The following is a 72089-nucleotide window of genomic DNA, read 5'->3' as shown; positions in this document are numbered from 1 at the left end:
CGGAGGGCCGGAGCCGCGAGGACAGAACAGCGGGTCCAGAATGGATGGCTTCAGCCAGCCGTTGAAGTTGAGGCAAATGTTGATACCCTCGCACGCCGCGGGCCCGGCGAGGAACGCGACCAAGACGACGAGCGCTGCGAGCTTATTAGTCGCCATCTTCTTTACGCACTAGCCACTAACTGGATAGATGGTCGTGTCTTGTCGTGTGTTGTTTTCTCCGGCTGGGTTACGGGTGGCATTCTTATAGGTCGTCCCGGACGACGACGACGACGAAGGCAATGACGTACGTATGGGCACGGCCGCGTTTCGTGGGCGGAGCACGTTGCCATGGACGCGAATCTCCGCCGGACAGCTCAAGCGGCTGACCGGCGACGTTCGACGGATCAGGTTGGGATTTATCTCACTGATTGCGCGTCGTCGGCCTGATCGGCTTCCGCCTTGCTGTCCTCGCCGGGCTTGTTCATTGCGTGGAGTGGAAAATACCCACAACGCCAACAACTACTCCATGCATGCAGGCATGCATGATGTGCTATACAGCTCCTAACCGGTTGCATTAACTCTGGCAGATTACGTTTGACATTCGCATGGAGTATAAATATTCTCCATGTGACTTCAGTTAGGCAAGGTGCTTATAATAATTTACACGCATTATGCATGCGAATGCTTTTAGTAGTTTTCTGTTTGTCAGTACAAATCAACGGTATGTCAGTACAAATCAGTAGTTTTTGACGAGAAACGGCCCCCTTCCACCAAAAATGTCTAGCCTGAAGACACATATTAAATACAGATTCCGGCTGCAACCGACTCTACATAAAATCAAAACAGTAGCAGTCCCTTGTGCTTGTTTGGTTCATGAGCTTTGGTAACCCATTCTGTATCAAAACAGAGTCAGTTCCATGTCACTCTGTATACCAGGAATTTGTACAGCCTGCAGTAAGCCCAATTTATCATGACAATATCATGCTAAAACAGCACAATGGAACAAATGTCTTCTAGTGTATCACGCGTCGCCAACTTATTTGGGTTCATTGGAATTCTGGTTCCCCTTTCTGAAAAGGGGAAAACAAGCATAGTCTAAAATTTATCACATTAATCTTCTTTTGTGGCAAATCCATAAGTCCGCCTTGTATTTTGTAGTGAACATAAAATCCCGTATATGCCCATGACAACTTCATTATATTTGCCATGTCTTGTTTAAAAAAAAAGGGCATATTTCAGAGTTTTACCATGGCAGGAGTAGTTTTTATGGAATCCGGTGTTCAAATTCATATACGTACATGGCAAATTTTTTTGTAACATCCGATGGCAAACTCTTTTCTTCAAGATAGCATGACAGAATTTCATATTTGCCGATCATGGCAATTTTCTTTTCTTTTTCGATGTAACGATGCCAAATTTAGTTGGCATATCATGTGAAAAAATAGTGTACGGACTATGTCAATCTTTAGTCATGAACTATGGCTAAATACATTTTTTATTGATCATGGAAATTTTACTACACGGACCATGGAAAAATTTATTTTGCTTATGCAACATGGAAAATTTTGTTTTCTATAGGACCAAGGCAAACTTAGTCTATTTAGCATGGCAACATCACTTTTTTATGGATCATGGCAATCTTCTTTTTGTGCACCATGGCAAGTGTAACTTTTTTAGGTAGAATGGAAATTTCGTTATTTAGATCATGGAAAAAAGAACTTAATTAGGCATGGCATTTTTTTACTTAAATACCATGATATTTTATTTGTAGTTATCATGGCAAATTTTATTATTTATACTATGTCATTTGTATTTATTAGTACATGGCAATTTATTTATTTTTTGAAACATTGCAATTTTTCTTTTCGGTGGATGCATGGAAAAACTAGTTTATGGAGATGGAAAATTTACTTTATGTATCATCTTAAATTTTCTTTTTAATGGCAATTTTTCTTTTACCATAGAAAACTTTTTTTGACCATGTCAAAGTTTCTTATGGACCATGGCATTTTTACTTTAAGTACCATGAAAAAATTTATTATATGGACCATGGAAAATTTCTTTTATATGAAATCCTATTCTTAAGTACCGCTGCTACGAAATCCTTACATATTATATTTATTCAGCTTGGTAACTACCCCCTTGAGTTTTGGTAACCGTCACAAGAATGAACTAGTACATAATATTTTTTGTAAAACTTGTATTTATGAATTGCACTGCTCTCTTCTTTAACCATGCAAATTTTATTTTTTAATTATGGCAAATTTAAACTTGCACCATGGCAAAAAACAATTATATCATGTCAACTATATTTTTTGGATAATGGCACTTTGGGTGTTGGAACATGGTCATTTATTTCTTTTTGGACGATGGCAAATTTTGACCGAACAAACCTTGGTAAATTCCAATTTTTTTACAAAATGTTTGAAAAAAAACATTTTCAAAATCTTACACCATGTAAACTTTATATTTTGAAACATCCCATGGCAAATTTGATTCTTTTTTCATAAGAGTTTTTTCATAATGTTTTTTTTCATTTATTTTTTGCCTCTGTCTTATGGAAAAATGGCAACTTAGTTTCTTACAAAATTGGTGGATTTTCTTCTTGTTTTGTTTCTAGGATATGGCATGTTTTTTAGTTTCACATGCATGCCAATTTTTTGTTCTGTTTTTAACAAGGATTTTTTCTTTGAGAGAAAGCAAGGATTTTTCTGCCTTTATCATTTTGTTTCTTTTTCTTTTCTAGGTATTGGGGCTTTTTAAAAGGGCAACAGCAGACAGATGGGATGTGTCTGGTCTTTTCGGTTTTGCGCCGTCTGGATCCCTACAGGATGGGCCGGGAGAAATAGCTAACGCCGAAACGTTCTTTCGAGACAGGCTCCTAGCGCGAACGATCTAGCTCGATCGGGAACAATCACTCAAGGGAATGATTCGCTCGCGCTGGGTGTCTCCCAGATTGAACGTCACGTAGATATCCCGGTCCATTATTTAAAGCCTTATAGCCCGCTTACATCACTTTATTATACTTGCTCTTAGTCTTTTCATCATGTACACGTGACACATTCCTTTTGGGCTTTCCATCATGTACATGTGAAACATCTTTTTGGGTTTTGCATCATCTACACATAACATGCAAAATACAAAAGACCAATTTGACATGTGGAAAATTAGACATTGTAACGTGACAGTTATCATGCATAACTGTTCTATCCTTAATCAGAACCGTTATAATTAAGATCAGCAGAGAATACATTTTTTGCCTATGTGACTGAATCTTATGGTTTATTTGTCTTATGTTCTAATAATTTAATAGATAGAATAATAGAAAGAAATCTTATTAAAGGTTGTAGCCCAATCTATACATGTGTTTGATATGTATGTGTTCAGCTTACCTGAGGGTGTATGCAAAGAAATTAGGGATATTATAAACATGAGGCAAGTATAAAGATGGACTGGATGGCATGGTGGAAGTTTTGCATCCCCAAGAGGGATGGGGGGGTGGGATTTAGTGAATTGTACTCTTTTAACTTAGCAATTCTTGACAAACAGTGTCAGAGGTTGGTTATTGATCTAGACTTTGTCTGTGCGTGGTTGTTAGACGCAAAATATTATTCAAATAGGAGTTTACTAGATGCAAATCTAAAAAATGGATCCACGTTTACATGGCAAAGCTTTCTTGAGGGGCTAGAAAATTTTAAATTAGGTTATATTTGGAGAATCAAATGGCAGAGGACATTAAGAAACAAGATCCGTTTACTAATCTAAACTAAAGTCAAATTTTACAGTACCAAAATCTTGTTCAAGTTGATTAAACAGAAGGAGGGTTTTGAGACGAAGATCTAGGCGCTTGAATCGCCTGATTCCGATAAACGAGCGAAGAGATAAACTAAAACGAAAATCGGATCAGAAATCGCGACCGAAAATAATCACGGAAAATCCGGGAAAAAGAAAACTGACGAACAGGCTAACGAACGAACGTTCGTTGTCTGTAACTAACGAGCGAAAACCGTTCGTTAAAACGAACGTACGGACGAACGTCCGCTATATAAACTAAACCGTGAAAACCGGCGAACCGATCTAAAAAAACGAAACTAGGGTTTTTTTTAAAACGACGATTTTTACCTAAACCAAAAAAACGAACGGCGATCGGATCGGCGGCGGCTCCGGCGGGTTCTGCGGTGGCTCCGGCGAGGCGGGGTGGGGCTGCGGGCGGTGGGGCGGGCCGGTGGTGGTGCGGCGGCGGCGCGGCGCGGCAGGCGGCGGCTGCTGCTTGCGGCGGCGGGGGTGGCGATTTGGGGGGCGGGGCGGCGGCTTATAAAGGGGAGGCGGGCTTGCCTGGGGGAGGGGGCAAGGCGGGGCGGGGAGGAGTCCCGCCCGGACTCGGCTTCGGCGACGGCGGCCTCCCGGTCTCCTGGAGGGAGACGAGGCGCGGGACGGTTGGGCCGGCTCGGCTGGGCTTCGGCACAATCGGGCGCTGGAGATTTTTTTTAAATAATTTCGCCGGATCTTAAATAAATCCTAGAAAATAAAATAAAAATCTAAAAATGCCAAAACAAATTTTCACCGTTTAAATAAAATATTTAGATCAAGATGAACATTTTCTTGGCCCTAAAATGCAAATTTGAAGAAACGTGCAATTTTCTAATGCAAATAAAATAGCAATAAAATCCGAATAAAATCAAATATTTGATTTTAATATTTTTCCTCCAATATTTCAATTATTTTGGAGAAGTCATATTATCTCCTCTCATATATTTTAATATGAAATATTTTCGGAGAGAAAAATAATTAAAACCAATAATCCTCGTTTCAATATTTGACAAAACTCAAATATGAAAACAGAGAAATCCCCAACTCTCTCCAAGGGTCCTTGAGTTGCTTAGGATTTCTAGGATTGCGAAACAAAATGCAATAAAATATGATATGCATGAATGATCTATGTATAACATTCCAAATTGAAAATTTGGGATGTTACAAACCTACCCCCCTTAAGATGAATCTCGCCCTCGAGATTCGGGTTGGCTAGAAAATAGGTGTGGGTGGTCTTTGCGAAGATCATCCTCTCATTCCCAGGTGGCTTCATCCTCGGTATGGTGGCTCCACGGAACTTTGCAAAACTTGATAACCTTACTGCGGGTGACTCGGCTGGCAAAGTCAAGAATCCTGACTGGCTTCTCCTCATAGGTCAGATCATTGTCTAGCTGAATCGCCTCCAAGGGTACTGTATCTCTTAACGGTATATCAGCCATCTCAGCATGACACTTCTTCAGCTATGAAACATGAAACACATCATGAACTCCTGACAGTCCTTCAGGTAACTCCAACTTGTAGGTAACTTCTCCCATACGTTCCAAAACACGATACGGTCCTACAAATCTCGGGGCTAACTTTCCCTTAAGTCCAAAACGTTTCACTCCTCGCAAGGGTGATACTCGCAGATATGCTCTGTCTCCAATTTCATAGGTTACCTCCTTGCGTTTCGAATCTGCATAACTCTTCTCCCTGGACTGAGCTACCTTCAGTCTATCTCGGATCAACTTAACTTTCTCTTCAGACTCCTTGATCAAATCTGGTCCAAACAACTGTCGGTCCCCAACTTCATCCCACATCAACGGTGTTCTGCACCTTCGTCCATACAGGGCTTCGAACGGTGCCATCTTCAAACTGGCTTGGTAGCTATTATTGAATGAGAACTCTGTGTAGGGCAAATTGTCGTCCCAACTAGATCCATAATCCAGCGCACAAGCCCTCAACATGTCCTCCAGAATCTGGTTGACTCTCTCGGTCTGTCCATCTGTCTGCGGGTGAAATGTTGTACTGAACTCCAATCTTGTTCCCAAAGTCTGGTGCAGTTGATGCCAAAACTTTGATGTAAACTGTGTTCCTCTATCTGATACGATGGTCCTCGGGACTCCATGCAGACATACGATCCTGGTCATGTATATCTTGGCCAACTTCGCACTTGTATAGGTTGTTTTCACTAGGATAAAGTGAGCTACTTTGGTCAAGCGATCAACTACTACCCATATAGAATCATATCCTGATTTGGTCCTGGGCAATCCGGTGATAAAATCCATGCCAAGTTTATCCCACTTCCATTCGGGTATCGGCATAGGCTGTAACAATCCTGCTGGCTTTTGATGTTCTGCCTTCACTCTCTAACATACATCACATAGAGCTACATACTCGGCAATATCCTTCTTCATACCAGTCCACCAGAAACGTTCCTTCAAATCCAAATACATCTTGGTGTTTCCGGGGTGTATCGAGTATGGTGAGTCATGAGCCTCCTGAAGTATTAACTTCCTGATATCTGTGTTATTGGGCACATAAACACGGTCCTCAAACCATAAGGTGTCGTGCTCATCCTCACGAAAACCTTTGGCATTTCCCTTGCTCATTCTCTCTTTTATCTCGGCAATCTCTTTGTCATCCTTTTGAGCTTCTCGAATCTTTCCTAAAAATGTAGACTGAACCTCCATTGTTGCAACAAAACCTCTGGGAACAATCTCCAATCGAAGTTCCCTGAGATCCTCTGCTAACTCCTTTGGCAATCCCGTGCTCACTAGGGTGTTAGCATAACTCTTCCGACTCAAAGCGTCTGCTACGACATTGGCCTTGCCTGGATGATAGTGCAGCTTCATGTCATAATCCTTTATGAGCTCCAACCATCTCCTCTGCCTAAGGTTCATCTCCTTCTGTGTGAAAATGTACTTCAAACTCTTATGATCCGTGTACACATCACAACGGTTTCCAATAAGGTAATGTCTCCAAGTCTTGAGCGCATGCACTACTGCTGCTAACTCCAAATCATGCGTGGCATAATTCAATTCGTGCGTTTTTAGTTGTCGTGAGGCATACGAAACAACTCTTCCGTCTTGCATAAGCACACTTCCAAGTCCTAGGCGAGAGGCGTCGCAATACACTTGGAAATCCTTGCGTATATCTGGCAGAATCAGCACTGGGGCTGTAGTCAAACGTTTCTTTAACTCCTGAAAGCTTGCCTCGCATTCTTCCGTCCATTTAAATTTGGTATCCTTCTTCAATAACTCCGTCATTGGCTTTGCAATCTTGGAAAAATTCTCAATGAATCTTCGATAGTATCCCGCGAGTCCAAGGAAACTGCGGATCTCGCTAACTGAAGTGGGTGCCAACCATTCAGTGGCTGACTGAACCTTGGTGGGGTCTACCGCTATACCTTCTCCTGATATAACATGTCCAAGGAATCCGACTTCCTTCAACCAAAACTCACATTTGCTAAACTTGGCATACAACTGGTGTTCCCTGAGTTTCTCGAGAACTATACGCAATTGCTCTTCGTGCTCCTCCTCATTCTTCGAGTATACCATTATATCATCAATGAACACCACAACAAACTTATCCAAATATTCCATGAACACTTTGTTCATCATGCTCATGAAGTAGGCAGGGGTGTTAGTCAGTCCAAATGACATGACCATATACTCATACAACCCGTACCGTGTGGTGAGTGTTGTCTTTGGTATATCTTTCTCTCGAATCTTCAGCTGGTGATATCCTGATCGCAAATCGATCTTCGAAAACACCTTAGCTCCTTGCAGTTGGTCAAACAACTCATTGATCATCGGTAGTGGGTATTTGTTCTTGATTGTCACTTCATTTAACGCACGATAATCAACAACCATTCTTAGAGACTTATCCTTCTTCTCAACCAAAAGCACTGGGGCTCCCCATGGTGATGAACTTCGTCGAATGTAACCTTTCTCCAATAACTCCTTGATCTGCTTCTTAATCTCCTCCAGATCATTTGCGGGCATCCGATAGGGTCTCTTTGATATTGGCCCTGTACCTGGCAATAGCTCTATCAAAAGCTCGATTTCTCGATCCGGTGGCATGCCTCGTAACTCCTCTGGAAAAACATCCGGGTAATCCTTCACTACAGGCACTTCCTCCTGAACAACTCCCGTGAGGGTATTTACTTGGCCCCTCCTAGGCGCATGCCTAGATACATACTTAATCCTTTTTCCCTCCGGGGTGGTGAGATAAATCGACTTACTAGCACAGTCAATGCTTCCTTCATACTTTGACATCTAGTCCATGCCTAATATCACATCCAATCCTTGTGACTCCAAAATTATTAGGTCTGACGGGAAAACATGGCTACCTGATTAGGGGTATCTGGTCGCACCATCGACTAGCCATATACTCTGCTCCAGGTGAACTCACTAATAGAGGGGTCCTAAGGGTTTGGGTTGGTAGTTTAAACTTATCCACGAATCCCCTTGATATGTATGAATGCGATGCACTAGTATCAAAAAGAACAAGGGCGGTAAAAGACTTAACCAAAAACTTACCTATAACCGCGTCTGGCTGCTCTTCAACCTCCTCCACGTTAACGTGGTTCACTTGTCCTTTGTTGAATGGATTGGGCTTCTTCCCAGCGCTCCCATTGCCGTTTCCATTCTTCGCTTCAGGGCACTCCGTGGCATAGTGTCCAGTCTTCCCGCACTTAAAGCAAGTAATGTGACTTAGATCTCTCTTGGCGGGGGTGGCTGGATTGGAGCGGTTCAGATTGTTGCTTGCTCCATTCCCATTCCCATTCTTAGAACCATTGTGGTTATGTGAACTTCCTCCGGTGTGGTTATGACCTCCATGGTTATGAACAAATCCTCCCGAGTTCGGGGTTAGGCGAGGTTTCTGCTGAGCTCCTGAGTTATACGTCCCTTGCCCATACTTCCTCTTACGGCTCTCAATTTGCTGCTGCTTCCCTTCAATCATAAGAGCCTTATCTACCAACTCCTGGTAGTTGTTGAATGTTGCCACCATCAACTGCATGCTCATCTCATCATTCAGCCCTTCCATAAACTTCTCCTGCTTCGCGGCATCTGTGGCCACATCATCAGGGGCATAGCGAGATAACTTGCTAAACTCATCCACGTACTAAGCCACAGTACGGTTCCCCTTGCGTAAGTTGCGAAACTCACACTTCTTCATGTTCATAGCTCCAGTTGAGACATGGGATGTGCGAAAAGCTTGCTGAAACTGATCCCAAGTGACGTTGGCTATGGGGAAAGTGGCCGTATAATTCTCCCACCATGAGGCTGCTGGTCCATCCAATTGATGTGCGGCAAAGTGCACCTTCTCAGCATCTATGCAACCTGCGGTGGTCAACTCCCTTCCAATACGGCGTAGCCAATCATCAGCAACTATAGGCTCGGTGCTACTGGAAAACACGGGCGGCTGCAACCTCAGAAAGCGAGCTAAGCTATCAACTGGAGGCGGGTTGTTGTTGTTGTTGTTGTTGTTGTTGTTGTTGTTGTTGCCTTGGTTCTGGACTAACAATTGCATCAAGGCATTCTGCTGCTGGATCAACTGAGTGAGCTCCGGCGGGAAGGCAAATCCGGTGTCACGTCTCGGAGGCATCTGGTGGGTTTAGAGGGGAGAGATTAGAATAGAAAAGGGGTCTAGTGAGAAAGCACTACCCATATGCACATGAGACAAACACAATCATTTCACTCAATCAATTAAGCAAGGGCATACAAACGGTCTGGAACTATCGTTAAAAGTGTTCAACTACTACTATATACATGGGGGAATACTACTAGTCATTTGGTGGTCATCTAGAAATTTTGATCGGTGGAAGACTCCATGATGTCTGCTCCAGCTTCGTCTTCAAAGTCATCATCACTGGGGTCGGTGTCGTGGATGATGATGTAGTTCTCCGGGCAAGTTGAATCGTCGTCCTCTCCTCCTGGCGCGGGATCTCCCATGAATACTCCGATTTTCTTTATCAGGTCGTCCTTCTTCTCCAATAGTGTTGCAATTTCCTCCTCATATCCATCGCGTGTAGACTTGAGTTCTTCCTCCAGCTCGATGATCCTTGTCTTCGCCTTCTTCAAATCTATCATGTATGCGCACATCTGATTCTCCTGGCGTCGAATGTGCTGGTTTAACTCCTGGATGAAAGCTGTAATGGATCTGTCCTTCTTGGTGCTAATCATCTCCCATTGCTCATCTCGGCGCCCACATATCTGATAAATAGTGTCCTTGAGCTCCTTGTTGTAGACTTCTCCAATGCATCCCATGGTAATGTGGGCTGCCATGCTCTTGCCTAGACTCCAGGTGGGTGCTTCAAAAGAAAATTCTATGGGCTTGGTGGTTGGCGAGAACGTCCTTCCTGAAACTTGAACTTGAATCATCCAGCGCTCCTCTTCTGGTAAGGTGGCGTTGTAAGTCCCGGTGAAGCTTGGTATTCCGATGTTCAAGTACCTAGTGACTTCCTTCAAGTGGCGTCCAAAGGGTGTGTCTTCATCCGGTTGTGCAAACTTGTTCTTCAATTCCGCCATCCTAAGGAGTAGAAAATGGAGAGGAGTCAGAAATGAGTAGAGAAGAGTGACCTATGGCTTATCTTAGTGGTCATGTCCTACACTCAGCGTGTGCTCTAATACCATCTTGTAGCGACCCGACCTTAAACGGTCAAGTCTCTGTGCTTCCGTGTCATCCCTGGATCGGTAATGCTGACACACACAGTACTCGAAGGATTTATAACAGAGTAAAAATCACACACTTATTACATTGAATGTCTCAGAAGAGAACTTATTACAATAAATATGGCTTAAGGCCATCTAATACAATAACAGCGGAAGGCTTGGAAGATAAAGTGAGTCCATCAACTCCAACGGCATAGCTGAGCTGCACGGCAACGACCTAACGTACCTTACTCCTCGTCTGAAAAGTCTGCAACATAATACGTTGCAGCCCGAAAACGGGTCAGCACATGGAATATGCTGGCAATATAACACAGTAGAGCAAGAACAGAATAATGCTATTACTACATGCATATTTGGCTGGTGGAAAGCTCTATGGTTATAGTTTTTGCGAAAAGCCAATTTTTCCCTACAACAAAGGAATAAATTTTATTTTAACTATCATGGTAGTTGAAACATCATTGAGAAGGTTCCTCCAACTCAATCCCAATGAAAAGTAATTATCAACCCAACAATATTAATTAAGAGTGATGAGATACTTAGGATAATCCAAGTACTAGATACTCAAAATTGTCCATAACCGGGGACACGGCTAACCATGATTAGATTGTACACTCTGCAGAGGTTTGCGCACTTTTCCCCACAAGACTCGATCTCCTCCGTTGGATTTCTCGCACTACATGGTGTTGAGAAACGGATGACCGAGACATAGTCTTTCAAAAACATTAACTCTTTACTCCGGGTAGACCATACCAAACCTACATCCCTCTACCTGCTGATCCACCTCTTCAAGAGCTCATGCAACTTACTCAACTATGCTAGAGGCCATAATAGCTTGTGGCTGCACACGGAAGTTTCTGGCATGAAAATATCTCAGTTCCCTTTGAGCCTGGGTGGCGGACCTTAGGATAATCACACGGGTACTCCGGGATATCCTAGGACAACACTGGATTCTCCATGTGCCCTTAGTTGAACCATTAATTAAAGTTGCCACCTTAGTTGAACCATTAATTAACAATCTCACATCTGTCATGGATTCACTCACCCAAACCACGTCTACGAGCATAGCATAGCCATATAAGCGATACGTAGAAGTAACTCCCAAGGGTTTGAATATAACAGGGCAATAGGTTCTACCTCATCAACTACTTTCCAACCCACATGTTAATCACATCCTAATCATGCAATGTTTGAGGATTGGAACTAATGCATAAGACTGGGTATGAAAGGAGTATGATCAATGTGTTACTTGCCTTGCTGACGATCCGCAAAACCTAGGGACTCGTAGTAGCACGCTTCACACTCCGGGAATTCTATCGCAAACAAACAATAGCATACATAAGCAATCAAGCAAAGATGCACGGGCAAAACTCAAATAAGAAGAATTGACCAGAAAGTCCAACTTAAGAACTCCGGTTTGCGAAAAGAATCAAATCAAACGGAGCAACGAAACTCAAACTGCGAAAGAAACAAGATCCGTTTACTAATCTGAACTAAAGTCAAATTTTACAGTACCAAAATCTTGTTCAAGTTGATTAAACAGAAAGAGGGTTTCGAGACGAAGATCTGGCCGCTTGAATCGCCTGATTCCGATAAACGAGCGAAGAGATAAACTAAAACGAAAATCGGATCAGAAATCGCGATCGAAAATAATTGCGGAAAATTCGAGAAAAAGAAAACTGACAAACAGGCTAACGAACGAACGTTCGTTGTCTGTAACTAACGAGCGAAAAGCGTTCGTTAAAATGAATGTACGGACGAACGTCCGCTATATAAACTAAACCGTGAAAACCGGCGAACCGATCTAAAAAATTGAAACTAGGGTTTTTTTTAAACCGACGGTTTTTACCTAAACCGAAAAAAAGCGGACGGCGAGATCGGATCGGCGGCGGCTCCGGCGGGTTCCGCAGCGGCTCCGGCGAGGCGGGGTGGGGCTGCGGGCGGTGCGGCGGGGCGGTGGTGGTGCGGCTGCGGCGCGGTGGTGCGGCGGCGGCGCGGCGGGCGGCGGCTGCTGCTGCTGCTGCTTTGCGGCGGCGGGGTGGCGATTTGGGGGCGGCGGCGGCTTATAAAGGGGAGGGGGCTTGCTTGGGGGAGGGGGCAAGGCGGCGCGGGGAGGAGTCCCGGCCGGACTCGGCTTCGGCGACAGCGGCCTCCCGATCTCCTGGAGGGAGACGAGGCGCGGGGCGGTTGGGCCGGCTCAGCTGGGCTTCGGCCTAGTCGGGCGCTGGAGATTTTTTTTAAATAATTTCGCCGGAACTTAAATAAATCCTAGAAAATAAAATAAAAATCTAAAAATACCAAAACAAATTTTCACCGTCTAAATAAAATATTTAGATCGAGATGAACATTTTCTTGGCCCTAAAATGCAAATTTGAAGAAACCTGCAATTTTTCTAATGCAAATAAAATAGCAATAAAATCAAATATTTGATTTTAATATTTTTCCTCCAATATTTCAATTATTTTGAAGATGTCATATTATCTCCTCTCATATATTTTAATATGAAATATTTTCGGAGAGAAAAATAATTAAAACCAATAATCCTCGTTTTAATATTTGACAAAACTCAAATATGAAAACAGGGAAATCCCCAACTCTCTCCGAGGGTCCTTGAGTTGCTTAGGATTTCTAGGATTGCAAAACGAAATGCAATAAAATATGATATGCATGAATGATACATGTATAACATTCCAAATTGAAAATTTGGGATGTTACAATTCACGAGGGAAGGGCTTCAAACACTGAGGCACATAATTTTGTAAAAAGGTCGCTGTCCCTGAGCATGGTGGCCACATTTGGCTCTTACAACCAAATGACACAAGTATTGTGCCTTACATTCTGATGTCTGGAGAGCATTTTAGAAAAAAGAGGGGCATATTTGGAGAGGATTTTTCCTTTGACGAATAATAAATCAATTTTTGTGGCATTTTTTTGGAGCAAAATGACTGCAACTACTGGTTCAATCATTTGTTAAGACCAAATGAGAAAATGAATGCATTTTTCTGATCTCCTGTCAGTGTCTGTTTTTAATCGCCAGAAACAACCAGAAAAATAGTCGTATGTGAACTGAAGTACTGAACATACACATTTACTTCATACTTGTATCTTTATTAACACACACACACACCGAGTTTTAGTACGAGAAAACCAACAATGACAGTAGCTAGACGAAGTTACATCTCGTCCATCAGGCCATTCCGCCATGGAGCCAGCCAGTCACCACGCATTAGTACTGGCCAACGTTGTTGACTCTCCAGCATACCTTCCTGATCTCCAGGCCTTGCTGGTCGCCTTTGATTTTCCCCATTTTCTCCATGGCTTTCTCGAACTTCCTCTCCCACTCTCCGGCCTTGTCCGCGTTTTCTGTCACCTGCGCTCTCGTTACCGTCGAGTTGAGCACGGCGTCCGAGGTGAACAACACTTTGTTGTCGAGCACGTTCTGGTAGTACTGCTTGTCCAGGACGTTGGAGGTCACATCGTCTTGGTTCACGTTGGTGTTGCCGTTGCCGTTGCACTCGGCCCTGAGCTTGGCGGCATATGCCGGGTCCATCTCAGAGAAGCGGCTGGAGAAGAACATGCAGCGGGCGCGGCCGATGGTGTGCGCGCCGGAGAGCGTGACCATCTCGTCGGAGGTGAGCCCCTTGGCCGCGAAGCTCGCCTGGAGCTGCGCGACGTTGGAGAAGGGCCCGGGCAGCTGGTCGGTCTCGTTGGCGAAGGACTGGCGCCCGTCGTAGCGGCCGCCTGGCATCCGGATATTGATGCTGCCGTTGCTGAGGAAGTAGGACGCGTCGCGGGCGGCGAAGGCGACAATGTCTGCGCATGAGACTGTATTGTTGCAGGCGGCCTCGATCGCCGTCTTGGCCTCGTCGATTACCTCGAACCCTCGCAGGCTGTCCTTGTTGGGAAGGCCTTCCCTCTCCGTGTCGCTGTTCTGGGAGTTGGTCGTGTTGAGGAGGACGGAAGCATCGCATCCCTGGATCATAATGAACATGTTGATCTTGTTAAACGACAGTGCAGTTAGTATATATAGTATAAGCTAGAATCGACGAGCTGTATGTACGTACCCGAACGAAGCAGTCGTGGAAGAAGAGACGGATGAGCCCCGCGCCAATGCCGGGGTTCTCATCCACGGCCTTCTTCACGGCATCCTTGATGATCTTCTCCGCGGTAGGGCACCTGGTGTTGTAATAGCCGTAGCTGAGCCCTGACCCCGAGGGAGAAGGGACCGGAGGGCCGGAGCCGCGAGGACAGAACAGCGGGTCCAGAATGGATGGCTTCAGCCAGCCGTTGAAGTTGAGGCAAATGTTGATACCCTCGCACGCCGCGGGCCCGGCGAGGAACGCGACCAAGACGACGAGCGCTGCGAGCTTATTAGTCGCCATCTTCTTTACGCACTAGCCACTAACTGGATAGATGGTCGTGTCTTGTCGTGTGTTGTTTTCTCCGGCTGGGTTACGGGTGGCATTCTTATAGGTCGTCCCGGACGACGACGACGACGAAGGCAATGACGTACGTATGGGCACGGCCGCGTTTCGTGGGCGGAGCACGTTGCCATGGACGCGAATCTCCGCCGGACAGCTCAAGCGGCTGACCGGCGACGTTCGACGGATCAGGTTGGGATTTATCTCACTGATTGCGCGTCGTCGGCCTGATCGGCTTCCGCCTTGCTGTCCTCGCCGGGCTTGTTCATTGCGTGGAGTGGAAAATACCCACAACGCCAACAACTACTCCATGCATGCAGGCATGCATGATGTGCTATACAGCTCCTAACCGGTTGCATTAACTCTGGCAGATTACGTTTGACATTCGCATGGAGTATAAATATTCTCCATGTGACTTCAGTTAGGCAAGGTGCTTATAATAATTTACACGCATTATGCATGCGAATGCTTTTAGTAGTTTTCTGTTTGTCAGTACAAATCAACGGTATGTCAGTACAAATCAGTAGTTTTTGACGAGAAACGGCCCCCTTCCACCAAAAATGTCTAGCCTGAAGACACATATTAAATACAGATTCCGGCTGCAACCGACTCTACATAAAATCAAAACAGTAGCAGTCCCTTGTGCTTGTTTGGTTCATGAGCTTTGGTAACCCATTCTGTATCAAAACAGAGTCAGTTCCATGTCACTCTGTATACCAGGAATTTGTACAGCCTGCAGTAAGCCCAATTTATCATGACAATATCATGCTAAAACAGCACAATGGAACAAATGTCTTCTAGTGTATCACGCGTCGCCAACTTATTTGGGTTCATTGGAATTCTGGTTCCCCTTTCTGAAAAGGGGAAAACAAGCATAGTCTAAAATTTATCACATTAATCTTCTTTTGTGGCAAATCCATAAGTCCGCCTTGTATTTTGTAGTGAACATAAAATCCCGTATATGCCCATGACAACTTCATTATATTTGCCATGTCTTGTTTAAAAAAAAAGGGCATATTTCAGAGTTTTACCATGGCAGGAGTAGTTTTTATGGAATCCGGTGTTCAAATTCATATACGTACATGGCAAATTTTTTTGTAACATCCGATGGCAAACTCTTTTCTTCAAGATAGCATGACAGAATTTCATATTTGCCGATCATGGCAATTTTCTTTTCTTTTTCGATGTAACGATGCCAAATTTAGTTGGCATATCATGTGAAAAAATAGTGTACGGACTATGTCAATCTTTAGTCATGAACTATGGCTAAATACATTTTTTATTGATCATGGAAATTTTACTACACGGACCATGGAAAAATTTATTTTGCTTATGCAACATGGAAAATTTTGTTTTCTATAGGACCAAGGCAAACTTAGTCTATTTAGCATGGCAACATCACTTTTTTATGGATCATGGCAATCTTCTTTTTGTGCACCATGGCAAGTGTAACTTTTTTAGGTAGAATGGAAATTTCGTTATTTAGATCATGGAAAAAAGAACTTAATTAGGCATGGCATTTTTTTACTTAAATACCATGATATTTTATTTGTAGTTATCATGGCAAATTTTATTATTTATACTATGTCATTTGTATTTATTAGTACATGGCAATTTATTTATTTTTTGAAACATTGCAATTTTTCTTTTCGGTGGATGCATGGAAAAACTAGTTTATGGAGATGGAAAATTTACTTTATGTATCATCTTAAATTTTCTTTTTAATGGCAATTTTTCTTTTACCATAGAAAACTTTTTTTGACCATGTCAAAGTTTCTTATGGACCATGGCATTTTTACTTTAAGTACCATGAAAAAATTTATTATATGGACCATGGAAAATTTCTTTTATATGAAATCCTATTCTTAAGTACCGCTGCTACGAAATCCTTACATATTATATTTATTCAGCTTGGTAACTACCCCCTTGACTTTTGGTAACCGTCACAAGAATGAACTAGTACATAATATTTTTTGTAAAACTTGTATTTATGAATTGCACTGCTCTCTTCTTTAACCATGCAAATTTTATTTTTTAATTATGGCAAATTTAAACTTGCACCATGGCAAAAAACAATTATATCATGTCAACTATATTTTTTGGATAATGGCACTTTGGGTGTTGGAACATGGTCATTTATTTCTTTTTGGACGATGGCAAATTTTGACCGAACAAACCTTGGTAAATTCCAATTTTTTTACAAAATGTTTGAAAAAAAACATTTTCAAAATCTTACACCATGTAAACTTTATATTTTGAAACATCCCATGGCAAATTTGATTCTTTTTTCATAAGAGTTTTTTCATAATGTTTTTTTTCATTTATTTTTTGCCTCTGTCTTATGGAAAAATGGCAACTTAGTTTCTTACAAAATTGGTGGATTTTCTTCTTGTTTTGTTTCTAGGATATGGCATGTTTTTTAGTTTCACATGCATGCCAATTTTTTGTTCTGTTTTTAACAAGGATTTTTTCTTTGAGAGAAAGCAAGGATTTTTCTGCCTTTATCATTTTGTTTCTTTTTCTTTTCTAGGTATTGGGGCTTTTTAAAAGGGCAACAGCAGACAGATGGGATGTGTCTGGTCTTTTCGGTTTTGCGCCGTCTGGATCCCTACAGGATGGGCCGGGAGAAATAGCTAACGCCAAAACGTTCTTTCGAGACAGGCTCCTAGCGCGAACGATCTAGCTCGATCGGGAACAATCACTCAAGGGAATGATTCGCTCGCGCTGGGTGTCTCCCAGATTGAACGTCACGTAGATATCCCGGTCCATTATTTAAAGCCTTATAGCCCGCTTACATCACTTTATTATACTTGCTCTTAGTCTTTTCATCATGTACACGTGACACATTCCTTTTGGGCTTTCCATCATGTACATGTGAAACATCTTTTTGGGTTTTGCATCATCTACACATAACATGCAAAATACAAAAGACCAATTTGACATGTGGAAAATTAGACATTGTAACGTGACAGTTATCATGCATAACTGTTCTATCCTTAATCAGAACCGTTATAATTAAGATCAGCGGAGAATACATTTTTTGCCTATGTGGCTGAATCTTATGGTTTATTTGTCTTATGTTCTAATAATTTAATAGATAGAATAATGGAAAGAAATCTTATTAAAGGTTGTAGCCCAATCTATACATGTGTTTGATATGTATGTGTTCAGCTTACCTGAGGGTGTATGCAAAGAAATTAGGGATATTATAAACATGAGGCAAGTATAAAGATGGACTGGATGGCATGGTGGAAGCTTTGCATCCCCAAGAGCGACGGGGGGTGGGCTTTAGTGAATTGTACTCTTTTAACTTAGCAATTCTTGACAAACAGTGTCGGAGGTTGGTTATTGATCTAGACTTTGTCTGTGCGTGGTTGTTAGACGCAAAATATTATTCAAATAGGAGTTTACTAGATGCAAATCTAAAAAATGGATCCACGTTTACATGGCAAAGCTTTCTTGAGGGGCTAGAAAATTTTAAATTAGGTTATATTTGGAGAATCAAATGGCAGAGGACATTAAGATACAGAATGATCCACTGACTCCATCTAGCCCGGATAGAAAGGTGATTACACCCAGGGGCCAAACAATCTTGTCCAAGTATGTGACCTTATTGATCCAGAATGTGGGATAGGGTATGAGGCCTTGATTAGGAACATTTTCAATCTGGTGGACGCTCGAAGGATCTTGCAAATTCCTCTTCACTGCCAACAATTTGATGATTTTCTCGCATGGCAGCCAAACAGGACGAGGATATTTTCGGTGAGAAATGCGTACCATCTACAGTGGATACATACTTATAGGGCGCGTGCAAAGATGGTCGAGCAACCTGGAAGCTCCATCCCTTTGGCAATTCGGAGTCCACTATGGAAATTGCAAGTCCGATGTAGAGTCCACATTTTTCCTGACGAGTGGTGCGTGGAATTGTTATTCTCAAAGTTATCCTTACTAATCGACACATTGGCTCAAATGGAGCTCGCCCTATTTGCCATTGATACGTCTCAAACATATCTACTATTTATGAAGTATTCATGATATATTTACATCATTTATTTATACTTTTGACACAATATTTATTTGGAATAACCTGTTAATCCAGTGCCAGAGGCCAGTTCCTGTTTTATACTCCCTCCATTCCTTTATGTAAGGTGTATTATTTTTGGCACGGTGACCAAGGCACATAATTATATACAATTTAGGACACAATTACTCTTGGCTAATTTGTTGATTAGCCGCAAAAAAATCATTTAGGCTAGAAAAGGAAGAGATACACGCAATTGGGATAGAGATATTTCCATTTTGTTTCTCTACATGGAGAGATACATGCAAGCAGGGGAGATATACCTTCCTTTTTCTAGAGGGCCAAAACCGGAATTGCCGAGAATACAAGAAATGCACCTTACATTGTAAGAAATTTTATCAGAAAAACAAATACACCTTATATAAAGGAAAGGAGGGAGTGATGTTTTTGAGGTTTTAGGTTAAAAAAATCACGGAATCGAAATGAGCTGATTTTTTTTGTGATTTTTGTGTGCAATAAAATACCGTGGGAACCAGAAGATGGAAGTCGTGAGAGCCATGAGGGCCCCATGCGCCCAGGCCCCTGGCTTCGTGGGGCACCCGCGTGGTGATGAGTGATATTTTTACACTCCTCTAACCCCGAGATATTTCATTAAAACAAAGATATTCGCTCCGATATAGCTACTAATGACTAATGAATTCAAAGGATCCCAATATTCGGTCTTATTTTGTTTCCACTGGATTAGGCTATTTATGGATGAAATCAAGCCAATACATGAAAAGGGGTAAAGTGGAGATAGAGGAGATCAAGTGGGAGGCGTAGTAGAGGAACCTATAGAAAAGATGGTGTTCCATACGACCATCGCCGCTCGTATGGATGGTCGTATGGTGTGCCAACCGAGGCATATGATCCACCTGAACAACCTTTATAAAAGGTCCAACGCCAAATGAGCAGCAGAACAAGTTGCCACATCATCATCTTCATAGAAGCCATCTCCATCAACCCTAGCCGACATTTCCCATCTCCATCTCCATAGCCACCACTTTCATCACCAACATAGTTCTTAGCCATGTAGCCATACTTTGTATGTATCACATCCGGCATCTATTGTAATAAATATTATCAATCAATCTTCATGATGTGTTCTTCAATGATTTCTTCGTGTGATCTGATCTCCAAGTGTGAGTAGTTCGGTAAGGTCATGGATTCAGGCAAGGCCTTGCAACCCGATGTATTTGTTGGAGGGATCATAGGAAGTACCTTAAATTAGTGTATGTATGTGTAGCATAAGATTGCTTTGTAGTTGTCTCTTGGATTGTTCGTGTTCTTCATCCCTATAGGTACCTAGGATCATGGAGAGCAAGCCACGGAGAGGCTAAGGGCAGGGAGACCATGATGTCATATTCTAAACATCAGTGACAGAAAGGTTTAATAGGGTAACACAGATCTTATTTTGGGGATTCAATAGGTGTAGTCATTAAACTCCCAATGCTTTTGTCTGACTATTGCTATCTTAATTATTAAGGCAACCCAACGCGAAGAATAGGGCCTTCGGTTAGACAATTGTCTCCTGATGCAGGATGCACGCCAGTCAAGATGTAATTTGAACACACACACACCCCACTTCAATACATAGCAAGCACATCTCGATGGATGACTTCCAGGGCACAAATTAACATCACGATGATCCCGACACAAATATATGGTTGTAAGCATAAGTCCTCATACCCATGCCTATTTTTATTATAAGTGTTTCTAGTGTCAACTTGATTCTCATCCGGTCAAAAGCTGGAATTTAATTCTCTTGCAAAAGCTATTTAGAAACCCTTGCTTAAAGAGCGCCATCCTCTCATGGGTTTGATAACTCAGGGTCACCTCTGGGGGAAAAGGCGAGAATATTTTTTGCTCCTTTACCAGATCACTAAAGGGACTAATCTCGTGGCTAATCCCTATGTCGGTTGGGGCTCTACTTTGGCCACAAGAAAGCTTTTATGGAAAAAAATCTCCTTAAAATTTCATCCTAATCGAGGTTACGGGTCTCTGGCAATATAAGAAATGCTCGGGCTCAAAAAAGTAGTGAAAACAGAGAGAAACAGATGAAGATTAGATCCAATCTTGGAGGGATCCCATCCTCCGGGAGCCATGGAGGCCAAGGACCAGAGGAGAAAACTCTCCCCATCCAGGGGAGAGGCCAAGGAAGAAGAAGAAGAAGGGGATCTCTCTCCCCCTCTCTCCCGGTGGCGCCGGAGTGTCGCCAAGGGAATCATCGTCACGGCGATCGTCTTCATCAACTCCGCCGTCTATATCAACTAACCTTCCTCCCTCTCTATTCAGCGGTCCATTCTCCCGCAACCAGCTGCAATCCCCTACCTAAACATGGATTTTCTATGCTTATTATCAAATGATTTGTGTCATCGTTATTATGTCTGAGTAGATTATTTTTGTCCTATGGTTTAATTGGTGAATTGCTATGATTGGTTTGAGTTGCATATGGTTATGTTAATTTCCTTTGGTGCTCATCATATGATCGCACGCGTGGAACACACCTTAGGGTTAGTAGTATGTTGATAGGGCTATGCATAGGCCGGCCGGATTGATAACAATTACTGAGGCTGAGTGTAAAAATTGATGCATATGGGATTGAAGGGGACCAATATATCTTAATGCTATGGTTGAATTTACCTTAATGAACGTGTTACTATTTGTGGATGCTTGTTCCAAACAAAAGTACATATGTTCCCAGTATGAATAGTATGATAGCAGAGATCTCTCCCTCATATAAAACTGCAATAATCGGTCTAGTAACTAAGCTAATTGCCTAGGGCCAGTTCCGCACATCCTACCACCGCTTTTTTACACTTGCTATCTTTATTTTATTCCATTTTTATTTAAATGACACCTAAATTTTATTTGCAAGTTCTTTATTATCTTGCAAAAATATCTTTTCATACCTGCAAAGTACTTCTAGTTTTATTTCCTAGGTAAAGCAAACGTTCGACATATGTAGGTTGTATCAGTGGCAGATAGAACCTGAGGTAATACCAATCCTACCTTTAGCTCCTTGTGGGTTTGACACTCCATACTTATCACCTCCATCATTGGAAAGTGCTACGAGAATTCCTTGCACTTGGGGATTACCAACCATCAAGGCGTAGAGGATATTCGGCATATTATCTGTCAATGTACTCATGCTCAGGAATTATGGAACCACCTAGGTATTTCAGGTCGCATTGATTCGGCTATCTCGGTAGGTAGCTCCGGCTTGGTAATTTTTGAACATATTCTTCCATTGCTGATGAACAACTAAGTTTATACCCGAGTCGGAATGTCAAGCGAGTTATGTTTGTTGAGAGTTGATATCTTTGTTGGATTCCATGCCAAGTTACACACAATGACCCCCCCCCCCCCAAATGGCTATGGCCAATCTCAATGTTGTTTATTGCGAGCAACTTCTAGAAGACACTTACCCATGTCTCTTGAGCATAATTTGAAATGGTGTAAACCTAATCCAAGGTTCATTGAACTGAATGTGGATGTTGCATTCTTCCCGGATGAAGAAGTGGGTGCAACTGTTACTATGTTACAAGATGATAGAGGTAATTTCTTGGTTACTCGATGCAAGTTTATCCCATATGATGCCCACATAATTACTACGGAAGCAATGGCTGTGACAGATGGTCTGGAACTTGCCCCATTGGCTTCAACCGGATAGGGGCAGAATCTGACTCTCTTCAAGTGATTAATTTTTGCACTGGGCAAACAAGATGGTGGGATGCGGCAACGGCAATTTTCACGGAGTGCGTGAATGCAACTACAATGATTGGGAAGATCATATTTAAGCATTGTTTTCATACAGCTAGCTAATCAAGCGGCTCATGTGCTAGCAAACTGTAGTTTTTTCTAAGTTGCTAGAAAACTATAGTTATTGTAAGAAGTCTTTTTTTTAGTTAGTTGGATGAGCCTCCTGACTTTGTTGTCGGCAAACTCATGGACGATGTAATATTATTTTGATTTAATAATGCTAGCCATGAAGACATTCCCTAAAAATAGTTATTCCCTTCATTCCAATGAATAAGGCGTGCACACTTCCTAAAACTTCAGCTTTGACCATAAATTATGTCAATAGTATGTATTTTTGTGGCTTATATACTATTGAAAACTTCGTTCCGATATGAATTCAATGATATACTTTTTACTACATATAACCCACATTTGATTGGTCAAATTTATGATCAAAGTTGAATTTTGGGATGCATGTGCATCTTATTGATTGGAAAGGAGGGAGTATAAGATAGAGTAGATAGATATATGTTTAAATGAACATAATAGGTTATAATTTGGGGAGCGGCTACCTGTCAATCGACTGACTCCAAAAACTGGTCAGTTGATTGACAAAAACATGCAGCACATAATAATGAATAATGATCTGACTGACCTAGAATTGGGGTCAGTCGAAAAGCCCAAAAAACAGGCTTCTGAGTTTGTTTCTGTCTTTCTGTTTTCTGGCCATCTCTTCTGGCGACAGCCCAGAGCTAAAACGGGCCTCAACCAACTAAGAAAACTAACCCACTAAACAGAATCCACCTAACACGCAGGACTAGGTCTTCTTCCTTCCCTTTCTTCCCTGACACAAGAAGACTGAGCCGCCGCCATGGATGCTGGAACGAACCTTAGATGATCTGATCTCTTTTGACCTCTGTTTAGATCTTGTGCTAACATTTCTTCCTTCCAAAGTCCTTCTCCAGTCGCCCAAAGATCCCCAAGAGAAGAACCAGAAAAAATGGATGAGTTCTCATATCATTCTCGGATCTCAGATCTGTCAAGAAGAAGGGCAAAAACGAAAAGACACAAACCTGGAGGTGAATCTGCTTCACGTATTGCAAAGGTAATAATGATAATCCCCCACCACTTCTTTGGTCAGGCATCATATCACCTTCATGAAGATAATTTGCATCATATCCCCTTTTACTTGACCAGAAAAAATACCACTGCTCTTGTTCACCAGAAACACGTGACAGATATAAAAAAACAAATGTGTTGTAGTGAATGTGCAGGAGAATTGTGTTGATTTCAAACTTATGAGTAGAAAAGTTGCATACTCACAGAACTAAAGATCCTCATCCTGAGAAATGGTGCTGCATGAATATAGTTGGGTCAATTTGTTTCTAATTCTTGCAACAAATAGCTGGAACTTCCTGAGTAGAAAAAAGCGCATTTAGCTATGTAGCTACAATTATGCACAAGAATAAAAGTAGAATTCTGTATCTATATACTAATTTATCTACAATTAAACCAGAACACCCCTAGATTACAGAATTTTAAATAAAACAATGCACGCAGAAGATTACACCAAACAGTGAAAACACCACCAGAATTCTAAAATTTATATAGAAATGCATGTGCACCATTAAAGTATACATGCATTCAGTATACATGCATTTCCATTTTGATAATTATACTAGAACTTCCAGAAATAAGTCCATTGTGCAAAGTGCAAACTGAGTTTCCACTAGGTAAACGTGTTGGGACAAGATATTGACCAACAAGGATATTATTACAGTGCAGAAAGACAAGAAGACAATATAGTTAGCAAAAGTTTGTCAATCAAAATGTTTGTGCACATACTAACATTTTTAAGTGATTATGAATACAAAAATTACTCCTACAAATATTTTCAGGTGCTGAAAAATTCAAATCAACATGGTCAACATGTACAATCAGATGGAAAATCAATTCATGTGACTCGGGAGGTTATTTTCTTATTTCTCAGCATAAAAATAAAGATAAGAATAACTAACCTGCTGCTTTTTCCTTCTGTAGAACACAGTAGATGTGCCCACCTATGGAGTACAAGAAGACCAACTGTACACTGCACAAAAGAAAGAATCAACTAAAGAGGTGAATTATAACAGTAATGCATAGAGCTCATGAACAACAAAAAAGTTATACACGCTTTTGCAAGGACTCTGATGAAAATATGAATTGCCGGAATTAAATGAAGTTTAATTTGGAAAGCAAAGTTGCCAAATGGTTAATGAATTGCTAGCACCAGAAGGAGTCGCACAGTCATACACACAACTCATGAAACAGATGACTCTCATGAGTCAACTTCAAAGTTACAACAGGTCAATCCCTATAACAAGTTTCACTTCGCTCTTGACAACCGGCATGGATGCTCATGTATGTCTCCTTAAAATATAATCTAAAATTAAACATTTTCCATGGAGTTAAAAATTATAGAATCTGTACGTGACAAAACTTATATTGCAGGATCACCACAAAACAGCAGATCCAATAACAAGCAACCATCATATTGAAGAAGCAGATGAAGATGCAGCTAATGAGGATAGTTCTGAATGCAATAGTGAAGATTACCTGGACTGCAGTAGTAATGAGAATGAAACTGATGCAAAGGAAGATCACATGGAGCAAAATACAGTGAGTTGTGAGCAGTTGTCTGCAGATCATGAGTATTCAGAGTTGCAGCAAGTAGAGCAGAGTTGGCACAACTCTGTTTCAGATGTTGTGCAAGAAACATTGATTAATCAAGAAGAATAGATAGCATATATCAATGAGCCAGCATTGCAAGGTCTTGATTATGCGGAAATAACTGATACAGATGACACAAGTGGGAGTGAGGAATCGGAGTTTGAAACAGAGCAACAACAATATGAAGAAGCACATAAAAACAACTTTGATCTCAATAGCAGTGATGAGTTGCCAGAGTTTGACCAACAAGATGAGAGCATGCATGTATCAAGCAGTCATGACATTGGACACGAACAGGATGAGGCCAACAATAAATCAAAAAAAGATGAGAATAAGTTGTCTCAAGAAGATATTAATTTTTTTCTTAAGAATGAGGTCATATAGGCATTGAAACTAAGCCAAGAAGATGAAAAGAATCTCATGCCAGCGCTAAACATGTCATTTCAAAGTGATGCTGATGCACACTGATTCTACAATGAATATGCAGCTATCACAGGATTCTCTATACAGAAAGTTGCAAACTATCACTACCAAAAGAAAGATACTCACAACAACAAAATGATAAGATTTACTATGAAGTGCAACAGGTCTGGTAAACCTAGAAACAGGACAAAACCGACAGCAGCAGTAGCAAAAAGGAGAAAGTACAAAGGTGATAAGAATGCACCTAGCGTGCTTGAGAATACAACAGATAGAAGAAGGAATTACACAATCAAAACGGGGTGTCAAGCTCAAATGGTGGTTACCTGGAAATTTGAGCTCGAACAATGGGTGGTCATAAGGCTGATCATTCAGCATAATCATGAACTCCATCCACCAGGAGAAATCAGGTTCCTGAAATCACACAAGTATATCACTGAGCAAGAGAAAGACTTGATCAGGACTTGCAAAAGAGTAAATATGCCAACTAGAAAAATAATGGCAATCATGTCATTCTTCCGAGGAAGAGGGCTATCTTCATTGTCTTACACACCAAAATAGGTTAGCAACATGGGCACAAAAATGAGAAGAGAAAATGGTCTGAATGATATGACGCAAGTGGTGTCATTTTTTGAACAAAAAAAATCAGAAGATCCACTATTTTCTACTCATTCAAAACGGATCCAAAGAAGAATGTGATGCATATATTTTGGGCAGATGGCACTGGAATAAGAAACTATCAACAGTATGGCGATCTTCTCAGTTTCGACACAACCTACAAGACCAACAAATACAATCTGAAATTTGCTCCATTTGTGGGAGTAAATGGTCATGGGGACAACTGCCTTTTTGCATGTGGTTTCATTCAAGATGAGAAGAAGGAAACATTCAAGTGGCTCTTCAACACATTTCTGAAATGCATGGGAGGGAAAGGTCCTCAAACTGTCATAACGGATCAAGACGCAGCTATGAAAAAAGCAGTGCCTAAATGCTTTCCAAATTGCAAGCACAGGAACTATTTGTTCCACATCCTCACAAAAGCTCAAAACAAAGCTAGAAGGACATTTGGCAAGAACCAACACTTGAATGCTCAGTTTCATGACATAATCCTAAACTCCCAAACAGTGCAAGAATTTGAGCAACTATGGCCAAGAATGATTCAGCAGCACAATGTTGAGCATATCAAGTACTTTGCAATTATGTGGAAAAACAGGAAGAGATTCATACCTGTCTACTTCAAGAATTACTTTTATCCATTTATCCAGACAACAGCCAGAAGCAAAGGCACAAATGCTATATTCAAAGCAAATGTAGGTTCAACTCATAGTGTGATTGCTTTCATGACAGAGTATGATAGAATATCACAAAGCATTGAAGAAAAAAGAAAAGAAAATGATTCTGTAACAAGAAGAACTTCTCCAACAATGTGGAGTGACTGGGCATTGGAAAAGTAGGCAGCAAGACTGTACAACAGAGGCATTTTCTACAAATTCAGCAAGAGTTAATGAATTCAACTAAGTTTCACATGGTTGAAGTGGAAAGAAACAAATAGTATGAGGTGTTCAAGTCACCAACTCAAGCACTATTTGAGTATAACCCCAGAACTTTCATAATCATGGTGGACATAGACTCTGAAACTTTCACATGCATATGTGGAAAATATGAAAAGGACGGAATACTATGTTGTCATGCACTCAAAGTGATGCAAGCATTGAACATTGATGATGTATAGCAGAAAAGTATTTCATTGATAGATGGAGACCTAAAGAAAAGAAATCAGAACAAGTAAGTGAACAAGTCACAAACCCTGAGGATTTGGATGATCAAATGGCTTTCTTCTCATTCTCAAGAAGGCTCACTGAGTTAGCTTCTGAAGCGTCAAAAAATCCTGCAAGGAGGAAAGTTCTAAGTGAGCAGATAACCAATTTAGAGAAATTAATTTTGGCCATACCTTGCATGCCAGAAGGTGAAGAACCAAAAGTTGTTCGTCAGAAGTAGCATCTGACACTGCATGAGTTTTGAGTTTTGGTAGCAATTCTGAAAAAACACACTAAAGGATCCAGTATACACAAAACCAAAAGGAAGAATGAAGAAAACAGGAAGGCAAAAGAGCATAGTTGAGGAAATTCTAGCCAAACCAAAAATGACTTGCTCTGGATGTGGCAAACAAGGTCACGGGATAACTGGATGTAAGCCAACAGAAGAGGATGCAACACAGAAAATTAAGAAGAGAGGTAACATACAACTTTTGTTTGTAATTTTAGAGTTCAAAACCAGACAAGTATAGAAATCCTAAAAATGTTTCTCATATATTTTCTTGATTCATAAATTACAGCTAGAAAGGACAACATTGCATTAAATACACATGATGAGAAGGCAAAGACGATGAAGAAGACTAAATGCATAGGTTCATCAAAATTATTTTAAAAATAGTCTTTTAATAAAAATTCAAAAATATATAATGGTCTAATTGGAAGTTGTTTTCTTCTTCTACAAATTCGGAAAGAAAATAAGGCAATGCAAAGTCCAAGAAGAAGGCCTTGTAAAGAAGTTTGGACTTGAAGACCTATCTGATTGAAGAGCTAGCTTAAAAGATTATAAAAGAAAGCTGAGGCAGATCAAAAATTAAATACTGAAATGACAATTTGGTTGGTGTGGACCTGTATGCAATGATGCTTGATGTAATTTATGAATTGCAAGTTGAGTTGCTCCAGAGTTATCTTTTATTGGCCATTTATTAATAGTAGCTTGCGACATATCATTTTCAACTTGCGAAGTATGGAACAACCATAAATAAAAAAAATAAGTAGAAAGCAATGTTGATATTAAAAACATTGATAATACAGTACTGATATCATAACAAGATTCACATGATGTTGAAAAGGCTAAATTTAGCAACTAAGTTTTTACTACACAAAAGCGCAAGCAAGCACTACGCGCAACTAAACTTGAAGCAGAAAGACTAAGCATCATCAAATGCTAACGATTGTCTCTAAAGCAACTACATCCATCATCACCATCATCTACTAGCAACTACTAGCTGCTGGACTGACTTTTGTTGAAAGACTTCATGCAGCAGAAATGCTTGCACCAGCTCCACCTCCATCATCACCATCGCCTCCAAATCCAGCAGCAAAACTACCACCAGAGCAGCTGAAATCAGGCTTGGAAACAGCACCTCCATCTCCTTCATCATCTTCATTATCATCATCCTCGCCTTTGGGTCCAGCTGCAATAATGATATTCCTCTGAAAGTAGCCATCCCAATCAGGAACGCACTGCTCAATTCTGGACACCCGACGGACAGACATCAGGGCTTCTGGACCACAACGAATATCGTTACCAGCAACAAGAAGGACATCCAAAGGATCCTCGAAAGCAACTAGGACTGCATCCTTGACATAATGGTCTGCAACTATGAAATTCATATGCCCAACCATGTCAAACAGAGCATGTCCAAAACAGAACGCACCTGAATGAGTGTTGCTGGTTACTACGCAGTAGACAACTCTGTCAGTATTCCCAAAAGGGATTTTGAGTTGAGCCCTGGTGACAGCTGAAATCTTCATTGTTTTACGGTTCAAGTCCTTTTGTATCAAAAAATGCAGAAAAAACGAAAAATGAATTTAAAATTTAAATTTTATATGTTTAATCCAAAAAGAAAATATAAGCATGACTTGAACATAAAACTCATAGTTGCATAGTCTATAGCAAATTCATGTAACAAAGAACTACTAGTTGCATAGTGTGTAGCAGATCACAAGCATGCGTTAGTATGAATATTGTTTGTAGACTTGACTAGACACAAGCGTAAACGGCAACATTTCCATTTGAAATTTCTTCTTTGTTATGACCATTTGTAAATAAAACATTAACAAACTAAGTAAATGAAGAAAAAGCTACATCATAGTGTGGAGCACATTAGAAGTATACGTAACTAAACTAAATTCAAGCACTGACAAAATGGATAACATTTATTGAGTTGAAACACTATGATCTTAAAATACTATGAATACCTTCGTTGTTGCGATCTTCTTAGAAGCGGAACTAGCCATTTATTCATACTTGCGCTTGGAAACATTTGGTCCTAGTTGAACCACCTAAATAAAAATAGAAAAAATTGTCAGGAACATAGCAAAAAGCTACAACAGTAGAAAAACATTATGAATCATCAGGGAAAAATGTTTGAGAATAAAATTTTCACAAGAATTGATGTAAAAAATTGCATACTGAGCTTAAACTACAAGAGATCAAATAAACAAGAACGCATTTTTGATTACTATTATAATTGGCAGAAAGAATTTATCAAAGAAATTACATGAATAAGCAGCACTGATTGCTAAAATGATTTGGGGGTCCTAATTAATTACCAATATTGCACAACCAAAAAAATGCATTTAAATGTCCACATTCTATATTAAAAGAAATTCAGAAATGAGCTTGCATCGTATATATACAGGAAGTTAGATCATTGCTGAAAAATTCAATGTTCCATGATATCCATGCAAAACTTGCGGACATTATCTAGAAAAATCATTGATAATGTATGAAAAATGCACAAGTACTAAACTAATAGTTGAGCAGTCAATTCAACAAGGAATAAGAAAACTCATCAACCTTCTTGGCAGGAGACTTGCCCGTGTTGGAAGCATGACAAGTCTAATTTTAAAAAGTAACAAACAATTCAGAAAAATCAATCAACTAAGAAAAAACAACAAACTAAAATTAGACATTAAATACGAAACATGCATATATAATTTCAATTTTGCATGACCTTCAAACAGAAAATGAAGACAGTTGGTGGAGTTAAAAAATTATAGATTATCTAAGACAAAGTTGCAGAGAGAAATCTAATATGAAAAAAAAATGAGGTAGAACTAGCACACTAACATAGATTTCGACAACGGTATGTCCATCCAAATGGGAATAAAGAGTCTATGTATGTCATATCAGGTTTCATCGAATATTCAACAGAAAGTTGCACACCGTATTTAGGAGAGGGAAGAAAATTACATAAAACATACTGAAATTCACATCTACTCTGCAGATGAAAAAAAGTAAAACTTGCACAGTAGCACTAACTGCAACAATTAAATTCAACCGACATTTATGAATAAATGAGTTGAATGTTCAAAACTAAAATGTTATCAACATCATAGTGACGAAAGAAAAAAGAAAATACCTTCTTCTTGGAGCCATCACCAACACCAGCACGATCCATCTAACAAAAAGAGGGCAGACATTTAGAGTGCAGTTGAAGGTTCAGTCAGAACTAAAATGTTATCAAAATAAGATTGACAAGAAAAAGGAAAATACCTTCTTCTTGGAACCATCACCAGCACCAGCACGATCCATCTAACAAAAAGAATGGCAGACATTCAAAATGTGAGACAATCAGCAAAAATTATTTTAAAAAAGACAGAAAATGGGAGATCCAACTTCATACCTTGTGCCTACTTCAACCCAGTACCTTGTATGAGTGTTTCCGTAAACAAGAAAGAAACAGAGAGAGATGGAAATCAACAAAACAAAAATAAGAACAGAAGCAACAGAGAGATGTTAGAAAGACAGAAAGACAAACTTTCGAACACACAACTCTCACCAGAACTAGAAAGAGCAAGAAGAAAGGGTCGGGACGCATATAGAGTAGGAGAACTAGAAAATGAGTAATATATAGGGATGGGGTAAACTGTGGAGATGCAGAGAAATTACAAGCAGCGAAGGTAGTGGGGGTAGTGGCCTCCCTGGTAGTCGGTTCCTCGGTATAAGTGGTGTGTAGTGGGGGTTGGTGGGTCCAGAGTAGTGGGGAGTAGTGGGGAGTAGTGGGGTTAGTTGGATAACTGGCATCAAACACGTGTCCACTCAGAAAACAGGTGGCAACAAAATAGAGGTAACAAAAAATAGAGGGAACAAAGAATGAACCCACACTAGAAAACAGAACTGATTTTTGAGAAGAGAAAATAATTAGACGATCCAGAAAATTGTTATAAGTCATGAAAAATGTTTCTCCAATAGCAACAGTAAGCAATCTTATATAAAAATTGTTTTAAATTAAGTCAAAAAATGCAGACACTATTATTCATAAGAAATCAAATATAAAAAGGACAAAAAATAACACATATAACCGAACAAAAATGTTCCAAAATTATGGAAAAGAAAAAACACTTAATGTAGGATCATATCATTGTTGTTCTTGTTTGATCTATATGGAAATCAAACAACACAACATGATCCAAGAGAAACTAAAATGGAAAATTTTACAGCATAACAGGATGTTATGCAAAAATATTAAAGTGACCACAAAGAAATAGATATATATTCTAATACGTTAGAAAGTATACAAACATCACATTGACTTTCAAAAAAGTAACAAAAAAGCCGTAATATCTCAAAACATTTCATCATCACAGTATACATGAGGAATCATATACAAAAATGTCGTAACGCTTCACGCACATATCATTCCAATCATTTCTAAAAGACCTATTACACATGAACTAGCTACTGAGATTTAAAAAATTTCTTCATTCCATGTTTGAATCAACTCCATCCTCGGAAATGTTATCTTGTTGGTGAAAATGCTTCAATGGCTACATTCTGAAACTGCAACAAAGCAAAATGTCAAAAAATAAGGTCGGTTGTAAAATTTGACAAAAGTAGAGGAATTGCATGAGTAATCAATTAGATGGCACAATTAATCGATAAAAAATGATGAAAAATAAATAGTTCAACAACTGGATAAATGTTGTTAAAATGAATTAGATGGCATCCTTACTCATGAGCACTATCAGAATTCAAGAACAAGGTTCTTCTGGTCAGTCAAAATATTGTGGTCGGTGAAAATCATCTCATTCGCCAGCCTGACTCTAATGTTTAGAATATCTTCATCCTTAATGATGTCTTGCATCTGGACCCTAGGCTTCTAGTGCTTCAAATAAAATGATGTATGAATACCACAGACAACACTGCAGTAAAATCAACAGCAAAACAAAATTAGGCATCAAAGTAGTAAAAAGTTACTACACTTGCACTTCATCAAAAGTTTCTGAATGTAAAGATGTAAGAAAAATCCTTCACTTTGCAGTGAATGAATTGGATTGAACAAGAAAAAATGAATATTAAAAAAGCCATAGAACGGCCTAAAAATATATGAGCGTGAAAACCTAATTCCTGATACCTATAAACATACAATTAGAACTAGCATTCTTACCGTACTAAAAATTGCACATGCTATGCCACAGCGAAAAGTTTTCATAGTAGGATATTTGACATAGTGCATTATATGTACTATGTCTTACTAAGAAGGCCTCAACTGAAAATAAACTGCATCCTCATCCACACGTATAACTATCAGTACAAAAGAAAACCTAATTCCTATAATCAGAAAAACCTACAATAGAACTTGCTTCCTCATCATTCTAAAACTGCATGGTACATACATTTTCCAAAAAAGGAAATGTTAACGCAAAAGAAATAAAGAAAGAACTTACGCATTTGATTGTTTAGGCACATCAATAAAATGTGCAGACCAATTTCTCCAATCAAGGTTCCGTGAGCTCCCATACATGTTCCGAACCCTTTTGAAATTTGGTATCTGCAAATTTACAACAAACTATACCAGAATGTGTATGCACATCGAGAACATCATGGAAAATGGAAAAAACAAAATATGTAAGAGGAAAAAGTTGTAGTTTATAGATTTACCAAAATGCTCAAGACATGTTTGTGGTAATCACTCTTGTCATCGAATGCTGAATCTAATATGACAACCATTTCATGCTGAAACAATACAACAAAATCAAACCAATGCTTAACTTGATTGAAGGTGTGTAAAGTTAGAAAGTGCACCTGAAAAAACATTAAAAATAGTAAGCACTCAATGCATGAAAAAAATGTAAAAAATAAATGTGAATGAAGTATGTTTACTTCATTGCATGTAACATCCCAAATTTTCAATTTGGAATGTTATACATAGGACATCATATTGCATATCATATTTTATTGCATTCGGTTTTGCGATCCTAGAAAATCCAAAGCAACTCAAGGACCCACGAAGAGAGTTGGGGATTTCACGATTTTCATATTTGAATTTTCTCAAATATTGGAAAGAGGATCATTTTAGTTTTATAATTTTTCTCTCCAAAAATATTTCATAATAAAAATATATGAGAGGAGATAATATGACTTCTCCAAAATAAATGAAATATTGGAGGAAAAATGTTAAAATCAAATAAATAAATTTATTCGGATTTTATTGCTATTTTATTTGAATTATAAAAATATGCATTTTTTCAAAATTGCATTTTTAGGCCAAGAAAATGTTCACTTTGTTTGAAATATTCTACTTAGACGGTGAAAATTGTTTTTGGTATTTTTAGAACCATTGTTATACTTATTTAGGATTTTCTTGGCGGAATCTATTTTTTTTAACGCACCGACCTAACGGGCCGTGCCCGAGCCGGACTCCGTCCGAGCTCAGGCTTTATAAGCCAGCCCGAGCCCCCCCCCCCCCCGAGGCCCAAGTCGCCAGCGCCCCCAAAACCCTAACCCTAGCCGCCGCCGGACCCGCGCCCGCGCTGCCGCCCGCACCGCCACCCGCGCCCTTGCTTGAATTGATTTGGTGTGATATGATTGTGATTGTCTCATGTGCATATGGGTAGTGCTTTCTCATTAGACCTCATTCTATTCTACTCTCTCCCCTCTAAACCCCTCAGATGCCTCCGAGACGTGACCCCGGATTTGTCTTCCCACCAGAGCTCACTCAGTTGATCCAACAGCAGAATGCCTTGATGCAGCTACTAGTCCAGAACCAAGGCAACAACAACAACAACAATCTACCGCCACCACCTCCAGTTGACAACTTAGCCCGTTTTCTAAGGTTACAGCCACCGGTGTTTTCCAGTAGCACCGAGCCAATATTTGTTGATGACTGACTACGCAGGATAGGAAGGGAGTTGACACCGTAGGTTGCACAGATGCGGAGAAGGTGCGTTTTGCCGCACATCAATTGGATGGACCTGCAGCATCATGGTGGGAGAATTACACAACCACTTTCCCTATAGCCAATATCACCTGGGATCAGTTTCAGCAAGCATTCCGCACTGCTCATGTCTCAACTGGAGCTATGAGTATGAAGAAGCGTGAGTTTTGCAACTTACGCCAGGGAAATCGTACTGTGGCCCAGTACGTAGATGAGTTTAGTAAGTTATCTTGCTATGCCCCAGATGATGTGGCCACAGATGCCGCGAAGCAGGAGAAATTTATGGAAGGGTTGAATGATGAAATGAGTATGCAGTTAATGGTGGCAACATGTAACAACTACCAGGAGTTGGTAGATAAGGCTCTTATGATTGAAGGGAAGCAGCAGCGGATTCAGAGCCACAAGAGAAAGTTTGGACAGGGGAAGTACAATTCAGGAACGCAGCAGAAGCCTCGTTACACCCTGAACCCGGGAGGATTTACCCATAACCATGGAGGCCATACCCACAATGGAGGAAATTCGCATAACCACAGTGGCCCCCAGAATGGAAACGGGAATGGAGCGGGCATCAATCAGAACCGCTCTAACCCAGCCACACCCGCCAAAAAGGATCAAAGTCACATTACTTGTTTCAAGTGCGGGAAGACTGGGCACTACGCCAATGATTGTCCTGAGTTGAAGAATGGAAATGGAAGCTCTGGAAAGAAGCCCAACCCTTTCAACAGGGGACAAGTGAACCACGTGAACGTGGAGGAGGTTGAAGAGCAGCCAGATGCAGTTATCGGTAAGTTTTTGGTTAAGTCATTTACCACTCTCGTTCTTTTTGATACTGGTGCATCGCATTCATACATTTCAAGGGGATTTGTGGACAAGTTTAAGTTACCCACCTTAGCCCTTAGGACACCCTTGCTAGTAAGCTCACCAGGTGTAGAGTATATGGCCAGCCGATGGTGCGATCGGATACCCTTAACCATTGGTAGCCATGTTTTCCCCTCAGACCTAATAAATTTTGGAGTCACAAGGATTGGATGTGATACTAGGAATGGATTGGCTATCGAAGTATGGAGGAAACATTAACTGTGCTAGTAGGTCAATTCTACTCACCACCCTGGAGGGAAAAACGATCAAGTATATATCCAGGCATTCGCCGAGGAGGACCCAAGTAAATTCTCTCACGGGAGTTGTTCAGGAGGAAGTGCCTGTAGTGAAGGATTATCCGGATGAATTTCCACAGGAATTACCAGGCATGCCGCCGGATCGAGACATTGAGTTTTTGATAGAGTTATTGCCAGGCGCCGGCCCGATATCGAAGAGACCATACCGGATGCCCGCAAATGATCTGGAAGAGATCAAGAAGCAGATTAAGGAGTTATTGGAGAAAGGTTACATTCGACGAAGTTTGTCACCGTGGGGAGCCCCAGTGCTCTTGGTTGAGAGGAAGGATGGATCATTGAGAATGGTTGTTTATTATCGTGCGTTGAATGAAGTGACGATCAAGAACAAGTACCCACTGCTGATGATCAATGATTTGTTTGACCAGCTGCAATGAGCTAAAGTATTTTCCAAGATCGATCTACGATCAGGATATCACCAGCTGAAGATCCGAGAACAGGATATACCTAAGGCAGCTTTCACCACAAGGTACGGGTTATATGAGTACACGGTTATGTCATTTGGATGGACTAACGCCCCTGCCTATTTTATGAGCATGATGAATAAGGTGTTCATGGAGTTCTTGGATAAGTTTGTCGTGGTGTTCATTGATGATATCTTGGTATACTCGAAGAATGAAGAGGAGCACAAGGAGCATTTGCGGTTAGTTCTCGAGAAGCTCAGGGAACATCAGTTATATGCCAAGTTCAGCAAATGTGAGTTTTGGTTGAAGGAAGTTGGATTCCTTGGACATGTTATATCAGGAGAAGGTATAGCAGTAGACCCCACCAAGGTTCAGTCAGTCACTGAGTGGTTGGCACCCACCTCAGTTGGAGAGATCCGCAGTTTTCTTGGACTCGCAGGATATTATCGGAGATTCATTGAGAATTTTTCTAAGATTGCGAAGCTAATGACGGAGTTGTTGAAGAAGGACACCAAGTTCAAATGGACAGATGAATGTGAGGCAAGTTTTCGGGAGCTAAAGAAACATCTGGTTACAGCCCCAGTGCTGATTCTGCCAGATATACGCAAGGATTTCCAAGTATATTGCGACGCGTCTCGCTTAGGACTTGGAGGTGTACTTATGCAAGACGGAAGAGTCGTTTCATATGCCTCGTGTCAACTTCGACCGCATGAGTTGAATTATGCCACGCATGACTTGGAGTTAGCAGTCGTAGTGCATGCACTCAAGACCAGGAGACATTTTCTTATTGGAAATCGTTGTGATGTGTACACGGATCATAAGCGTTTGAAGTACATTTTCACATAGAAGGAGCTGAATCTCAGGCAAAGGAGATGGTTGGAGCTTATAAAGGATTATGATATGAAGTTGCATTATCATCCAGGCAAGGCCAATGTCGTAGCAGACGCTTTGAGCCGGAAGAGTTATGCCAATACCCTCGTAAGCGGAGGATTTCCAAAGGAGTTAGCCGAGGATCTCAGGGAGCTTCATTTGGAGATAGTTCCTAGAGGTTTTGTTGCAGCATTGGAGGTTCAGTCCACATTATTGGGAAAGATTCGAGAAGCTCAGAAGGATGACAAGGAAATTGCCAAGATAAAGGAGAGAATGAGCAAAGGAAAGGCCAAAGGTTTTCATGAGGATGAGCACGACACCTTGTGGTTTGAGGACCGTGTTTATGTGCCCAATAATGTAGAGATCAGGAAGTTGATACTTCAGGAAGCTCATGACTCGCCATACTCGATACACCCCGGAAACACCAAGATGTATTTGGATTTGAAGGAGCGTTTCCGGTGGAATGGTATGAAGAAGGATATTGCCGAGTATGTAGCCGTATGTGATGTATGTCAGAGAGTGAAGGCCGAACATCAGAAGCCAGCAGGACTACTGCAGCCTATGTCGATACCCGAATGGAAGTGGGACAATCTTGGCATGGACTTTATCACTGGATTACCCAGGACCCGAGTGGATCGTTTGACCAAAGTGGCTCACTTTATCCCAGTGAAGACCACCTATACAAGTGCGAAGTTGGCCAAGATATATATGACCAGGATCGTATGTCTGCATGGAGTTCCGAGGACCATCGTATCAGATAGAGGAACACATTTTACTTCAAAGTTTTGGCACTAGCTGCACCAGACCTTGGGTACTAGGCTAGAGTTCAGTACAGCGTTTCATCCGCAGACAGATGGACAGACCGAGAGAGTCAATCAGATTCTGGAGGACATGTTGAGAGCTTGTGTGCTAGATTATGGATCCAGTTGGGATGATAATTTGCCTTACGCGGAGTTCTCATACAACAATAGCTACCAGGCCAGTTTGAAGATGGCACCTTTCGAAGCCCTGTATGGAAGGAGGTGCAGAACACCGTTGATGTGGGATGAAGTTGGAGACCGTCAGTTGTTTGGACCAGATTTGATTAAAGAGTCAGAAGAGAAGGTTAAGCTGATTCGAGACAGACTGAAGGTAGCTCAGTCCAAGCAGAAGAGTTATGCAGACTCAAAACGCAAGGAGGTAGTCTATGAAATCGGAGACAGAGCGTATCTTCGTGTATCACCACTGCGAGGAGTTAAACGCTTTTGAGTTAAGGGAAAGTTAGCCCTGAGATTTGTAGGACCATACCGAGTTTTGGAACGTATGGGAGAGGTGACCTACAAGTTGGAGTTACCCGAAGGACTGCCAGGAGCTCATGATGTGTTTCACGTTTCCTAGCTGAAGAAGTGCCATGCCGAGATGGCCGATATTCCTCTAAGAGAAACAGTGCCCCTGGAAGCAATTCAGTTGGATAGTGATCTGACCTACGAGGAGAAACCTGTCAAGATTCTCGAGTTTGCCAGCCGAGTTACACGCAACAAGGTTATCAAGTTTTGCAAAGGTCAGTGGAGCCACCATACCGAGGATGAAGCCACCTTGGAACGAGAGGAAGATCTACGCAAAGACCACCCACACCTATTTTCTAGCAAACCCGAATCTCGAGGACGAGATTCATCTTAAGGGGGGTAGGTTTGTAACATCCCAAATTTTCAATTTCGAATGTTATACATAGGACATCATATTGCATAACATATTTTATTGCATTCAGTTTTGCGATCCTAGAAAATCCTAAGCAACTCAAGGACCCACGGAGAGAGTTGGGGATTTCACGATTTTCATATTTGAATTTTCTCAAATATTGGAAAGAGGATCATTTTGGTTTTATTATTTTTCTCTCCAAAAATATTTCATAATAAAAATATATGAGAGGAGATAATATGACTTCTCCAAAATAAATGAAATATTGAAGGAAAATGTTAAAATCAAATAAATAATTTTATTCGGATTTTATTGCTATTTTATTTGAATTAGAAAAATATGCATTTTTCAAAATTCCAGTTTTAGGCCAAGAAAATGTTCACGTTGTTCTAAATATTCTATTTAGACGGTGAAAATTGTTTTTGCCATTTTTAGAATTTTCTTATATTTATTTAGAATTTTCTCGGTGGAATCTGTTTTTTTAAAAACGCACCGACCTAACGGGCCGTGCCCGAGCCGCCCCCCCCCCCCCCGAGACCCAAGTCGCCAGCGCCCCCGAAACCCTAACCCTAGCCGCCGCCGGACCCACGCCCGCGCCGCCGCCCGCACCTCCGCCCGCTTCGCCGCCCGCCGCCACCTCCGCACCGCCGCCCGCCGCCGTGTCGTCGGAGTTCGTTGCCGCCGGTTTTTCGTCGGTTTTATTTTTCGGTAAAAACCTAGATCAGTTTTTTTTTCTAGATCGGGTTTTATTTCAGTTTTATTCGGTTTAGTTTATTCAACGAATGTTCGTTCGTTTAGATCTGTTAGTGAACGATTTTTGTTAGATTGGTTCTGTTAGCGGACGTTCGCGCCATAGTTTTTTTCTTTTTATTTTCTTTTTCTGCCAGGGACCTATCCGCGAATATTTTTATCATAGGTTAGCCCCTGATCTTCAAACCCTCGTAACTTTTCAACCGTTTGTCCAAATCCATTGAAACCAACGCCAAAATCTTCATCTCGAGCCCCTCTTTCTGTTTAACTAACTTTAACAAGGTTTTGATAATTTAAAAGTTGGTTTCAAGCAGATTTGAATTCGAAGTTCTTTCGACCGTAGTTTCAGTTCCGTAGCTCCGATTTGATTGATTCTTTTTGCAAATCGAATCTCTTCAGTTGAGTTTTCAAATTCGATCTTCTTATTTGAGTTTTTACCTGTGCATCATTTCTTGAGTGCTTATGTATGCTATTGTTTGTTTGCGATAGAATTCCCGGAGTGCGAAGCGTGCTACTACGAGTCTCTAGGGTTTGCAGATCGTCAACAAGGCAAGTAACACATTGATCATACTCTTGGGAGTTACTTCTATGTTATGCTTATGTTGCCATGCTATGCTCATAGACGTGGATTGGGTTTGAGTGTATTCCATGACAGATGAGATTGTTAATTAATGGTTCAACTTAAGGTGGCAACTTTAATACACATCTGGGTGGATTGTTGGTTTGGGCACCTGGGGTTATACCAGTGTTGTGCTAGGAGATCCCGGGGTTATACCGTGTGATCCTCCTATGGTCCGCCACCCAGGCCCAAAGGGATCATAAGATTGTTCATGCTAGACACTTCCGTGTGCAGCCATAAGCTATTATGGGCTCTATCATAGTTGAGTATGTTGCATGACCTCTTCCAATGGTAGGCTAGCAGATGTAGGGGATGTAGGTTGGTACTGTCTACCCGGGGTTAGAGTTAATGCTTCTGAAAGACTGTGTCTCGGTCATCCGTTTCTCAAACACCCTGTAGTGCGAGAAATCCAACGGAGGAGATCGAGTCTTGTGGGGTAAAGTGCGCAAACCTCTGCAGAGTGTACAAACTAATCATGGTTAGCCGTGTCCCTGGTTATGGACATCTTGAGTATCTGGATCTTGGATTCTCATGTTAATCTCATCACTCTAAATTAATTTGTTGGGTTGTTAATTATTTTTAATTCGGATTGAGATGGGGTACCACTACTAGGAAAAAGGCTACTAGCAGCGCGGGTAAAATGGCTACTAGCAGTGCTGGTACCCGCGCTACTAGTATCGCGCTACAGCTAATAGTTAGTAGTAGCGTGGGTGCACCCGCGCTACTACTAAAAAGTTAGTAGTAGCGCTGGTGCACACCCGCGCTACTACTATCAAAATAGTAGTAGTGCTTCTAGTATACTAACTACTATGCTAGATAGTAGTAGCGTGTAGTTTTCCCCAGCGCTACTACTAACAAATTATAAATTAAAAAAAATAAAAATTACATGCATTATTCATAGATAGAAATCAGGGACGCGTCCAGTGCAAAATAAATTAAACACACACACAACCGAAGGTGGCTACCTTCCCTAGTGTTCCACCCCCAGCCTAAACAGACCACTTCTCTACATGTATCTACCAAGGCTCGGAGTTCAGACGCTGGAGGACCCGAATCCTCCCTCACCCCGAAAGATGGCGTCGAGGTCCTCCACCTCGGCGACATCCGGCATCGTGATTACATGGACGATCATCTATGCGTCGCGGTCGCTGGGCTTCACGTCGAAGTCCACCTATAAGTGGTTGAAGAGCACGACGCCCACCAGGCTATCGTAGTTAGTGTCAATCACCCCTGCGGCCACGTCGGGAAAGTGAAAACTTGTTAGTACGCATCAGCGTTCAAATCCGGTAGGGTATTTTCTTTCTTTTTAGCACATGCACATGCATCAATAGTAACAGCCGGAGGCTAGTCCTTACTTTTTGCACGAGACGTGAAGAAGGCCAGGTCCCCTCTTTGTTGCACAAATGAATCAAAGGAAGACACTGCCACAAGACATGAAGAAGGCCGGGTCCCCTCCTTCTGTAAATAGCTCAAGTGCCTGAAGTTGTAAGGAATCTTAATACAATGAACTCATAGTAATGCATAATAACAAGAAAAAAGAAAAAAATCATGAATCCTAAAGAAAAAGATCATTATGTGAGTCAAGATAATGTGCGTAACAATATTCATTAATAAGAAAAATGGGCCGAGATTTCTCAAGTGACATTTGTTTCACCAACAATGATTAATGACGAGGCATGTAAGATTTACCTGTGCAGCATCAGCATACCCTCTGGTCCTTGCAAGAACTTGAAGACCAAGGTTCTAGCTTTCTCCCCACTGACTAGCACAAGTGCAGCAGCACCGTCGCTGTACATTGACCCAAGATCTGCTTTTCATAGGAACAGTAAAAGCTCTACTTAACCCAAGATCTGCAATTTTCAGTATCATCTTCTCCTTGTCAACCAATAGATTTTGGGGCTTTAAATCCCTATGATATCAAAGAGTAACGATCGTAAATCACATTAGCAACAATTGCAATATGTTTTATGGGTCGATAAATAGTGCAACATAAATCAGAAAACAAAGGTCTAACCGATGAAGGACACCATGGCCATGGCAGTGTGCAATTCCTTTGCATAACTGATACAAAAAACTCTACAAGAAAGTAAAGAAAGTTGTCTATTAGCCCGAAACAGACCTATCAAAATTAAACTGGACTCTGCCATCTGCTATCCAATGAAAATTAACGATAGCATCCTCAAAATAAAGGCATGAAGATGAATTGATTCCAAAGCTAACAACAAATTAATCTGTACTTGAGTGTATGCAAAATAGAGAACGCCAACAGCAGTCAACATTGAGTTTCAACCATTATACTAGCACTACTTAGTTCCTAATTTAGTCTCCTGCAACTAGGCTAGAGTAGTAGAGTTTGCATATTTTTTGATGAATTCAAACCAGCTACAAATTTACAGTGTAGTTCGCTCTGATTGCATATCAATGTTCTGCATGTTTCCGATGCAAAACTCAAAGTTCAGAATGGGCATATATGAGGAAGTGCCAAGTCCTCAGATCGATGGATAGGAGACTCAGCCGACGTAGCATCGGCAGAAATCCAAGTGAGTAGGGCAAGGGCAAATCAGCCTCAAAACTAATTAAAATCGCTACCTTGACGACCTGAGTTGGGAGCGGCTTAGGGGCAGGCCCACGGCAGTAGGCGTCGACAAACTTCTTGAGGTCAGTGTCAAGGAACTCGAAGACGAGGTAGAGGACGGGCTTCCCTCCACCGCCAGCGCCGCCGCCCTTGGTGGCCTGCTCGACGGCGAGGAGGCGGATGATGTAGAGGGAGCTGGAGAGGAGGCGGAGGAAGGAGATCTCACGCAGCGCGGTGGTTGCTACCTCTTGCGCACTGCGTTGGTTTTCCCTTGAAGAGGAAAGGGTGATGCAGCAAAGTAGCGTAAGTATTTCCCTCAGTTTTTGAGAACCAAGGTATCAATCCAGTAGGAGGCTACGCGCGAGTCCCTCATACCTACACAAAACAAATAACTCCTCGCAACCAACGCGATATGGGGTTGTCAATCCCTTCACGGTCACTTACGAGAGTGAGATCTGATAGATATGATAGGATAATATTTTTGATATTTTTGTGATAGAGATGCAAAGTAAAATAAAAACAAAGTAAAAAGCAAAGAAAATAACTAAGTGTTGGAAGATTAATATGATGAAGATAGACCCGGGGGCCATAGGTTTCACTAGTGGCTTCTCTGAAGAGCATAAGTATTTTACGGTGGGTGAACGAATTACTATTGAGCAATTGACAGAATTGAGCATAGTTATGAGAATATCTAGGTATGATCATGTATATAGGCATCACGTCCGAGACAACTAGACCGACTCCTACCTGCATCTACTACTATTACTCCACTCATCGACCGCTATCCAGCATGCATCTAGAGTATTAAGTTCATGAAAACAGAGTAACGCCTTAAGCAAGATGACATGATGTAGAGGGATAAATTCATGCAATATGATAAAAAAACCATCTTGTTATCCTCGATGGCAACAATACAATACGTGCCTTGCTGCCCCTACTGTCACTGGGAAAGGACACCGCAAGATTCAACCCAAAGCTAAGCACTTCTCCCATTGCAAGAAAGATCAATCTAGTAGGCCAAACCAAACTGATAATTCGAAGAGACTTGCAAAGATAACCAATCATACATAAAAGAATTCAGAGAAGATTCAAATATTGTTCATAGATAAACTTGATCATAAACCCACAATCCATCGGTCTCAACAAACACACCGCAAAAAGAAGATTACATCGAATAGATCTCCACGAGAGAGGGGGAGAACATTGTATTGAGATCCAAAAAGAGAGAAGAAGCCATCTAGCTACTAACTATGGACCCGAAGGTCTAAGGTAAACTACTCACATTTCATCGGAGAGGCTATGGTGATGATGTATAAGCCCTCCGTGATGGATGCCCCCTCCGGCGGAGCTCCGGAACAGGCCCCAAGATGGGATCTCGTGGGTACAGAAGGTTGCGGTGGTGGAATTAGGTTTTTGGCTCCGTATCTGATCGTTTGGGGGTACGTAGGTATATATAGGAGGAAGGAGTACGTCGGTGGAGCAACAGGGGGGCCACGAGGGTGGAGGGCGCGCCCTGGGGGGTGGGCGCGCCCCCCTACCTCGTGGCCTCCTCCTTTGTTTCTTGACGTAGGGTCCAAGTCTCCTGGATCATAATCTTCCTAAAAATCACGTTCCCGAAGGTTTCATTCCGTTTGGACTCCGTTTGATATTCCTTTTCTGCGTAACTCTGAAATAGGCAAAAAACAGCAATTCTGGGCTAGGCCTCCGGTTAATAGGTTAGTCCCAAAAATAATATAAAAGTGAATAATAAAGCCCAATAATGTCCAAAACAGTAGATAATATAGCATGGAGCAATCAAAAATTATAGATACATTGGAGACGTATCAGGCATCCCCAAGCTTAATTCCTGCTCGTCCTCGAGTAGGTAAATGATAAAAACAGAATTTTTGATGCGGAGTGCTACTTGGCATAATTTCAATGTAATTCTTCTTAATTGTGGTATGAATATTCAGATCCGAAAGATTCAAGACAAAAGCTTAGTACTGACATAAAAATAATAATACTTCAAGCATACTAACAAAGCAATCATGTCTTCTCAAAATAACATGGCCAAAGAAAGTTATCCCTACAAAATCATATAGTCTGGCTATGATCTATCTTCACCACACAAAGTATTTAAATCATGCACAACCCCAATGACAAGCCAAGAAATTGTTTCATACTTTTGACATTTTCAAACTTTTTCAATCTTCACGCAATACATGAGCGTGAGCCATGGATATAGCACTATATGTGGAATAGAATGGTGGTTGTGGAGAAGACAAAAAGGGAGAAGATAGTCTCACATCAACTAGGCGTATCAACGGGCTATGGAGATGCTCATCAATAGATATCAATGTGAGTGAGTAGGGATTGCCATGCAACGGATGCACTAGAGCTATAAGTGTATGAAAGCTCAACAAAAGAAACTAAGTGAGTGTGCATCCAACTCGCTTGCTCACGAAGACCTAGGGCAATTTGAGGAAGCCCATCATTGGAATATACCAGCCAAGTTCTATAATGAAAAATTCCCACTAGTATATGAAAGTGACAAAATGAGAGACTCTCTATAATGAAGATCAAGGTGCTACTTTGAAGCACAAGTGTGGTAAAAGGATAGTAACATTGTCCCTTCTCTCTTTTTCTCTCATTTTTTTATTTGGGCCTTTTCTCTTTTTTTATGGCCTCTTTTCTTCTTCTTTTTCGTCCGGAGTCTCATCCCGACTTGTGGGGGAATCATAGTCTCCCTCATCCTTTTCCTCACTTGGGACAATGCTCTAAAAATGAAGATCATCACACTTTTATTTTCTTACAACTCAACAATTACAACTCGATACTTAGAACAAAATATGACTCTATATGAATGCCTCTGGCGGTGTACCGGGATATGCAATGAATCAAGAGTGGCATGTATGAAATAATTATGAATGGTGGCTTTGGCACAAATACAATGTCAACTACATGATCATGCTAAGCAATATGACAATGATGGAGCATGTCATAATAAATGGAACGGTGGAAAGTTGCATGGCAATATATCTCGGAATGGCTATGGAAATGCCATGATAGGTAGGTATGGTGGCTGTTTTGAGGAAGGTTTATGGTGGGTGTATGATACCGGTGAAAAGTGCGCGGTATTAGAGGGGCTAGCAATGGTGGGAGGAAGAAAAGTGTGTATAATCCATGGACTCAACATTAGTCATAAAGAACTCATATACTTATTGCAAACTAGTAAGATGCCCGTGCTACGCTACGGGGTCACAAAATATCAGATGAAACATTGTTGTTTATTTAAATTATTTCCAAGACCCAATTCATTGCTATGTCCCAGAAAAAAAAGTTCCTAGACATTGATCAAATGATGTTATATTGTTGATAGGTAGGCATCGAGCACAACCAAACATATGGTTTCCGGCTGCCTTTTTAGTAGAAGCCATTCTTTCTTGCAAAGAACCCATTTCTATACACTATTCCGAGCAAAAATTGATGGAATTCCACATCTATTGCCATTTGATTCAAGATAAGAACTTGTCTCCTTAGAGATTACATATACTGTTCGTCCAAGCCAAACCTTCTCTTCACCATCTTGACCTTGCAGGAAGACTTTTTGTTCTCCTTAGTCCTTACTCAGTTCTCTCATTACTGACTGCAAATAGAAAATCTGACCACACATTTGGCAATCAGGACGACACTGCCAGCTTTTTCTCCGAATCCAAGAGAACTCAGCATGAAGAGAGGAAACACATTATACATGATTTGCATACATATGAGAGTATATTAAAATTCAAAAGTGTTGCATGTACATGAATAATTGATTCCGCAATATAGAAAACATCATAAATGCCAGTCATCTGAAGTTTATTCATACAATGTAAATATCTAACACATGACATGCAAGAACTGAGCTCCAACACAGATTCTAGTGTAGTAATCAGTGCCTTCATCTCTAACCGTCCTCTTTTTTCTATGTTCCAATCCTAGGTTAGTGTAGCCATGCATACTACATAATACGTATTAAAAGAAATCACATGTCCCTGAGAAGACAATTCAATATGGTGATATCAGTTTCCCTCTTTCCTTCTCATGTGCTCCTGCCAAACACTCAAGCATATCAAGCATTATAACTGTGTAAATATTAATGAAGAAACAAAACATGTTGTGATCTGGAAGAAAAAAATTGGTGCTCTTAAGTCTTAAAACACTTCCACGGGCACCACTTTTTCTAGCACAAATCACTAAATATGTCGTTTCTTCAGGAAAAAAATGTATTTTGTTAGAAGATACAAATATGTTTGTTGCAAAAAGTTCAGACTTTTCTATTCTTTTTTTTTGTTTCACACCGTTCATCCTAGAGCTGCTTTGGCTCCATATTGAATATTTGACTTTATTGTCAGCACTCACAATTCCCTCAAAATCTCTCTGCTCTCTCTATCACCCAAGGTGGAGGAAGAACACTGAAGGTTTGTGCAGCGCTCTGAATGCTGCTTTTCTGTTTCACTTTTATTATCTCTAACAGAAAACAAACCTGCCGCAGGTCTTGCCCTCTTACCGGATCGTGCCATCCCACGACCGAGAACAAGTCCTTAAAGGCCTACAAACGCGCCTCGGGATCGTACAGCCGACGTCCTCAGGCGTCGCTAACAGTTTAACTAAAACTTCTGAAACTACTGAAGAAAACTGCTAACTGAAACTACTGACGAAAGCTGCAGCTAGAAAAATGCTGCCAAACTACTAATCAAGCCACACTGGTTTATTTGCTAACATTTATATCGCTGAATCTTAAGAAAAACAAAGAATAAGCTAGTCTAGGGGAAAATCCAGTTTGTGAGGTAAACTTTGCATGACGGTTCTAACCAAAAGCTAAGAATCAAATAATTGATGTATTCCTTTTTCTTTTGAGAAGGCAAGTTATGATTAGATTTCATGAGACACCTCAAAATTATCATTCAGCTTCTCAAGAGGAGCATCTAATGTGGCCCCGACCAAACAATACTAAAGTTTTTCAAAACTAACTAAAATAACATGACACATACCTTGTTCAAAAAATATTCTAAAAATTATGCAGGTTCACGTAGGTATATGAGTCTGAAGTCATATATTGTCTTAGGAAAAAATACACAGTTTCCCATGGGATTCTAATCATACAGACGTTATAGAATATCAAAATTTACTTGCGGAGAATTAAAACTGATATATGAACTCATAGGGGTTTAGGGTAACACACGATGAGAAGGAAGGCACATGTTGAAGTCGTGAAAAATCTATCTACAAGCAACACAACACTCATTATCGGGCATCTCTCTCAAACCACATATTAGAAGGATATTGCTAATGCTGCATACCTTTTTTCAATTAGCATTTCCAAATAGAAATCTTCTGCTAGTGGATGCGACGAAGACAATACTGCATGCCGTTCTTGCTCCATTAATCTCATACAACTACACAAGTGTATATATGCTGTTTTGTAAAAAAGGATTACTCAGATTCCGTTCAATACACAATAATTAATATACAGGAAGTAAAATTACTTGATACAACAAAGTAGAAAAGCTTAGCTTTCTTCCTTGTAAGTAGCTCTTGAGATCTCCACTTAAGAAGACATTTAGCAATGCTTGATAACACTGCTCCATTTTCCTTGAGCAATAAATCTAACACAGATCACAATGGGAAAAAAATCTGAATATTGAATAGAAAATCTAGTAACAACCCGAGGGGATGGTTCTCAGTAATTTCCCCAAGGATAAATCTGCAGTTCTCGAGGTACTTCGCAGATCCACAACCAATTAGTTTTTAAACATATTTAGGAGAGGCAATGGTTTCAATCACATAGTTGCACAAATCACTGACAAACTTCTTTGGGTCTGACAGAGAAACACAAAACTTATGGAGGGATGAACGTGGTTGGGATTTGGGAATAAACACAGTGGCTTGAGGTAGTTGGCACCAGCACTGCCGGGAACGAGTAGTTTGCCACCAGCCGAAATCCTCCGGCGGGTAGCAGTAGGTGGCCGCGCAGCCGGCAGCGTACTTCTGGAGGTCGACGTCGGAGGATACGGGGAGCGGGCGGAAGAGATGGCGATGAGGAGGATGAGGTGGTGCCAGTGCGTGGTGGGGCTACTGCAACAAGAAAGGGAGGAAGCAAGAAAGGCGTCAGGGCACGGACGGCGGTAGCGGCGTACTTGCGGGCATGGGAACCGCAGGAGATGGGGGAGGGGTGTAGGGGATGATGCGGAAGAGGGCGTCGTGGTGGAGATGCTGGGCGATTGTGCTGCGGCACAAGAGGAGGACGAGTCGGCGGACGGGCGGCGGCGGTGGCGTATGTGCTTGCCGAGGTCGGTGCCGGAGGAGACGGGCAAAAGGGGGCGGAGGAGATGGCCGGCAATGGACTTGACGGCGAGGCTGGGCTCTTGGTGGACTTGATCCAGAGTGAGGGAAGTCCGAGAGGCAGCGGAGGAGAGCGGTGACGCGAGATCCAGGCGGCGGAGCTCTGTCTACGGGCGGCCATGGTTGCGGGAGCTCCGAGCTCTGTCTACGGGTAGCCATGGCTGCGGGAGCTCCGAGCTCTGTCTACGGGCGGCTATGGTTGCGGGAGCTCCGAGCTCGGGTGGGGAGGGATCTTCGCCAATTCAAATCCGGCTGTCGAAAGAGAGGTGAGGGTCGGTGGCGAGGAATTTGGGAGCGCTCTAGAAGACTCGGTATCCTTTTCGAGAGAAGGAGAATGGACTCCAGCCTGTTCTTTTACCTGAGAACATCCAGACTGTATAGGTTGTCCCTGCTCTAAAATTCTGTCTAAGCAGAGGGTGTTTTTGCAAAAGTGCAAGTGGCACATGGCTTGTCTCGATCTCAGCCATACATTGCCGATCGGACGGCATAGATGACGTGAAGGTAGACACGCCATCACCACCAACTCGTATTTTTATAGGAGTAGAGAAATCTACAAGTTAGCAAAGCAAAGTATTACGCGCATGCTCCTAGGGGGATAGATTGGTAGGAAAAGACCATCGCTCGTCCCCGACCGCCACTCATAAGGAAGACAATCAATAAATAAATCGTGCTCCGACTTCATCACATAACAGTTCACCATACGTGCATGCTACGGGAATCACAAACTTTAACACAAGTATTTCTCAAATTCACAACTACTCAACTAGCATGACTCTAATATCACCATCTTTATATCTCAAAACAATTATCAAGCATCAAACTTCTCATAGTATTCAACACACTCATAAGAAAGTTTTACAAATCTTGAATACCAAGCATATTAGGATTATTTAAGAAAATTACCATGCTATTTAAGACTCTCTAATTAATCTAAGTGAAGCATGAGAGATCAATAGTTTCTATAAAAGAAATCCACCACCGTGCTCTAAAAGATATAAGTGAAGTACTAGAGCAAAACTATATAACTCAAAAGATATAAGCGAAGCACATAGAGTATTCTAACAAATTCCAAATCATGTATGGCTCTCTCAAAAGGTGTGTACAGCAAGGATGATTGTGGTAAACTAAAAAGCAAAGACTCAAATCATACAAGACGCTCCAAGCAAAACACATATCATGTGGTGAATAAAAATATAGCTCCAAGTAAAGTTACCGGTGGAAGTAGACGAAAGAGGGGATGCCTTCCGGGGCATCCCCAAGCTTTGGATTTATGGTGTCCTTAGATTATCTTGGGGGTGCCATGGGCATCCCCAATCTTAGGTTCTTTCTACTCCTTGTTCCATAATCCATCAAAATCTTTCACCCAAAACTTGAAAACTTCACAACACAAAACTCAACAGAAATCTCGTGAGCTCCGTTAGCGAAAGAAAACAAAATACCAATTCAAGTTATTGTAATGAACTCATTATTTATTTATATTTGTGTTAAACCTACTGTATTCCAACTTCTCTATGGTTTATAAACTATTTTACTAGCCATAGATTCATCAAAATAAGCAAACAACACACGAAAAACAGAATCTGTCAAAAACAGAACAGTCTGTAGTAATCTGTAACTAACGCAAACTTCTGGAAATCCAAAAAATCAGCAAAAATAGGAAGACCTAGACAATTTGTTTATTGATCAGAAGAAATTGGAATCACTATTTTATCACGTTCTGGTGATTTTTAACAATTGTTTTCGTGAACAGAAAGTTTCTGGAAATTACAGCAAGATCAAATAACTATCATCCAAGAAGATCCTATAGGTTTAACTTGGCACAAACACTAATTAAAACATAAAAACACATCTAACCAGAGGCTATATCAAATATTTATTCCTAAACAGAAGCAAAAAGCACAAAACTAAAAATAAAATTGGGTTGTCTCCCAACAAGCGCTATCGTTTAACGCCCCTAGCTAGGCATAAAAGTAAGGATAGATCTAGGTATTGCCATCTTTGGTAGGCAATCCATAAGTGGCTCTCATGATATATTCATATGGTAATTTTATTTTCTTCCTAGGGAAGTGTTCCATGCCTTTCTTTAATGGAAATTGAAATCTAATATTCCCTTCCTTCATATCAATAATTGCACCAACCGTTCTAAGGAAAGGTCTACCAAGAATAATAGGATATGAAGGATTGCAATCTATATCAAGAACGATAAAATCTACGGGCACATAATTCCTATTTGCAACAATAATAACATCGTTAATTCTTCCCATAGGTTTCTTAATAGTGGAATCCGCAAGGTGCAAGTTTAGAGAGCAATCATCAAAATCACGGAAATCTAGCAAATCGCACAAAGTTTTGGGAATAGTGGAAACACTAGCACCCAAATCACATAAAGCATGGAACTCATGATCCTTAATCTTAATTTTAATAGTAGGCTCCCACTCATCATAAAGTTTTCTAGGGATAGAAACTTCCAACTCAAGCTTTTCTTCATAAGATTGCATCAAGGCATCAACGATATGTTGGGTAAAAGCTTTATTTTGACTATAAGCATGAGGAGAATTTAGCACGGAGTGCAACAAGGAAATACAATCTATCAAAGAGCAATTTTCATAATTAAATTCCTTGAAATCCAAAATAGTGGGTTTAGCAACATCTAGGGTTTTGATTTCTTCAATCCCGCTTTTATCAATTTTAGCATCAAGATCTAAAAACTCCGAATTCTTGGAACGCTTTCTAGGTAAAGGTGGATCATATTCAGTCCCATCATTATCAAGATTCATGTTTCAAAACAAAGATTTAATAGGGGACACATCAATAACTTTTAGATCTTCATCTTTATTTTCATAAAAATTTGAAGAACACGCTTTCATAAAGCAATCTTTCTTAGCACGCATCCTAGCGGTTCTTTCTTTGCACTCATCAATGGAAATTCTCATGGCTTTGAGAGACTCATTGATATCATGCTTAGGAAGAATAGATATAAGCTTTAAAGAATCAACATCAAGATAAATTCTATCAACGTTCCTAGCCAATTCATCAACTTTAAGCAATTTCTCTTCAAGCAAAGCATTGAAATTCTTTTGCGGATTCATAAACTCTTTAACACTAGTCTCAAATTCAGAGGGCATCTTATTAAAATTTACATAAGAGTTGTTGTAGGAATTTCCATAATTATTAGAGGAATTACTAGGATAAGGCCTAGGATTAAAGTTTCCTCTATACGCGTTGTTACCAAAATTATTCCTACCAACAAAATTCACATCCATAGATTCATTATTATTCTCCATCAAAGTAGACAAAGGCATATCATTAGGATCAGAAGAAACACTCTTACTAGCAAATAATTTCATAAGTTCATCCATCTTTCCACTCAAAACATTAATTTCTTCTATCGCATGCACTTTTTTATTAGTAGATCTTTCAGTGTGCCATTGAGAATAATTAACCATAATATTATCTAGGAGTTTAGTAGCTTCTCCTAAAGTGATTTCCATAAAAGTTCCTCCCGCGGCCGAATCTAAAAGATTTCTAGAAGCAAAATTCAATCCGGCATAAAAATTTTGTATAATCATCCACAAATTCAAACCATGAGTAGGGCAATTACGTATCATTAATTTCATCCTCTCCCAAGCTTGTGCAACATGTTCATGATCAAGTTGCTTAAAATTCATAATATCATTTCTAAGAGAGATGATCTTAGCGGGAGGAAAATACTTAGAGATAAAAGCATCTTTGCACTTGTACCAAGAATCAATACTATTTTTAGGCAAAGACGAAAACCAAGCTTTAGCATGATTTCTAAGCAAAAAAGGAAATAGCTTCAACTTAACAATATCATTATGAACATCTTTCTTATTTTGCATATCACACAAATCAACGAAGCTATTTAGATGAGTAGCGGCATCTTCACTAGGAAGGCCGGCGAATTGATCTTTCATGACAAGATTCAACAAAGCAACATTGATTTCACAAGATTCAGTATTGGTAAGAGGAGCAATCGGAGTGCTAAGGAAATCATTATTGTTGGTATTGGTAAAGTCACATAATTTGGTATTATCTTGAGCCATCATGAAAAACAAGCAATCCAACACACGAGCAAACAAAAAGCAAGCGAAAAAGAGGCAGACGGAAAAGAGAGGGTGAATAAAACGGCAAGGGTGAAGTGGGGGAGAGGAAAACGAGAGGCAAATGGCAAATAATGTAATGCGGGAGATAAGGGATTTGTGATGGGTACTTGGTATGTTGACTTTTGCGTAGACTCCCCGGCAACGGCGCCAGAAATCCTTCTTGCTACCTCTTGAGCACTGCGTTGGTTTTCCCTTGAAGAGGAAAGGGTGATGCAGCAAAGTAGCGTAAGTATTTCCCTCCGTTTTTGAGAACCAAGGTATCAATCCAGTAGGAGGCTACGCCCGAGTCCCTCGTACCTACACAAAACAAATAACTCCTCGCAACCAACGCGATAAGGGGTTGTCAATCCCTTCACGGTCACTTACGAGAGTGAGATCTGATAGATATGATAGGATAATATTTTTGGTATTTTTGTGATAGAGATGCAAAGTAAAATAAAAACAAAGTAGAAAGCAAAGGAAATAACTAAGTGTTGGAAGATTAATATGATGAAGATAGACCCGGGGGCCATAGGTTTCACTAGTGGCTTCTCTCAAGAGCATAAGTATTTTATGGTGGGTGAACGAATTACTGTTGAGCAATTGACAGAATTGAGCATAGTTATGAGAATATCTAGGTATGATCATGTATATAGGCATCACGTTCGAGACAAGTAGAACGACTCCTGCCTGCATCTACTACTATTACTCCACTCATCGACCGCTATCCAGCATGCATCTAGAGTATTAAGTTCATGAAAACAGAGTAACGCCTTAAGCAAGATGACATGATGTAGAGGGATAAATTCATGCAATATGATAAAAAAACCATCTTGTTATCCTCGATGGCAACAATACAATACGTGCCTTGCTGCCCCTACTGTCACTGGGAAAGGACACCGCAAGATTCAACCCAAAGCTAAGCACTTCTCCCATTGCAAGAAAGATCAATCTAGTAGGCCAAACCAAACTGATAATTCGAAGAGACTTGCAAAGATAACCAATCATACATAAAGAATTCAGAGAAGATTCAAATATTGTTCATAGATAATCTTGATCATAAACCCACAATTCATTGATCTCAACAAACACACCGCAAAAAGAAGATTACATCGAATAGATCTCCATGAGAGAGGGGGAGAACATTGTATTGAGATCCAAAAAGAGAGAAGAAGCCATCTAGCTACTAACTATGGACCCGAAGGTCTGAGGTAGACTACTCACACTTCATCGGAGAGGCTATGTGATGATGTAGAAGCCCTCCGTGATGGATGCCCCCTCCGGCGGAGCTCCGGAACAGACCCCAAGATGGGATCTCGTGGGTACAGAAGGTTGCGGCGGTGGAATTAGGTTTTTGGCTCTGTATCTGATCGTTTGGGGGTACGTAGGTATATATATATAGGAGGAAGGAGTACGTCGGTGGAGCAACAGGAGGCCCACGAGGGTGGAGGGCGCGCCCTAGGGGGTGGGCGCGCCCCCCTACCTCGTGGCTTCCTCCTTTGTTTCTTGACGTAGGGTCCAAGTCTCCTGGATCATAATCTTCCTAAAAATCACGTTCCCGAAGGTTTCATTCCGTTTGGACTCCGTTTGATATTCCTTTTCTGCGAAACTCTGAAATAGGCAAAAGACAGCAATTATGGGTTGGGCCTCCGGTTAATAGGTTAGTCCCAAAAATAATATAAAAGTGAATAATAAAGCCCAATAATGTCCAAAACAGTAGATAATATAGCATGGAGCAATCAAAAATTATAGATACGTTGGAGACGTATCAGTGGTCGGGATCCCTTCGTCGTCTTGTCCATCTCCAGGCGGGTCTTCTTGAGCGCCACCACCTGGCCCATCGCCTTGTCCTGCGCCTTGTACACCTTGCCGTAGGTGCCCTCCCCGACCTTCTCCAGCTTCTCGTACTTCTTCATGGTGCTTCCGATGGTTTGAGGTCGGCGTCGGCCTCCTCGATGCGGCTTGTGTGATGGGGGCGGAGGGAGGTAGGTGGCCTGCCGCAGCACTACCTCGTACACCACCTCCTCCATCACCGTCCGCGCCGCCACTAGGCTCGCCCTCGGGGCCGCCGCGCTGCCCCACCTCCATGTCGTGGCGGGGAGCAGCCCGGGCTGGCTGTCGCGATGGGCCTTGTCGGCTAGGCGGTGGAGGAAGGCTGTGTGCGTGTGCGGCCACACGACGGAGGATCCCGGCATGGGTCGGAGAAAGGGAGAGATCCCGTCGGCAGAGGAGATGAGAGGAGGTGGAGGGGATGTGAATCGGGGTGGGTGGGGTGCGGGAGTGGGTGGACTGGGACGGTTGACGGGGCGGGGGATGGGACTGAAAGGCTAGCGGTAGCGCAGGGTATCTCACCAGCGCTACAGATATCCACTTAGCAATAGCGATGGTTTAAAACCCGCTACTACTACGGTCTGTCCGCGGGGCACGGTCGAGAATATTTACTAATAGCGTGTTATTTTTTGCCACGCACTACTAGTAAATAGTACTAGTAGCGCGGGTCATTATAGCGTGCTACTAGTAAATAGTAGTAGCGTGGGTAAATAAAGAGCGCTACTAGTAAGCGTCTGTGTATAAGCTTTTCCCTAGTAGTGTACCCTTCTCGATGTGTCAACCACCATGATAGTTAAACAAAAATATTCCTTTGTTGTAGGGAAAAATTGGCTTTTGCAAAACATTATAACCATAGAGCCTCCACCAACCATATATGCATGTAGTGATAGCATTTATTCTGTTCATTGCTCTACTGTGTTATATTGCCAGCATATTGCATGTGCTGACCCGTTTTCGGGATGCAACATATCATGTTGCAGACTTTTCAGACAAAGGGTAAGGTGCGCTAGGTCGTTGTCGTGCACTCAGCTATGCCGTTGGAGTTGATGGACTCACTTTATCTTCCAAGCCTTCCGCTGTTATCTTATTTAGATGGTCTTAAGCCATATTTATTGTAATAAGTTCTCTCTTGAGACATTCGATGTAATAAGTGTGTGATTGCTACTCTGTTATAAATCCATTCAAGTACTGTGTGTGTCAGCATTACCGATCCAGGGATGCCACTGAACACAGAGACTTGACCGTCTGAGGTCGAGTCGCTACATTGCATGTATGGATTGCTCTTGCACCATTTGCCAACTGAAAGCATCTCTGGACCATACTGGACTTTTGATCATAAAACTCTTGAGTATCATATGAGTCCATGTTCATAAGATGCTAAAAAAGTTAGGATGCTAATAAGAAGATGCACAAAGCTCAAGCTGAAGTATAAAGAAATCAAGGAGACACAGACAAAACATAGAGGAGAATGAAAAATGTACTCACAGAAATGAGGTGGAAAAAATGATGCACTTTAGAGTCCTTTGTCTTGTTGTCCAAAGACAATTTACGACACCAAGCATTTATAGTATATGTGTTGACTAGGCCCTCATTTGCGAAAGAAGTACCAAACAAAAAAAACGTCACTGTAACCTTGCCATAGTCAGTACATGGTTTGCTGCAACCAAAAATATAAAAATAGAAAAATAAGGTATAAGATAAAGACTGAATGCGGAAGGAATGAAAACATAACAACTGAATGCATAAGGACTGAAAAAAGTGGACTTACATTTGAAGTTCTCATCAAGAGACAAAGTGACAATGGCATCATGCAATTGAATCATTCATGTACTGACAGGATGTTTTGATGATTTTTCATCTACATAAGGAGATGCATTGTATTTGCCGGGATGTACAATCCTTTTTGGTCCATATCTTTTCACCTCTCTTCCAGATTTACTAGCAAAATGATCATTAATCTTTTCATTGTAAACTCCTTCAGAATTAGCAAGCAAGTTGTTATCTATATCAAATTTCTTAACTTCATATAATATCTCAACATCAGGAGAGTTTGCGGGTCGCGACAACCAGGAGGATCTAAATCAATCTGAGAAGATAAAAAGAAATACGAGGAAACATTACTAAACTGAAAAAATATGAAAAGAAAAGTCCGAACACATTACTAAGATGAACAGATTACAGAAAGTGGGAATGAACATGTAACCTTAGTGACATGAACTGGAGGTTGAGATGTTTCACCCAGAAAATCATTGCGGTTCCTACCTCTTGAGCTTGTGTTGGTTTTTCCCTTGAAGAGGAAAGGGTGATGCAGCAAAGTAGAGTAAGTATTTCCCTCAGCTTTTGAGAACCAAGGTATCAATCCAGTAGGAGACAACGCGCAAGCCACCGAATACCTGGACAAACATACACCAACTTGCACCTAACGCGATAAAGGGGTTGTCAATCCCTTCACGGTTATTTGCAACATGAGATCTGATAGAGATGGATAAACGGTAAAGTAATATTTTTGGTTTATGGAACGGAAAGTATAAGATTGCAAAGAAAGTAAATAGGAAACTGAAATTGTAGATCAGAAACTTATATGATGGAAAATAGACCCGGGGGCCATAGGTTTCACTAGAGGCTTCTCTCAAGATATAAATTATTATGGTGGGTGAACAAATTACAGCCGAGCAATTGATAGAAAAGCGCAAAGTTATGACGATATCTAAGGCAATGATCATGAATATAGGCATCAAGTCTGTATCAAGTAGACCGACTACTGCCTGCATCTACTATTATTACTCCACACATCGACCGACTCCTGCCTGCATCTAGAGTATTAAGTTCATAAGAACAGAGTAACACATTAAGTAAGAGGTGTAGCGGGATAAACTCAAGCAATATGATGAAAACCCCATCTTGTTATCCTCGATGGCAACAATACAATACGTGTCGTTTCCCCTTCTGTCACTAGGATCGAGCACCGCAAGATTGAAGCCAAAGCTAAGCACTTCTCCCATATCGGAGAAGAAATACGAGGCTATAAGAGATCATGCATATAAGAGATCAAAGAAACTCAAATAACTTTCATGGATATAAAAAGATATAACTGATCATAAACTCGAAGTTCATCAGATCCCAACAATCACACCGCAAAAAGAGTTACAACATATGGATCTCCAAGAGACCATTGTATTGAGAATTCAGCGGGAGAGAGAGAGAAAACCATCTAGCTACTAACTACGGACCCGGAGGTCTACAAAGAACTACTCACGCATCATCGGAGAGGCACCAATGGAAGTGGTGAACCCCTCCGTGATGGTGTCTAGATTGGATCTCGTGGTTCTGGACTCTGCGTCGGCTGGATGAATATTTCGTCGATGCTTTGAGGGTTTCTGGAATATTGGGGTATTTATAGAGCAAAGAGGCGGTCCGGGGGGCACCCGAGGTGGGCACAAGCCACCAGGGCGCGTCTGGGCCTCCTGGCGCGCCTGGTGGGTTGTCCCCTCCTCGGGACTCCCCCAGGTGCAACCAGGGCCCAACTTCTTCCTTTTGGTCCATAAAAAATCATCGTAAAGTTTTGTGGCATTTGGACTCCGTTTGATATTGATTTCCTGCCATGTAAAAAACATGGAAAAAACTGCAACTGGCACTTGGCACTATGTCAATAGGTTAGTACCAAAAAATGATATAAAATGACTATAAAATGATTATAAAACATCCAAGATTGATAATAAAACAGCATGGAACAATCAAAAATTATGGATACGTTGGAGACGTATCAGCATCCCCAAGCTTAACTCCTGCTCGTCCTCGAATAGGTAAGTGATAAAAACAGAATTTTTTATGTAGAGTGTTGTTTATCAAGTCATATCATATTCTTTTATTTATAGCATGGACATTTGGACTTTTATGTGATTCAAAGCAATAGTCTAGTTTTGACATAATAATTTAGATACTCAAGCATATCAACAAGCAACCATGTCTTTCAAAATATCAACACTAAAATAAGTTATCCCTAGCCCATCATGCTCAAACATTGATCCATTCATGAAACACACTCGAATATTAGCTACACCCAATACTTAAGCATGATCATATTGCCTCTTAGTTGGTGCTTTTATAAGAGAAGATGGAGACTCAACTTCGAAATAAAAATTGCATAAAGTAAAAGAAAGTCCCTTCGCAGAGGGAAGTAGGGATTTGTAGAGGTGCCAGAGCTCAAACCGAAAATTAGAGATAAAAACATTTTGGGAGGAGTATCCATCCCACCAACGAAAACGACTCAGTGTTCCGAACACTTTCCATGCTAGATGTGCCATAGGCGGTTCCCAACCAGAAAATAAAGTTTATTCCTTTTTCCACCATTCTTTCACTTTCCATGGCTAACCGTATCCACGGGTGCCTTCCATACCAACACTTTCCAAGGAATTTATTATTTGACAACATAAAGTAAATTCATTTTTGCATTTTGGGACTGGGCATCCCTAAACCTTTGCCTTACTCTCGTGCAATGACAAGTGAATAAACACTCATCGTGAGAATAACACATCCAGCATGGAAAATATTAGCCACCCGTTATCGTTTCGTGAGCGAAGCAAACACACAAAAGAGAAGTTTATTTTGAAAATTAGAGATGGCACATGCAAATTTTCTTAGAACGGCAAAAGAATACCGCATATAGGTAGATATAGTGGACTCATATGGCAAAACCGGTTTAAAGGATTTTGGATGCACAAGTAGAGGTCATACTTAGTGCAAAATGAAGGCTAGCAAAAAGATTGAGAAGCGACCAACCAAGAAACGAATAATCTCATAAGCAAGCATTAAGCATAATTAACACCGAATAATGCACCACAAGTAGGATATAACTTCATTGCATGACTATTGACTTTCATCCATGCATAGGGAATCACAAACCTTAACACCAATATTCCTACTAAAGCATAATTACTCATCAACATAACTCACATATCACACATAATATCTCAAAACTATTACTAAGAATCAAGTTTATTTTGTCCAATGATATTCATGACATTTTTTACTTTATCCTTCTTGGATATCTATCACTTTGGGACTAATTTTCATGTGTTGCTTTTCATAAGCTCAAACAAATATAAGTGAAGATCATGAGCATAAAATTTTTCTTTCTCCCAAAATAATTTAAGTGAAGCAAGAGAGAATTTCTTCAAAAGTTTACTAGCTCTCAAATAAATCTAAGTGAAGCAAGAGAGCATTTCTTCAAAAATACTAAGCACACCGTGCTCAAAAAGATATAAGTGAAGCACTAGAGCAAGTCCTAGCTCATAAAATATTTAAGTGAAGCACAGAGAGCAATTCTAGCAAGTCGTGATATAATTTTGGCTCTCTCAAATAGGTGTGTCCAGCAAGGATTGATGACTTAAAACACAAAATAAAACAAGCAAAGACTCATATCATACAAGACGCTCCAAGATGTGATGAATAAAAATATAGCCTCGAGTAAAATACCGATGGTTGTTAAAAGAAAGAGGGGATGCCACTCGGGGGCATCCCCAAGCTTAGTTGGTTGCTCATTCTTGGATAATAGCTTGGGATGTCGGGGCATCCCCAAGCTTAGGTTCTTCTATCCTTCTTTCATCCATCGTAAGATAACCCAAAACTTGAATCACACAAAACTCAACAAAACCTTTGTGAGATCCGTTAGTAAAAGAAAGCAAACCACTACTATAAGTGTTGTATCAAACCAATTCATATTTTGTTTTTGTATTATATCTACTGTATTCCAACTTTTCTATGGCAAAAACTCATCAAAGAAAACCATAGAGCCATCAAAATAAGCACACAACACAAAGAAAACAGAATATGTCAAAACAGAACAGTCTATAGTAATCTGGAACTTTCAAAAACTTCTGTAACTCCAAAAATTCTGAAAAATTAGGACTAACAGGGTAATTTGTATATTGATCTTCTGCAAACAAAATTGGCATTTTATTACGTTCTGGTGATTTTTAACAATTATTTTCATGAGCACAAAGTTTCTGTCTTTTTCAGCAAGATCAAACAACTATCACCCATGAAGATCCTAAAGGCTTTACTTGGCACAAACACTAATTAAAACATAAAAACACAATCATACCAGTAGCATAATTGTGTAAACACTCAAGAACAGAAAGAAAAAGCAAAAATAAATTGTATCAATTGGGTTGCCTCCCAACAAGCGCTATAGTTTTACGCCCTTAGCTAGGCGTAAGGCAAGGATCTAAGTTTTGACTTCCGAAGTTTTGGCAACTTTCGTAAGGGTTTTTTCAAACCCGGGAGGCTCTTTACGCTTCCCTAAATTCTCCGGAAAAGAAACCATCTTAAGATCCAAAATATCCAATCGCTTGTTGCAAAGAGTAATCAAAGTATTCATGCGATTGATACTACCATTGAGGTTCTTGAGGGGTTCATTATATTTATGTATTTAAACCATATGTTTATGCAAATCACCAAGTTTGTCCAACATTTGAACTCCCTCAAGGGTAAAAGAAAACCCCTTCTTTTGAGGAGGAATTCGAAAAATTCCCTCTAAAATTTCATAGGCAGCATTAGCATCAAGCTCAATAAAATTTCCTTTAGGGGCACAGTCCAGAAGTTGTCTATGGTGTAAAGCCAATCCTATGTAAAAATTACAAAGCAAAACTTTAGCATCCCCCTTTAGATTGGAAACACGATACGATTCCATAAGCCTATACCAGGCATCTTTCAGATTTTCTCCTTGTCTTTGCTTGAAGTAAAGAACTTCAAAATCTGGTGACAATGGAGGAGTAGGGATGCTAGACATCGGGACTAGAGGCAAGAGATCGGTGAAAAAGAGACGCGAATAAAACGGCAAATTTTTGTAAAGTGAGGGAGAGGAAAATGAGAGGCAAATGGAAAATAATGTAAATTGCGAGGAGATGAGATTTGTGATTAGGAACCTGGTTATGTTGAAGATCCTCCCTGGCAACGGCGCCAGAAATTCCATTTGATGTCGCTTGAAGCTATGTCGGTATTTCCCCAAAGAGGAAGGGATGATGCAGCACAGCGGCGGTAGGTATTTCCCTTAGATATGAAACCAAGGTTATCGAACCAGTAGGAGAACCAAGCAACACAACGTAAACAGCCCCTGCACACAAATAACAACACCTCGCAACCCGACGTGTTAAAGGGGTTGTCAATTCCTTTCGGGGTACGGCACCAGAAACAGTGTGTGGACGGGAGAAAGTTGTAATAGATTGAAATAATAAATCACAAATAAAATAAAGTGCATCAAAGTATTTTTGTATTTTTGGGTTAATAGATCTGAATAGAAAGAGCAAATAAAATGGATCGCAAAGCAAATATATCAGAAAGAAGACTCGGGGGCCGTAGATTTCACTAGTGGCTTCTCTCGAGAAAATAGCAAATGGTGGGTAAACAAATTACTCTTGGGCAATTGATAGAACTTCAAATAATTATGACGATATCCAGGCAATGATCATTACATAGGCATCACGTCCAAGATTAGTAGACCGACTCCTGCCTGCATCTGCTACTATTACTCCGCACATCGACCGCTATCCAGCATGCATCTAGCGTATTAAGTTCATGGAAAAACGCAGTAATGCAAAAAGAACGATGACATGGTGTAGACAAGATCCGTTTATCTATTGCGGCAGATATAGATCCCATCTTTTTATCCCAGTAGCAACGATACATACGTGTCGGTTCCCTTTCTGTCACTCGAATCAAGCACCGTAAGATCGAACCCACTACCGGGCACCTCTCCCCATTGCAAGATAAATAGATCAAGTTTGCCAAACAAAACCCAAATATCGGAGAAGAAATACGAGGCTATAAGAGATCATGCATATAAGAGATCAAAGAAACTCAAATAACTTTCATGGATATAAAAAGATATAACTGATCATAAACTCAAAGTTCATCAGATCCCAACAATCAAGAGTTACATCATATGGATCTCCAAGAGACCATTGTATTGAGAATTCAGCGAGAGAGAGAAAGCCATCTAGCTACTAACTATGGACCCGAAGATCTACAAAGAACTACTCACGCATCATCGGAGAGGCACCAATGGAAGTGGTGAACCCCTCCGTGATGGTGTCTAGATTGGATCTGGTGGTTCTGGACTCTGCGGCGGCTGAATGAATATTTCGTCGATGCTTTTAGGGCTTCTGGAATATTGGGGTATTTATGAGCAAAGAGGCGGTCCGGGGGCACCCGAGATGGCCACAACCCACCAGGGCACGCCTCGGCCTCCTAGCGCACCCTGGTGGGTTGTCCCCTCCTCGGGACTCCCGCCAGGTGCAACCAGGGCCCAACTTCTTCCTTTTGGTCCATAAACAATCATCGTAAAGTTTCATGGCATTTGGACTCCGTCTAATTTTGATTTCCTGCGATGTAAAAAACATGGAAAAAACAACAACTGGCACTTGGCACTATGTCAATAGGTTAGTACCAAAAAATGATATAAAATGATTACAAAACATCCAAGATTGATAATGAAACAGCATGGAACAATCAAAAATTATAGATACGTTGGAGACGTATCAACATGATGTGGCGGGATAAACTCATGCAATATGATGAAAACCCCATCTTGTTATCCTCGATGGCAACAATACAATACGTGTCATTTCCCCTTCTGTCACCAGGATCGAGCACTGCAAGATTGAACCCAAAGCTAAGCACTTCTCCCATTGCAAGAAAAACCAATCTAGTTGGCCAAACCAAACCGATAGTTCAAAGAGACTTGCAAAGATACAAAATCATGCATATAAGAATTCAGAGAAGATTCAAATAATATTCATAGATAAGCTGATCATAAATCCACAGTTCATCGGATCTCGGCAAACACACCGCAAAAGAGTATTATATCAAATAGATCTCCAAGAACATCGAGCAGAAATTTCTATTGAGAATCAAAGAGAGAGAAGAAGCTATCTATCTACTAGCTATGGACCCGTAGGTCTGTGGTAAACTACTCACGCTTCATCGGAGAGGCCATGGTGTTGATGTAGAAGCCCTCCGTGATCGTATCCCCCTCTGATAGGACACCGGAAAAGGCCCCTAGATGGGATCTCACGGGTACAGAAGGTTGCAGCGGTGGAAAAGTGGTTTCGTGGCTCCCCTGGAAGTTTTTGGGATATTTAAGAATATATAGGAGGAAGATCTAGGTCAGGGGGTCACCAAGGGGCCCACAAGGTTGGAGGGCGCGCCCTACCCCCCTGGGCACGCCCTCCACCCTGGTGGCCGCCTCGTGACTCTTCTGACTTGCACTCCAAGTCTCCTGGGTTCTTCTGGTCCAAGAAAAATCATCGCGAAAGTTTTATTCTGTTTGGACTCCGTTTGGTATTCCTTTTCTGTGAAACTCTAAAACAAGGGGAAAAATAGGAACTGGCACTGGGCTCTAGGTTAATAGGTTAGTCCCAAAAATCATATAAAATAGCATATTAATGCATATAAAACATCCAAAATAGGTAATATAATAGCATGGCACAATCAAAAATTATAGATACGTTGGAGACGTATCAGCGGTTGGCAGATTTTGGGCGTGACCATGATCATGGAGTGCCATTGGATTTCTACAAAGATCCAAATTACATAGGAAAACAATAAGGCAACTAAAGTACGAAGAAATATGGATAGTTGCTAGAAATTTAATCATGTGTGAAGCAGTTTAGAAGTATGCCTGAGTAAGAATATTGTTTGAAGGACTGGACACAGGAGTAAAAGGCAACGTCTGCATTTGAATGGGAGTTTGATATTGTGACCCCTGTTACATAATATAAAAAAGAGCATTACATAAGGAAAATGAACAATTTTAGTTTGCATAATGTGAATAGCATTCTAAAAGTATACACAAAACCTTGCATGAAACATTTAATAAACTTGCAAAAATAGTACAGAAATAAGCAAAAATTTGAACAAGAATAAACTTGCAAGAATTATATGGAGAAGTTGCAAAAACAATTATATAGAACAGAGTTGGAAAGAATAAGCACCTCATCATACTGATGAAAATGACGTTGGCTAGATGGCGTAGATTGGTCACGAACTGATTTTTGAGAGAAAATGGCAATACATTCACCTTCAGACAAAAAATTTCATGACAATGTAAAAGTTGCAGAAAGGACGCATAAAGAAAACAAACTTCAAGCAGCGATACATTCAAACAATAAAAGAGAAAAAGAATAATACCATTTGTGCTGGTTTTCAACCTCAGTTTCTCAGGAAAAAATGACTTCTTCCTAACACTCATAATATTATTCAATGAGGTCTAGGTAGAAGTGACTTTTGAATTGGCTGCAACTTCCGCCTTTGTACCGACCGGATGTTTGAAACTAATGCTTTTTCCCTTGTCAATAGATTCACTAGTAAGGGGAGGCTTAGGCGGAATGCGTTTTCTCATAAGCTCTGAAACAGACTCAAGTTGCTTCTCCATGTTACTGAAGTCCGGCTTTCTTCCTTCCTCCTGCATTCAGTTATCAACAGGTCATTTGGATGGAGAATGCAATAAACAAATGATCAACATTAACAAAACACTGAAAAAATAAATTCAATTCATCAAAATTGGTGTGAATTTAAGAAATATAATAAAAACTTACAATAGAAACTGGATTTAGACGTGCAGGCCTTTGTAATTTGTAGGGTTTAGGATAAGGATTGTTGATGAATATATCATTTTGATCAACTGGTGATTGAGCTTTCCTCTTCATACCTGAAACTAAAGCTAAGAAATTAAATGGTGATTTTTAAGGTATTGAGTTGTTCTTAGAGACAACAGAATGAAAAGAAAGTGTGAGAAACATGGACCTACAGTATCATGCAAATTCACATTTGCATTACAGGCATTGGGAGAGTGTTGGGTGAACGGTGATGCATTAGTATTGGGAGCATCAGCATTAGATCCTGAGGTCATTTCAGATTCAAAATAAGAATACAAATCAAAGAAAAGAAAGAAAAAGAAGTAAAAGCATTAATACAGTAATAGATAAATGAAAATGAAGGAAAGTACCATAGGTTTTCACTGCTGAGTTATCAGAGTTTCCCATATTATTACTCGTATCATGTCTAGAATTTGTATCAGAATCATTTTCCTCATGATCTGTTCCACTAGCAAGAACAATGCAATTCAACGAGTCAAGCAGCATATTCTGAGCTTCTTCGATAGACTTTTCATCAGCAGTTTCACGGAAACGCCTAGCTAGTAGAGATAATTGATCTTTCACCTACAAAAACTTGGGCAAAAAAAGTCATGCAAAAAGCTAACTTCATGTTCAAAAAATGACAAAATATAAAGTCACAAGAAATTTGGAGAAAACATTAAAAAAAAGTAGTAGCGAGCTTGGAAGTAAGCCACCTATAGTCTTGTCAAGAGCTGATCTGAACTTGACAGACTCGTGACTGAATCTTGATGTACAGCACAGCAACCAACACAACCCATTGAATAAACAGTAATATTCTTCACCTAATACATTATTTTCGAATAACATCATCATGCAAGCACAAAAAAGCAGTGACAGTACTTCAGATTAAACACATCAGAAACAAATTAAACAGCAGATTAGCAAAATACAAAACTTACAGGACGAAGGCCATATTCTCTTGGAGCTTTGCAATCCAGATTAGCAAACTCTTTCACTAATGAATTTTTCCACGCTTTCACCCTAGGTAGTCCAGGAGGCACTCGATGTAAACCAAAGTCCAGGAAATCTAAGTAGTAACACTGTCAAAAGAAAAAACCATCATTAGACAAACAAACATTTAAACAAATCTTCATGAATATAAAAAACTTCAAATTTGCAAAAACATATCATCTGCTAGGAAAAAGAAAAAAGAGTACAAGAAACTTACACAAAGGCCATATATGCAACCACCCAATGTAGTGAATCCATCTTCTTTGCCAGGCTTTTTTGGTTCTTTCTGAAACTTCCTTATGTATGCCATTAACCAATCAAAGACAAACTTAGACAAATCATAGTGCCTAGCTTCCATTGGATCAATGAGAATTCCTAGGTATTTCGTGCTTGGGTAGATATTTGAATTAGGACACAGAACAGTTGCAAAGGCAACTAGAAGGAAACACCTCATGAATTCATTTCGAGATATATCAGGATTAAGCATTTCACGGCCAAACCACTTGATGGATGGCAATGTAGGTTCGCCAATAATGTTTAGGAAGGAAAATTCTGTCATATCGCTGTCAAATAGAACTTTCCTGCCACCTAATGGAAGACCAAACATCATATGAAATGATTCTGGGCTCATTAGAATGACCTTGTCATCTAGAACGATATCTCTAGTTGGAGGATACACTCTCCCAGCCACCCACTGTGCAAAACCTCTAGGAAGAGAGCTGCATTCAAAATCTAGCAGAAAATCAAAACTGTACTTTCTAACAACTTCATCTCTTCCTGGGGGCATTTTCTTTAGGAGGTCAGTAAAGTAATCATGATTGCATCTGCTAGTTGCTTTCTTTGGTGGGAGTGGGGCATGCTGAGAAAAATAAAAAAACTGTGAAAACATTATAATGCATATTCAAAAAGATTTTGAGAAGAAAGTGTAGAAAGTTAAAACTGTGGTAAAAATCATGATATAAGAGGGGAACTAATGCATATTAGAGACAACAAAGGTATATGCTACAGCAACTATTCATGGCAACAAAAAGCATGGCAAGCATACATTCTACAACAGCAAAAGCATCATATCCTTAGGAGCGTGCAGGTGTATTAATAAGCACAGTTATTCAGTTATAAAAATAAAATGATGCATACTCATAAATCTAAACTTGCACACACATTACACGAGAAGAAAAAACTAGCATTTATTGATACATTGCATACGCAAAATTCTAAACTTGCACACATTCTACAACAGAAAAAAATCCAAAGTAACATACAAAATATGCAGGGGTGTTCATATACTGAGTTTCACTTAAAATAGTGTTTATTCATCAAAGATCATACTATTTAAAGTACTTGCATTTTCATCATACTAAACTTGCATTCATTTTACAAACAGCAAAAAAGATCCAGACTATCCTATAAGATACACTGGATTGTAGGTATAATTAAAGAACTTGCAACCTCATCATGCAAAAAATTGCAGACACTTTTATAAGATGGGCACTAATGCATATTCAAGAGATGTTGAGACAAAAAGCAAAAGGGAAAATCAAAAAACTGACAATTTGCTTTGGACATCACTATGTAGACATGATATAAGAGAGGTACAATGCACTTACAGAAGTATTCTTAGAAGATTGAGCATTCCCATTAGAAGAGTAAAACTGCGATCATTCATAAAAGATAAGATTGTTAAAAAATATGAAGACAAAAAAATAATACAAAGTAACAAAAATAGAAAAATCAGCAACAAACAGATAATTACCAGATTCCGGAGATTATTAAGAAAATTTTCTACATCAAACTGTGGGTCTCCACCACCAACCTACAAAACACCATAGAATTTGAACAAGTTCGGAACACTGAATTGTACTACTACTAAGATGAAGAATACACTGAAACTAAGCAAACTAGATAAATTATAAACACAAAAACAGTACATCAAGGAGTTGAGTCCATCCATCTTCATATTGTGTTTGAGAGACAATCGTTCCATCTAACTCATCATCACAGTAGAGAGCTTCACTATCTTCCAAATCATTAGTATCAGTGGCCATTGACTGAGAACAAAAAAAACACATCAAAAAATAAGATTACAGATGATATGATGTAGCAGCATGCTGCAAACAATTATATAATTGACTGAACTTAAATCGCTACTGGAATCATTAGCACAAACACTTGACAAGGGTATTGTTTATGAACATCAATAAACCTACACAAGTGCAGTAAACAAGCACATAAATGCATTAAACTAGTTTCAATCAAATATATTCATTAGCAGACATGGAAAATGTCGCAAGCTACGAGAATAAGCATTGAAATCAGAACTTGATACCATGACCATAATTGAAATGGATAACAATTATTAGTTACATAAGTCACTAGTCTGAAAAAACATTGCCTGAATGGCTTCCACCCCTGTAAATAGATCTGAATATGCAGACAGTAACAGTGTAGGGAAAAAGAAGGCATGGATCATAAATCAGGTGCTGCACAGAACGCATCAATTTGGCCTCAACCCACGAATATAATAAACTAGCAGATAATATGCACATATTATGTAAAATTCATGACAAAACGACACTAAATTGCCTCCCCTAATACAAAATCACGGCTCTACATGGGGCACGTACCGGACTCAAGCAACAAGTTCGAAAATCAGGGCGCTGGGGTACTCAGAACAGCTGCATTCCAAGCCTAAACTACCTAAATTTTGGACGCTATTGGTGGGAAACTATGGATTTCAAGCTGAAACGCAACTAAATTACCAGGTACGAGATCTCATAGCGGACTACACTGAGGCCAGGAACTGAAATAAAATCAAAAATAGAGCCAATTGAGCATCTAAACACCAGCACTATTCCAGAGCACCTATGCCAACCAACCTAAACATCTTAATCTATGAGATCACGCAAGCAATTTTGCACGCATCAAGTCAAAAACCATAGGGTTTCGAGAAAGGGATTCGGAAATTAGATGCAAGGGAGAAAGATGAATGGGGAGAACAAACCTGAGATAGAGGCGGAACGAGGGGCGCTCTCAGATGGTACGAGCAGATCACCTATCTGCCAGAGCACGAGCGCAGCGACGGTGGCCTCGTCGCCGGAGAGGAGGGAGAGGAGAGGAGAACCCTCTCGAGAAGACGAGCACCGACACAGAAAGCGAATGGGTTGGTGATTTTGAAATAACTATGACATCACCAGTCATGTAAGGCACCACACATGCGGACACAGAAAGGAAATAGACTTAAAAGAAAGAAAACACCAATTTCAAAGCAATGAACGAACGGCCTGCTTTCAATACTAATGCAAACGGGATTGTATGGATGATGATTTTCACATAAAAAAGAGACTATAGGTGCTTTAGAAAAAACTGAATATCTCAATTCACATATTAAATTAGAGAAAAATGAAATTTAAGAAAGTTTGAAGCATTAGTTCATTCTGCAAAACACTTTAAAACACTTTTTAAAACTTGTTAGAAGATTAAACACTCAACACATTTAACTTTACAAAAATAATTAATAAACCAATAAAAATGTATAAAATGAATTTAAGGAGACTAGATCATAAAACTCAATATCACAGCAAGATAAAACAAAAGGTATAAAAAATAAAATTTAGGGTGACAATAAAATGACAAAGCGTGTGATCCACAATGAAAAATATCAACCAGATTAAAGTAGTTCGTCAGGAAAAAATTTCATTTCTCAGATAAAAAGCGAAAAATCAAACAATTCTAGGGTGACTTTCAATCAACAATTGATATGATCTATAAATGAAAAGATCAATCAAAGAAATTGTTGAGCACCCAAAAAAATAAAATCAAATACAAACTTGCAAAACACCTAAAAGATATAACATGAATTCAAAAATTAGGACAGAAAGAATAGAGCAAACACACACAAGCATTAATAACATGAAACATTCACAAAGTCTGATAAAGTCATTGAAATCTAAGACATAGTTCAAGCAGTAGTAAGTAACCAGACTTTCCTTCAGTCCTCGACTTAACTAGCATAACTTATAGTCATTATTTCATAGTGCCAAAAGATAAGACAAGTCCAACACATAAACCCACTACAACTTACAAAGTGCTACTTATTAACTGGACCCAAACTAACATCTCTCATTGCTTGCATCTACACTAGTCGTTGGAAGACAATCAAAACTGAACGATCATAAGATGACTCATTGAAAGTGATAAGCACAACATTGTCTTTTGCGAAAGAAGTGGCTGAGATGAATTCACTGAAACTGGTCTTCTCAATGACCATCCTCTCATCTTGCTTGCATAGGTTGAAAGATGATGGCATGATAACATGTGTATCCCCCAGGAAAGCTTCCAGAGACACTTTAGCGCTGATTGGCATATCAACAAAACTCCTCAAACTAGAGACAACGACCTTTGGAATTTTCTGTTACAATAAAAATGAAAATGTATGGATCAAAAATTCATAACCTGAAAAAACTTTCTCAAGACTAAACTTCCATGAAAAAATCATTAAGCACAACAAAATCTAAACCAAAAAGAAAATAAAAATAGCAGTAAAGTCCAAAACTGGCCATGACAAAATTCACAGTGTTTGTGACAGTCATGACATGAACGAATGGAACGCAGTGCAGGAAGCTTGAAGTCCAGAATAGTGAACGTACAAAGGAGCGATTGTTGTGATAGTTGAACTCCAAGCCACGAGGCATGACAGCAGAGCAAACTAGCTCATACTTTGCATCACTGAGGTTTTCAAAAGCTACAAAAAACAAAAGAGATAACCCAAACAAGTTAACATCTACGACAACAATGTAATTAAAATGCAAAAGAAACAACAATGGTAAATAAGACAGAAAAATAATCAGAAACTCACCAACAAAAGGTAAAGGAAGAATCCTTTCCCGATCATGGAAAGTCTCTACTGTCAAATCAAAACATGAGTGGTCCAAAGTAAAGACCACACGATCTCCAGCACGAAGAGCATAGTCGTTGCTGAACTCAAACCAAGGACTGCCACAAAACTTTGAATAGTTGCCTCGATGCTTAAAGCCTGAAGCATAAGACCTACTCTCATAAGTAAGAATAGCAGGCTCGGTCCTCTTGTGGTTGAAAGTCTATGCAACATTCATATGCTCCTCGATATAATCAGCTAAGAAACCCCTCACATTGCATGGGATGTACTAAAAAATGAAACAAACCAACACAAAGTAAATATTGCATGAAAAAAATTGCACATCCATCATACTAAAAATGCAGACATTTTACAACAGCAAAGACTCATATTAATCTTGTTGATATTGTAATTGAGGGTTTACAGGAAGTAGATAAAACACAAATTGAA

General features: G+C 40.4%; 3 protein-coding genes across 3 annotated transcripts in view; all 3 read right to left on the bottom strand.

Annotated features, from left to right (window-relative positions):
* Positions 1 to 218, bottom strand: part of LOC109781733 (peroxidase 2) — a 1427-nt gene extending 1209 nt beyond the window's left edge. Inside the window, exon 1 of the mRNA XM_020340368.4 lies at positions 1 to 218. This exon is cut by the window's left edge and continues 162 nt beyond it. Coding sequence (XP_020195957.1) covers positions 1 to 156 — 156 coding nt within the window. The 5' untranslated portion in view covers positions 157 to 218.
* A 13239-nt stretch (positions 219 to 13457) lies between these two features.
* LOC109781644 (peroxidase 2) lies at positions 13458 to 14888 on the bottom strand. Its single transcript, XM_073510747.1, has 2 exons — positions 14510 to 14888; positions 13458 to 14418 (listed from the first exon to the last, which is right to left on the bottom strand). The coding sequence occupies exons 1-2, from the start codon at positions 14825 to 14827 to the stop codon at positions 13672 to 13674; spliced, it is 1065 nt and encodes a 354-aa protein (XP_073366848.1). The 5' UTR covers positions 14828 to 14888; the 3' UTR covers positions 13458 to 13671.
* Positions 14889 to 39659: 24771 nt separating this feature from the next.
* LOC120976811 (cyclin-dependent kinase B1-1-like) lies at positions 39660 to 55225 on the bottom strand. The gene is made up of 4 exons (XM_073510746.1): positions 55075 to 55225; positions 42858 to 43084; positions 42283 to 42344; positions 39660 to 42177 (listed from the first exon to the last, which is right to left on the bottom strand). The coding sequence occupies exons 1-4, from the start codon at positions 55223 to 55225 to the stop codon at positions 42012 to 42014; spliced, it is 606 nt and encodes a 201-aa protein (XP_073366847.1). The 3' UTR covers positions 39660 to 42011.
* Between the last annotated feature and the right edge of the window lie 16864 nt (positions 55226 to 72089).

The sequence above is a fragment of the Aegilops tauschii genome, chromosome 3, assembly GCF_002575655.3.
Source record: "Aegilops tauschii subsp. strangulata cultivar AL8/78 chromosome 3, Aet v6.0, whole genome shotgun sequence".
Taxonomy (NCBI): domain Eukaryota; kingdom Viridiplantae; phylum Streptophyta; class Magnoliopsida; order Poales; family Poaceae; genus Aegilops; species Aegilops tauschii.
Note: the sequence above shows the minus strand (reverse complement) of the source record. Positions and strands in the feature narration are given on the sequence as shown.

What these genes read in the sequence shown, in the direction of transcription:
- LOC109781644 (XM_073510747.1), bottom strand. Translation starts at nt 14,827, where the DNA reads ATGGCGACTAATAAGCTCGCAGCGCTCGTCGTCTTGGTCGCGTTCCTC. An exon ending in TCCACGACTGCTTCGTTCGG is followed by an intron (nt 14,419 to 14,509) that starts GTACGTACATAC and finishes ATTATGATCCAG; the next exon opens with GGATGCGATGCTTCCGTCCT.
- LOC120976811 (XM_073510746.1), bottom strand. Translation starts at nt 55,225, where the DNA reads ATGAAGAAGTACGAGAAGCTGGAGAAGGTCGGGGAGGGCACCTACGGC. An exon ending in GGGATCCCGACCACTGATAC is followed by an intron (nt 43,085 to 55,074) that starts GTCTCCAACGTA and finishes CGCAAGAGGTAG; the next exon opens with CAACCACCGCGCTGCGTGAG. An exon ending in TCCCAACTCAGGTCGTCAAG is followed by an intron (nt 42,345 to 42,857) that starts GTAGCGATTTTA and finishes ACTTTCTTGTAG; the next exon opens with AGTTTTTTGTATCAGTTATG.